This window comes from Papaver somniferum, unplaced genomic scaffold (genome assembly GCF_003573695.1).
Source record: "Papaver somniferum cultivar HN1 unplaced genomic scaffold, ASM357369v1 unplaced-scaffold_22, whole genome shotgun sequence".
NCBI classification, from domain to species: Eukaryota; Viridiplantae; Streptophyta; class Magnoliopsida; order Ranunculales; family Papaveraceae; genus Papaver; species Papaver somniferum.
In genome coordinates this window covers 2,803,273-2,875,361 of record NW_020632152.1, presented here as the reverse complement: position 1 = coordinate 2,875,361, position 72,089 = coordinate 2,803,273, and the positions used below count along the sequence as shown (strand labels likewise).

Below are 72,089 nucleotides of genomic sequence, written 5' to 3'. Positions count from 1 at the left end.
CGAAGTCATTGTACTGTTGTTGATTTGCTTTGCAGGAAGTCGCATGTGAACCAAGGACACAACACATTGATGCTCTTCTTGATATCATTTGTGAAGTATTGTCATAGGAGGAGATGAATTATCATTTTGTTTTTTTTATTAGTTGGTTGTTGTCAGAACTTAGCAATCTTGGACATGTATTCTCTGAACTCAGTATTTCATTTTTTTTTTTTTGTAGTTTTACACCCAATGGAATGAATGTTAAAATTCTCAGTTAAATTTGAAGTTGCACTTGAATTTCAGTCAAATTTGAGTTGCATTTGAATTTCAGTTAAATTTGAGGTTGCATTTGGATTTCAGTTTGACTGTAGTTTGACTTGACTGTAGTTTGACTTAACTAGACTTGACTGTTTGACTTAAATACCAGTTAGATTAATTCAGATTCATCCATTCAGACATTTCATCCGATCTAAATCTGTATTTTTTTATATTATAATTCAAATCTACGACTAGTGTATGCGGGTTAGCATTTAGTTACTGTAAGAAATGGTCTCTATTCAGAGACCCACGCAATAAGGGTCGTGCAATTAAAAAACGCTTTATAAACGACCCATTCAGAGAACCCTAGAACAGGTCGTTTAACTCGTTTATATGCCATGTCCTGGCGGTCGTGAAATGTCTAATTTCCACTAGTTTATGTGGTTATGGAATATCATCCATTAGGAGAGCGGCTTCCCATACTTTATCTACTGTATTGTTCAACTTTGACAAATTTATCTGTTCCCACACTATTCTTTTCAGCTTTCTTGTTATAATGTGTTTGATGTCCTGCAGAGCTTCCTGGTTGAACTGTATATGTACCTCCATAATTTTGAAGTTGCTTGTCTCAAACTCTGCTTGATCTGCACTGCCCATAGCCACTAACTTTTGTTCCATCTCTGCATTATTCCTTCCTTGAGTTCCCTGCGATGTACTTGCAACAGCATTTGTCAACCTCGGAAGTAAACTTGTATTTCCACCTTTCAAATCAGATATTTAAACTGGGTAAGATTCCATATCTCTTTGCTTTTCCTCAAGTGCTATGTATTCTTCTTGAAATGCGCGCATCTCCGACATTGTTATTGTATCCTTTATTCTGAAGATTTGGGTATATGATAGATTTGTTGCAAAGAGATCATTAATGAATGCAAGAATAAGATGTCGCTCATCCACCTGTCTTCCCATTTCACTACACATGGTTCTCCAACGTGTCGTTAGATGACGCAAACTCTCATTTGTTCTTCTGCGAAGTCCGAGTGCAGTCTCAATCCCTGGTCTTGATAGATTATTTCTTATGTACTGCCCCAAAAAGACATTTTGTAAATGATGAAATGAACCAATGGATTCTACAGGTAGTCCTTCAAACCATTTCAAAGCTTCACCTGCTAGGCTTGCAGCAAAATATTTGCACATCATTGCATCATAATTTTCCCACTGTAATAAAGATCTTGCATAAGCTTTCACATGTTGTATCGCACATGCACTCCCATCAAATATACTTGTAAATGCCGGTAAACTGCACTTAGATGGTATCAGCGCTCTCTGAATTTCCTTTGTAAATAGAGTTTTTTCAGCTTCCTCCACTGCTTCCTCTAGTTGTCTTCTTCCATCATTTCTTTTTGCAATCATCATTTCTCTTAATTCTGTCATCTCCTTAATAATTTCTTTGTTCAATGATTGATCCAAATCTTCTTGCATGGGTCTTTTTAATCTTGCTTGTCTCAATCTATTCTCATGATTATTTTGGCGTATTGCTTCTTTTATTTCCTGTTGTTCAGCTTCTTCTCTTCTTCGCCTACGTCTTTCAGTATTTGCTTCAATTTGTACTCTATCATGTCTTTCTTCGTTGCATGTGCGATCATATCGATGTCTTGATATTTCTCTTTCTTGTGGAATAACTCGGCCTTGTTCTGTATCATCTATGTGACGACGTTCGCGCTTCCTAACTCGATTATCATAATCAAGTTGACGCAATTCGCTTTGTAATTCTCTTTCTTCTAATTCTTCCCTTCTTCTCTGTCTATCTCTCGCACGTGCAGTCTCTCGTTCGCGCTCATATTCGTCTCTTAATATTTCTCTACCATGTAATATCATATGTCCTTGCCCTGGATCCTCTTCTTACCTTTCAAAATTAATACGTGCGCGACCAAGAAGTTCCCGTGGATGTTCATACCGATTAGTTGCTAAGTCAATTATACGTCTCCTTTCCCTTGGATCTTCCAAATTTTCAATTTCTTGCGAGTTTTCTTCAATGACTTCCATGTGTTGTCTTCGCCTATCATTTCTTCGATTAGATTGACTTTGTCTGGAGGAACTTGTACTTGATCTTGACCTTGAACGTGTATTACTCCTTGACCTTTTTTCTTGTAGTCTAAGATTCTCTTCTCGTAAATCATTATTTTGACGGATTAGATTCGCACGTTCTTCTTCTTCTCTCTTTCGTTCAATTAGTAACCTTTGCCTAAGTTCTGCAATTGTCACATTTCCTTCACTCGTTGTAATTGGTTCTTCGTTCCCAATTCGTTGTCCTTCGTCTGTAGAATTCGTGATTGCAGTATGAACACTCACTCTATCATAATCTATATCATTATTCTGTCCTTGTTCTCGCTGAGATCCAATTAGAATTTCTGTTCTTTGATGTTCTTCCATTCTTTCCTCTTGTTGCTCAAGATTTGTAATTCGTCTTCGTTCAGCAAGTCTGTTACTTCTTCTAGTTGTCATTCCTTGTTCAACAACAGACTCGATCCTTACCATTTCTAAATTTTTAGATCTCACTTTTTTCCTTAAAATCTATGATATACTATCCGGAATTATCATCCTGAGCTGTTTTCTAGCGCCAAAAAATGCAGTTGTAAGAAATCTTACAACTACACTCCACTAAAACTGATCCAATTTCTAGGTGATCATTATGAACTCTTGTTTTATTAATTGAAGATAGAGAATGTTTACAAGACAGATTCAAGTATTACAACAATTTTACTTGAAACCTAGATTCACTTTCTCTCTCTCTCCCTATTTCTTGATCAAGACTTACCTTAGAATACTCCAAGAAACAATGACCTCTCTCCTTTATATAGGATTTTACATAATGGATGACAGCTAAGAAACCCATTATTTTCGGGATCACTATGCGACACATTCGCTCATCTTCGCATAACATATTTCTTCGCATAATTCTTCACACTTTACTCGTGACTTTGCTGACATCATCTGGTGCGTTATCTCAGCTTTGTTGTGTGCGACGTCCTTCGCTTAGGTTGTATTCTTTACTTCGCGTAGTTATTAATGTGTGTGATATTTAACTCCTACACCTTGTTGCCAGTTAATTTCACCTTCTCTAGTATCTCTTTCACTTCCTTACCTACATCTTCAGACTGTGTAGTTTTCTCCATTGAACTAAAAGGGGACAACTTTGACGAAGTCCGTCTCTGCTTCATTAGAAAGGGAAAAGCGACTTGGACTTCTTGTCGCTCTGCTAATACCAATACCAACAAGTACAAGCCGTCACACAACACTCCAGTTTTCTACAATGGGGTGTTCTATTGTGTAGATTACAGTGGGATTATAGGTGTATTTAACATAGATGATAGAAGTTGGAAAGTTCTTGACTCTATCATTAATTTAGTGATGTGTATCCAAGTTTCTTGGTTGAGTGTGGTGGAGAGATTTTATTAGTAAAACTGGGATATCTTGGAACGTTGTTTGGGATTTTCAGATTGGATTTTTCCCGGATGTATTGGGTTGAGATTAAGAATTTGGGAAACCATATGTTGTTTGTCAGCTGCAGCTCATGTGTTTCAGCGATCGCTCCAAATAGTCGCATGGAGAGTCTATTTCCCAAGATTATGCATGAACGGAGAAGGTGTTTTATTCTGTTGTCTTGCAACAGGTAGTTATCAGTCTTTAGGAAGTCAACATTCTTCCTCAGATTTTACTGACACAGAAGGCTGGTACTCAAACTGCACTTGGATTGAACCGAATTGGTCGAAATCCATTGCTCAAGAGCTTGACTGGGTTAAGCCTCCTTCATAAAACTATTTTTGTTCTGGATTGTTTTATGGTACGGTCTCAAGAGCTTTACTTCTTCTGATTTTATTATCTGTCAGGTGACTAATTTGCAGACTTTAAGATATCATGATTTTATAGTTGTCTTACCTGATTTAATCTCTCATAAGTCTAGTATAATCTTAGAGCTTTACTTTTACTAGGAACGGAAATTTTATAACTGAATCATATCAATTACGTATTTTCTCTCTGTCGGGATCCATGACTGGAACGTACATCAGGGCGCTTATTCTTTAAAAGCACAACCCCGTTTGCTTCCCTTTGAACATGAGTGTTCATCCAAGTATCCATGACGTCGATCAGGACCTTATTCTTTCAAACTACACGTGAAATGTTGTATCTTTTTCTGTTTTAACATTGAGCCTTTCCCCCTCACTCATCTCTTAATTTTAAAGAAGTTCTTGAAAACAAATTCTTAATGAGAGACAACTTAGGTAAGTTACCATTAGGTATCAAGGTTTCTCAGTCGTCAAAAGGAATATTTTTATGCCAAATAAATATACCTTGGATATCCTCCAAGACGCAGGAATAGCAGGATCACGCCCATCATTCCCTATGTAACAAAATACAAAGCTAATGCCTACAAATGGCAAACTTTAGGTGATTTTTCATCATATTATCGTCTAATCGAACGAATTCTATTCATAACAACCATAAAACCTACTGTAATTTACTTTATTTAGTAAATTGTCTTGGTTAATTTATGCACAAAGCTACAACTACGCCCATGGATGCTGCTAATTGTAGTTGCTGATCGTAGTTCAGAATATCTACAAGGCTCTATTTGTAAAGGAAACCTAGTAAAACAACCTTAAGTGGGTATACAGACTCTGCCAGGGATGGTTGTCCAACAACCTGCCGACCAACCACGGGGTATGTTACATGATGGGAAACAACCCCGTATCATGGAAAAGTAAGAAAAACAACTATACCTCGATTCCGCGGAAGCTAAATACCGAGATTTAGCTAATCTCCCACAGAACTTTTACTGTTTTTCCTCTAAAAATGATGACCATGTTTACGGTCGTTATAGTATTATCGAAAACCATGACGATATAAAATTGTAACTTATCGACTTTATTAATTTTCCTAGAGTACTCATGGTGTGACCATAAAATATAAAGAAGAAAGTGGCTTCATTGACCACGTATGAGAGACCAAAAATTGTAACTTAACGATTCTCTACTAATTATGCCAAGAGTCGTCATAGTGTATAGGTGTAGATAGTGCGTCATCATTTTCAGCTTTATTTATTAATCGATGTTTATCGTAAATGGAATGGAATGGGACTTACTTAAACATGATTTACATCATGTGCCTGTTTTGGGGAGGAGATGACAAAATGAAGATTATAGAAAACTTCGGCACTTTGAATTGTTATGAGAAACTCACACGTGCTTTGGATGATTGCGTCTTCAATCAATTTTTTTGGAAATTTCATATTCCCAACAAGGTTAATTTTATTTTGTGGGCTACTTTCCATTATTTTCTACCAACTAGGGATATTTTGCGTCATCGGGGTGTTGATACAGAAAGTGAACAGTGCGTCCTATGCAATGATGTCAGGAAATCTGCGAATCATATGTTTCTTCATTGCACGTATTCTTTTGAGATTTGGAAGTACTTCATTGCAGCCTTCTGAATGGCTTGGCCTACACCAAGTACGGTACTACAATTATTTGAAGCATGGACCACCAACGTGTCGCGTGGTAAAGGAAGACATGTCTGGTAAATCTTGCATTATGCAATTTGTTGGGTTCTGTGGAAGGAAAGAAATGGAAGGGTTTTTGGAGGTCGACATAAGTGTGTGCAAGAAAATATTGATTTGGTTAAGCAATTAGTAGTATTATGGTCAAAAGATAACGACACTTTCAAGTACGTAGATCCAAGTCTAATTTGGGGTAATTTGGATACTCTAATATGTACTCCCTCTGTTCCTAAATAATAAGTTGGTTTCTATAAATAGATGTTTCAAAAAAATAGGTTGGTTTCTTAATTGGGAAAGTCAAATGTTACTTTAGTTTTCTGTGATCATTTTTTTCTTAACTTCTTTTGATGACAAGTGTCATGTGGACCATTTCACTTTTTTACGTTTGCTGACAAGTGTCATGGGACCATTGACTAAGTGTCATGAGGACCAATGACTAGTTCTCTTAATTTCCTTAATTTTTTCTAAAAACAAAACCAGCTTATTAATTAGGAACGGGAGTATGTAATTTGATTTGACCTTGGATTGTTCCTTGATTTTCTTTTTCTTTTCGATATAACCTTCTTTTTCAAAAAAATCGATGTTTATCGTATTAATTTACTATGAAAATAATTATCTTATTATTCGAAACTTTTCCAACATCAATTTCACCATTATAATCGCTCATTTCTCAAAATCCTAGTTTCACTTTTCTCTCCTCCAAAACCTGTTCTTGTTCTCTACTCATAAACTCAAAATAATTTTAATCCCAACTATAATCGTTATATTCAACTAACCTAACCTAATCAAATTAGTTAACTGATCATATAAATCGGACTAATTAAACAGGGGCAGTTTAGTGAATTATGAAATATTTGGCTAAGGGGATTTAGATATTACTTTTGAATGACCCTATTTCGTTTTATCCTACAATTAAGCAATTAAGAGAGGTATATAAAGACAACAAAAAAGAGTTTCCATCTTCACAATTACTTCTTCTCTCTCAAATTCAGAATCATATATCGGCCGTCTCTTGATGGGGGAAGAAAGTGCAGCAGTATCAAAGAGTGAACGTCAAATCTTTCCATCACCAAAAGCAGCAGCACCATGGCTTGTGATCCCCCATGGAAAATCAGGTACCCCCAGAAAACAAGCTTTTTATAACATACGTGAACCTAACAACAGCACATGCAGAAAATCTATACCTGAATTAATTGCAAAACGTTATTTTCATAAACCTTGTCATCAAGGATGGCTAATTATCATATGTAATGAAGACGAGTATGATTACTCTTCTGATCATCATAAGTTTGGTGATTGCTTTCTTTGGGACCCGGCGGCAAGGTTAGAGACGATACGTCTGCCTAGTTTATTAAAATGGTATGACGATTCCAATGGATATTATTTTGTTGATTGCGTCTTGTCCACACCTCCTGGTGGTGCTAATGATAGTGACGATGATTCATTGGTTTTCTTCGTGTTCTCCGATTCTAATCAAGGAAAGTGTACTCTTGTGTTTTTATATTGTCACCCCGGGGACAAAAAATGGAAAAAACTCGAGTGGTTTTCAGATATCATACTCGCACAGCATATGGTATCGCTTGCTTGTTTAAAAGGTAAGTTTTATGTTATGTGTAAGCATGAGGACAACATAGAGGTTGAGAGACAGAAACGTAGTGATGGCGGTATAAAACTTCGTATCAGGGTGATCAAGGTAAGAGACAAGTGGTCATATCCATTTGTAGGAGGATTGGATACTTGTTCTCTGATGTATGATTTTGTGGCGACTGCTGACGAACTTTACTGCTTTACAATTGTTTACACTGGGAGAGGATTTGGAAATGTAATTATCCAAATAGTTGTGATGAGGTTGGATTTTTCCGAAATGGCGTGGAAGAGGGTGTATAGCATAGGTGATCGTGTTCTATTTCTTGGCAGCCGTGGCACTAAAGCTTGTTGCTCTGCAGCCGAGACGGGGCTTTCCAGGAGTTCTGTGTATTTCACATTTCCTGGCGATCAGAATTTGTATAAATTTGACATAGAAAGTACTGGTAATTCGGTTATTATCCCGTGTTCACATCTGCTAAACCCATGGAAGGTCTCAGATTTTTTCATGATGCCTAATGAGAGAAAAACAAAAACTAGAAGTAAAAGAAAAAGAGAGGAAAGTATGGAAGGTAAAGATGAATGCAAAAAGATATTGGCAGAAGCAGTGGGATATAAAACAGATTCAAGAGATTTTGAGAAAGCATGTGCATGGAGTATTCTTAACGGGGACATGGTGGAGTCTATAGTAAGCTCTCTTCCTCGATTGGATTATATCCATCTTCGTTCAGTCTCTAAAGCACATCGAGCATTACTTCCGACGGTAAAGCTTACATCCTGTTCTACCACAACAGGTACATACTTATCTCCATGGTTGATGTTTAGCAGAGATCACAACTTCAGCACTTTCAATTTTATAAACCCAATGCACAATAATGAGAGCTACCTCATAAATCTCTCTGATCTCGAGCGAGCTGTAGTCCGTTTTCAAAAGGGAGGTTGGTTACTGGTGTCTAAGGAAAATAACGAGTTTTGTTTATTCTTCTCCAATCCCCTTACAAGACAGACTATCAAACTTCCAGAGTTGCCAGTTATTTTCACCTTCTCCAGTGTCTCATTCTCCTCCTTACCTACATCATCAGACTGTGTAGTTTTCGCCATTGAACAAAAGGGTTACTACCAAATCAGTCTCTACTTCATCAGAAAGGGGGAAGCCATCTGGAGTTCTGTCGTTTTGTCGTTTTGATGATTTGTAACGTGACATACACCCCGTCACACAACACTCCAGTTTTCTACAATGGGGTTTTGTATTGTGTAGATTACAATGGAACGTTAGGTGTATTTAACATAGGGGATAATAATAGTTGGAAAGTTCTTAAGAAACCCCACGAACCATTTGATGCAATTTATCCAAGTTTCTTGGTGGAGTGCGATGGAAAGCTTTTATTAGTAAAATTGGGACATCTTGGAACGTTGGTTGGGATTTTCAAATTAGATTTCTCTCGCATGGATTGGGTTAAAGTTAAGAATCTGGGAAAGCATATGTTGTTCGTCAGCTACACCTCATGTTTCTCAGCAATTGCGCCAAATAGTCGCATGGGGAACAAAGTCTATTTCCCGAGATTATGCATGAACGGGGAAGGTGTTTTATTCTACTGTCTTGCAACAGGTAGTTATCGGTCTTTTGGAAGTCAAAATTCTGCCTCAGATTTTACTGATACAGAGGGATGGTACTCAAACTGCATTTGGATTGAACCAAACTGGTCCAAGTACACTGGTCAGGAGCTTGACTGGGTTAAGCCTTCTTCCTAGAAACAATTTACTAATTTTCTTGTTGCTGGATTGCCAGCTTTTTGGTTCGGTTGCTGGTGTTATTGCTTAAACTTTATGGCCTGTTTTGTCTGGTGAACTCAAGAGCTTTACTTAGTATTTTTATTCTTAATATATACAAGACTTTTGATTTTGAAATACAAACCTTGATGATAGTATCATGATTTTATAGGTGTATTACCCGATTCAATCTCTTTCATGCTGGTCTTTAAAGTTGTTCAAACTCGGCCCTTGCAAGGAAATTTTATGGGTTGACACTATGTTTGTTTACTCCTGACTCATCTGAGTCGTCTGGATCTGAGTGAAATCACTTGACTCATCTGGATCTGACTCAATATGTTTGTTTTGAGTCATATCTGACTCATCTGACTCAAAAAACGTGAGTCAGTGGTTTGGTCCCGTAAGTCAGGGGTATTTTATTTTCTGACTCAAATGGGTCCGAGTCAGGGGTTATGTCTGAGTCATAGGTCGAGTAGATCTGATTCAAAATGCAAAACAAACGGTCTGACTGCTGACTCGGCCCGAGTCAGAGGTTGACTCAGATCCCGACGCCGAGTAAGCTGCAAACAAACAAGATGTGAGTGATACAAATCACATATTGTTTCTGTCCCTCGGGATAGGTTTTGGAATAAGGGAAGAACCATTTGCTTCCCACATTAAACATCCAAAACGACAATTCAACTGTATCTGACAATCATACTAAAACTCCACCCGGATATTCTTCGTTAGGGTTTTGAGAATTCTTCTAGTTCTACTTATATTCAGATCCCTAAAGACAGATGTGGTGTTCACCTTGAGCACACAAAAGTAACTAAGCGTAATACGACGAACCATTCAAAGTTTTAACATTATTATTTTTCCTTTATCAGAAAAAGAACTATTATTATTTTCCCAGTTTACTTCGACCTTTTAAAATTTAATTAGCATTGAGAAGAATCAAATAATTAAATTATTTACTATGGTATCAAATTATTTATGAAAAATATGGGATTAAATCTTCTCATTGGATTCCTGGTAAATTAAGGTACTTCCAAGTTCTTCTTATAAAGTTTCTTGTTGGAAGGCATTTGCAGAAACGAGAGAGTTGATCAATAATGAATACTATCTCCGTCCCTAATTTGATGACCTAGTTAAAATTTACTAGTAAATTCAGAAATGATTTATCTCTCAAACTATACAACGTATTTTCGTAAATTTTATATTATCGGAAAGCATTTTAAAACACTTATCTAATGAATATAAATATAGCTATCAAATTTTACATATTTCTTATGATAATACTAATCTATCACTCCACTTATTTATGGTATAGGTCATCTAATTAGGAACGGAGGGAATACAATATTACATGACACTCTGGAACTTTAATCTCTTTCTGGCTTGATAAATGGGTTGTTCATGAAGCTCTTTCTATTTCTTTTCCTGACATTTGTAAACTAGATATAGTTGAGCATATTGCTTTGGATGGCAGTCAGAGTTATAACTTCTAAAAAAGATTATCAGATTCCGAAGCTAACCAGTTTGTGTGTTTGCTGCAAGTCACGGGAGACTCTCCATCTTCTCTTGGTGGCCTTTCCGACATAAGAAGATGGTCGTTTACCTCAGATGGTGTCTTTACATTCAAGACTTTATATGCTAAGCTCAATGCTAATATGGGAGTTGATAATTTTCCTCATTCTTTTCTATGGAAGAACAATATCCCTCCACTACAGATGTTGTAGCTAGAAAAGGAATTATTTTTAATGATTCCTGCATTCTTTGTGGAGATGCAAAGGAAATAGCAAATCATATCTTATTATACTGTAGTTCCTAATAGGATTTGGTCGATGCTCACCCCCAGCCCCTAACTGGGCTCGGATATTTCCAATAAATTTATATGATCTTGCTCATTGTTGGGATCCCAATTTTTTATCTACTACTGGTAAGAAATACTGATCTCTTATTCTAGCTGTTGTAGTTCTTAGGGGAGAAACAAATGCACGTACTTCCAAAGAAAAACACAGTTCCACGACAGACTCCGACTTAGATACTGAAGCCAAGTCTTTTGTTATTGCTTGGGCCTCTGCATTTAGTAATTTTAGTCTCAAAGCTCATTTGGACTTCTCTTGTACTATCCACAATTGGGACAACTTATTTTTGTTCTCTCTTTTTTCTGTTTCAGCTACTTCTCTGGTTGTTTTCTTTGTACATTCTACGACAGATATTCACTTAATTTTCATGGTCCATTTGTTAATTTCTTGTACTCATTTTTCATGAAAAATTCTTCATAAATGAGTCGCAATGACAGTCTATGTTTCGCACCTCATGCCTTGAACCAACGGTTTATTTATTTACTTAGGAGTGTTCGGAAACCATCTATAACATAAAAATAGTGTCATGGCACAAGCCAGATGTGGTAACACTATCTACATTTCGGCCACCAGCACTTTTTGCCAAACCTTCCTAGCCATGCAGTGAAGCCGGCTAGAACCCGGCAACTACTCCACCTATAAAATGACCCGATACTAACCAATCACAGTTGCACATGAAATCTTAAAAAACCCTAACTCCCATGAGAAGGGGCAATAATGTCAAGCATTCCTCAAGAGATCTTCGAAAAGTAGATTTTATTAAGGTTACCGGTGAAATCCCTCTTACGTTTCAGATCCATATGTAAAATTAGTGTAGGTTAATCCGTAGTCCTGAATTTGGCAAGGATCATCTTATTGTTTCCAAGAAAAACCCTAAACTCATGATCAGGGATATCCGAAGCCAATTATATGAAGATATGTTTTATTCCGCAGATTATGATTCAATATTATCAGCGTCAGCATCACCATTGTCGGCGTCCGCAACAACGTGCAAGTGTGACAGAGCGGTTCTAATAGACGATCCAGCGTAAGAACTAAAAGGAGTTACTCTCATGAAAATTTTGGGATCTTGCAATGGCTTGCTTTGCTTAGATACCATTAGCGAAGATCTAATAATTCTTTGGAACCCAGCGACTAGAGAATATAAGAAATTTATACCACCATTTGTCAATCTTTGGTTGCCTCCCTAGGGGTTTGGTTACGATAGCAAAATGATGTTGGGGGAGACTTGCAAAATCCGAACCGTTATGTGCAATACGAAAACCACACAAGCAATGAAACACAATGCGGACATAATACAACTATGACGATATAAGAAGCAATCACACAACACCGGCAATTACGTGGAAAAATCCCTCCAAGGTGAAGGGTAAAAAACCACGGGCAAATCTTCCACTATAATCAATAATGGGTTACACACAATTCTCCCGATTTGGGGATAACAACAACTTCAAGGTGCATATAGCACTTGGATAATCAATTTGCCTAATTACACTCACCACAAGGGTGGATCAACAATTCATTCACCTAAATAGGTAAGATTCACTATCAATTGAGAATAGCAAGAGTAAAAGATACTTACTACTAGGATTTGAACAAACCCTAGATTTTTCCCCTTTTGAAGAGATGTGGAAATTGATCAATCAATCTTCACCACACTAACCAATAGATCCTTAGCTAAGAACCCTTTCTTCTTCTTCAAAGATTAACTCAAATCATCACCAAAGATCAACTCTAATGGTGGTTTCTCCTTTCTCCCACTCTCACTTTCTCTCTCTACCTCCTTTCTCACGATTTGAGAAGATAACCCGTAAGACTAAAAACGTCTCATGTTGCCTTTTAACCTAACTTGGACATTTTTAAGCTCATCCCTTAAAAGGTTAAGGGCATACCTCATGTTGTTGGGCCATAAGGCAGTGAAACCCAACATCTCCCCCTCACGACTTATGGAGAGGTACCCGTCACCACCAAGCCTGCCCTGCTGCAGAAATGCACATGCTTGTACTTCGGTAACGACTTTGTCATCATATCAGAACCATTTTTAGTCTTGATTCTATATACCCACTTGTTCTTCAGAATTTTCTGGTTCTTTGGCTTGTCAACCAAATCAGAAATGTCGTTCTCATTCAAAGAGCCCACCTCTTCTTTCATGAATTTCAACCACTTCTGACTTTCAGGAACACTAAGACCTTCTTCATAAGACTCTGGTTCACCTTCATATGTGAGCATCACATACTCATGTGGTGTATACTTCGTTGAAGGTAATCTGGTCGTGCTGGATCTTCTCAACTCAGCTTCTGGTTGTTGTTGTTGCACTTCTTGCTCAACATCATCTACTGGAACATCTTCATGAGTTTCATCTTCATGATTGTGTTCTTGTTCTTCATGACCATTACCATCAACATCATCATCACGTTGTTCAAGAGAAGGAACAACTAGATTTGGATCCAAGAACATGTCTTCTTGAAACTTTGGTTTTTCGATCTTCTCAAAGTCTTCAATAGTTTGGTCTTCAAGGAATACTGCGTCCCTACTTATGATAACCTTCCTGTCAACTAGATCTAGGCCTGTCAATGGAAGAGTATCCGTCGGATATTTAGAAATCCGATATCCGACATGTTAAGCACTACCGGATATTCGATATCCGATAATATCCTATAGGATATCAAAATCAGATATCGATTCCGATAGGATAAGCTGTCGGATATCCGATAAATATCCGATAGTATCCGGTTATAACAAAAAAGTTTAAAAACCCTTGTAAAAAAAATTCATAATTGACACTTATGGGATATTTATCCGATAATATCCGATACTAGACTCGAAATTATGATAAATTACAAATAAGTTCCTATACTATCGGATATCGGATATTAACATTTCGGATGGGGTCTAATCCGTTTCCGATATGTTAAGGAATAAATATCCGATAAAATATCCGATCCGATATCCACTATCCGATAAAACGGATAAAATCCCATAGGATCTCGAATACTCGGAAACGGATACCGGATATCGGACAAATATTGACAGGCCTAACTAGATCCCAAAATCTATGACCAAACTTCTTTGTTCCAAAGCCTAGGAACACACATTGTTTCGCTTTGTCATCAAGATTTGACCTCTGATCTTTTGGGATACGAACAGATGCCCTACAACCAAACACTCTCAAGTGATCATACGTAGGCTTTTTGTCTCTCCAAACCTTCTCTGCTACTTCTCCATGTAGCGGTCATGAAGGTTATCGATTGATCAAGTACACGGCAGTATTCATTGCTTCACCCCCAGAAATGCTTCTTCAACTTGGAATGAGATAACATGCACCTAATTCTCTCAAGAATAGTGTAATTCATCCGCTCTGCAACACCATTATGTTGTGGAGTCTTCGGTACTGATTGTTCATGACGTATACCCATGATCTTGCAATACTCTTCAAGTGGCCCAATGTACTCTCCCCCGTTGTCAGAACGAAGGCACTTCAAGGTTCTACATGTTTTTATTTCCACCATGCTGTGGAACATCTTGAACACATGAACAACATCATCTTTGGTCTTGATTGCATATGACCAAACCTTCCTTGAAGCATCATCTAGGTTAAGACAATGATCAGTAGCTCAATCGTCTGTGTAGAAACAATAATTTGGTTTGAATTTGTGAGAAGTTTCTTATTCAGTTTGGTAATGAAACTAGCTAGGTTATGTTTTGTTTTTTTTAATTTCTAATTTAACTCAGGGATGATGAACCTATCTCAATTCTTATGCATACAATTGAAACTCTAATGGTTTGGATATTAAAAATTGTAAAACTAATTATGTGACCATGTTATACTGTACTGTCTTGAGATTTTAATAGTAACTTCTTGAGAATATAAAGATTGAATTGCCTACTTAAAAACTGTTGTTGCCATGTTGATTGAATGATTATGTTTGGTGGGTTGTTGTTACATTTTGCAGGGGCTCAACACTTTACTGATTTTTTCTTTGCCGATATCGAAACATATTAGTATATTTTTTGGCATTTTGATTCAGCCTCCCAATCCCCTGCCTAGTAAGTGTTGACCATACACATTCAAATGAAGATTGATATGTTTTGTTCAGGCACCAAAACTATTCAGTGTACCACATATCATGAATCCTGTCAAGATTTTTGCTGATTTGCTAGGGCAATTTGGGGGCCTTATGCGTCTCTTTGATAAATATGGGTCTCCTTCAACTGCAAGAGATATGGCATGAGTGTTTGTATTTCGGCACCTACTAAAATTTAGCATAGACTTCGCTAAAATTGTAAATATTCACTCACTCATCCCTCCTTGTTTTCTTCATGGAATCTGCAGTTACATCGACTACCTCTTCTTAGGGGAATATGTTGACCTAGGCCAACTCAGCTTGGAAATGATTAGTGTTTTGCATGCATTGAAGTTATTGCTTGGGGTATAGTTTCCCGTTTGTTCATTCTGGTGTTTACCCTGTTTTTTATAAAATGAAGGTGAATTAAGTGTATTTCTATGGCCATCTGTATGTCCCAGGTCGAGTATCCACAAGATGTACATATGATTCGTGAAAACCCCGAGGCAGCAGATATTGATGCTCTGTTTGGATTCACGATCGAGTGCACTGAACGGATAGTATTTTTCACAATCTCATTGGCTTCCTAGTTTCTTCTCTAATTTGTTTGTCAAATGATTCACTTACTACATATGCTAACAGGACGAAAGGGATGATATTTGGGCTTGGCACAAAATAAAAAGGTTGTTTAATTGGCTTCCTTTGGCAGCTAGAATTGAAAACAAAATCATTTGCATTGCATGGTGGCATTTGTCGCTCTATAAATCACCTGGAATTAACATGATCAGTAGTTCTTATGGATTTATCATGGTAAGGATATCTACTAGTTTTGTTCTTACATGTCTCTTCTAGTAGATTTCATATTTGTTATGTTTACTTTCGTTTTAATTTCATTTTCTGCAATTGGTTATCTTTCCAAGGGAACGAAATGGGGATACACGTACGTGAATGAACTTTCCCAGCACCTTATAATTCAACTGGTGGAGATCATGTAGCTCCCCTGCGCAAATGTGAGTTTTCCTATGCATCTTAAAGGCATTGTATAGTCATAACCTTGACAATTAGGTACTTATTTGGTCAGATAGCATACTGAATCTTGTACTACAATCTACACCTCTTATATTCCCCAATATCTAACTTGTTGGTTGTTGATGATTTCTAATTTGTTATGCATAATCTTGGATATCTTTAATGAACACTCTGATGCATTCTGATTTTTAATTTCTTATGATTACTAGTTTAGCTTGTGCAAGTATCTTCTTTTTTCCCTGTATCTGCCTTCGATTGCCCCGAAGCTTCCGTTTTGTTGCAATCTTCTCCTATCGTAGTTATGGTTGTGCGATAACTTTCCTGTAGTTTGTGGCCAATACTGCATGTATTTATAGACATATTCCCCCCCAGCTAATATTATTAGTTAAGTTACATATGTGATGTGCGCTGCTAGAGTACCTACAACTAAGGTTTGATTTTTCAAATTTACCTCACACGTGACCTAGATTAGGTTATGGTTGTAGTTTAGAATTATGGTTGAATCACAGAGAATTTGTATGTACGCAAATAATGTAGGAAATGAGTTTTTAGCAGTGTTAATGATGAGTTTATTGAATCTGGTGGTAGTAGTTCAGGGAAATTGAGATTGTTGGTGATGATTGAAATGAGATTGCAGATATGGGTGGATTGGAAAGTAACCTGATTTTATGATTGTATAACAATGAGTTTTGCTTGGATTGTATAAGTTTTTCAAGTGATGTGAATTATAGTTGTGGTCTTAATTAGTCTGGTAGAATGGAAATGATTATGGTTTGATCCCTGCCATTAATGAGCCAACTGTTGTCTACATGACCTATATGTAGGTTTTAATGTGTCAAATTACCTCATACATGTGTTTCCAACTACTACCCATTGCTAGAATGTCTGTCAAATTACCTCACAGTGTTGTCTACATGACCTATATCTAGTAACTTATTTTGTTCTACCGTGTATTATGAAATGAACGAAGTCATTGTACTGTTGTTGATTTGCTTTGCAGGAAGTCGCATGTGAACCAAGGACACAGCACATTGATGCTCTTCTTGATATCATTTGTGAAGTATTGTCATAGGAGGAGATGAATTATCATTTTGTTTTTTTTATCAGTTGGTTGTTGTCAGAACTTAGCAATCTTGGACATGTATTCTCTGAACTCAGTATTTCATTTTTTTTTTGTAGTTTTACACCCAATGGAATGAATGTTAAAATTCTCAGTTAAATTTGAAGTTGCACTTGAATTTCAGTCAAATTTGAGTTGCGTTTGAATTTCAGTTAAATTTGAGGTTGCATTTGGATTTCAGTTTGACTGTAGTTTGACTTGACTGTAGTTTGACTTGACTAGACTTGACTGTTTGACTTAAATACCAGTTAGATTAATTCAGATTCAGCCATTCAGACATTTCATCCGATCTGAATCTGTATTTTTTTATATTATAATTCAAATCTACGACTAGTGTATGCGGGTTAGCATTTAGTTACTGTAAGAAATGGTCTCTATTCAGAGACCCACGCAATAAGGGTCGTGCAATTAAAAAACGCTTTATAAACGACCCATTCAGAGAACCCTAGAACAGGTCGTTTAACTCGTTTATATGCCATGTCCTGGCGGTCGTGAAATGTCTAATTTCCACTAGTTTATGTGGTTATGGAATATCATCCATTAGGAGAGCGGCTTCCCATACTTTATCTACTGTATTGTTCAACTTTGACAAATTTATCTGTTCCCACACTATTCTTTTCAGCTTTCTTGTTATAATGTGTTTGATGTCCTGCAGAGCTTCCTGGTTGAACTGTATATGTACCTCCATAATTTTGAAGTTGCTTGTCTCAAACTCTGCTTGATCTGCACTGCCCATAGCCACTAACTTTTGTTCCATCTCTGCATTATTCCTTCCTTGAGTTCCCTGCGATGTACTTGCAACAGCATTTGTCAACCTCGGAAGTAAACTTGTATTTCCACCTTTCAAATCAGATATTTAAACTGGGTAAGATTCCATATCTCTTTGCTTTTCCTCAAGTGCTATGTATTCTTCTTGAAATGCGCGCATCTCCGACATTGTTATTGTATCCTTTATTCTGAAGATTTGGGTATATGATAGATTTGTTGCAAAGAGATCATTAATGAATGCAAGAATAAGATGTCGCTCATCCACCTGTCTTCCCATTTCACTACACATGGTTCTCCAACGTGTCGTTAGATGACGCAAACTCTCATTTGTTCTTCTGCGAAGTCCGAGTGCAGTCTCAATCCCTGGTCTTGATAGATTATTACTTATGTACTGCCCCAAAAAGACATTTTGTAAATGATGAAATGAACCAATGGATTCTACAGGTAGTCCTTCAAACCATTTCAAAGCTTCACCTGCTAGGCTTGCAGCAAAATATTTGCACATCATTGCATCATAATTTTCCCACTGTAATAAAGATCTTGCATAAGCTTTCACATGTTGTATCGCACATGCACTCCCATCAAATATACTTGTAAATGCCGGTAAACTGCACTTAGATGGTATCAGCGCTCTCTGAATTTCCTTTGTAAATAGAGTTTTTTCAGCTTCCTCCACTGCTTCCTCTAGTTGTCTTCTTCCATCATTTCTTTTTGCAATCATCATTTCTCTTAATTCTGTCATCTCCTTAATAATTTCTTTGTTCAATGATTGATCCAAATCTTCTTGCATGGGTCTTTTTAATCTTGCTTGTCTCAATCTATTCTCATGATTATTTTGGCGTATTGCTTCTTTTATTTCCTGTTGTTCAGCTTCTTCTCTTCTTCGCCTACGTCTTTCAGTATTTGCTTCAATTTGTACTCTATCATGTCTTTCTTCGTTGCATGTGCGATCATATGTCTTGATATTTCTCTTTCTTGTGGAATAACTCGGCCTTGTTCTGTATCATCTATGTGACGACGTTCGCGCTTCCTAACTCGATTATCATAATCAAGTTGACGCAATTCGCTTTGTAATTCTCTTTCTTCTAATTCTTCCCTTCTTCTCTGTCTATCTCTCGCACGTGCAGTCTCTCGTTCGCTCATATTCGTCTCTTAATATTTCTCTACCATGTAATATCATATGTCCTTGCCCTGGATCCTCTTCTTCCCTTTCAAAATTAATACGTGCGCGACCAAGAAGTTCCCGTGGATGTTCATACCGATTAGTTGCTAAGTCAATTATACGTCTCCTTTCCCTTGGATCTTCCAAATTTTCATTTTCTTGCGAGTTTTCTTCAATGACTTCCATGTGTTGTCTTCGCCTATCATTTCTTCGATTAGATTGACTTTGTCTGGAGGAACTTGTACTTGATCTTGACCTTGAACGTGTATTACTCCTTGACCTTTTCTTGTAGTCTAAGATTCTCTTCTCGTAAATCATTATTTTGACGGATTAGATTCGCACGTTCTTCTTCTTCTCTCTTTCGTTCAATTAGTAACCTTTGCCTAAGTTCTGCAATTGTCACATTTCCTTCACTCGTTGTAATTGGTTCTTCGTTCCCAATTCGTTGTCCTTCGTCTGTAGAATTCGTGATTGCAGTATGAACACTCACTCTATCATAATCTATATCATTATTCTGTCCTTGTTCTCGCTGAGATCCAATTAGAATTTCTGTTCTTTGATGTTCTTCCATTCTTTCCTCTTGTTGCTCAAGATTTGTAATTCGTCTTCGTTCAGCAAGTCTGTTACTTCTTCTAGTTGTCATTCCTTGTTCAACAACAGACTCGATCCTTACCATTTCTAAATTTTTAGATCTCACTTTTTTCCTTAAAATCTATGATATACTATCCGGAATTATCATCCTGAGCTGTTTTCTAGCGCCAAAAAATGCAGTTGTAAGAAATCTTACAACTACACTCCACTAAAACTGATCCAATTTCTAGGTGATCATTATGAACTCTTGTTTTATTAATTGAAGATAGAGAATGTTTACAAGACAGATTCAAGTATTACAACAATTTTACTTGAAACCTAGATTCACTTTCTCTCTCTCCCTATTTCTTGATCAAGACTTACCTTAGAATACTCCAAGAAACAATGACCTCTCTCCTTTATATAGGATTTTACATAATGGATGACAGCTAAGAAACCCATTATTTTCGGGATCACTATGCGACACATTCGCTCATCTTCGCATAACATATTTCTTCGCATAATTCTTCACACTTTACTCGTGACTTTGCTGACATCATCTGGTGCGTTATCTCAGCTTTGTTGTGTGCGACGTCCTTCGCTTAGGTTGTATTCTTTACTTCGCGTAGTTATTAATGTGTGTGATATTTAACTCCTACACCTTGTTGCCAGTTAATTTCACCTTCTCTAGTATCTCTTTCACTTCCTTACCTACATCTTCAGACTGTGTAGTTTTCTCCATTGAACTAAAAGGGGACAACTTTGACGAAGTCCGTCTCTGCTTCATTAGAAAGGAAAAGCGACTTGGACTTCTTGTCGCTCTGCTAATACCAATACCAACAAGTACAAGCCGTCACACAACACTCCAGTTTTCTACAATGGGGTGTTCTATTGTGTAGATTACAGTGGGATTATAGGTGTATTTAACATAGATGATAGAAGTTGGAAAGTTCTTGACTCTATCATTAATTTAGTGATGTGTATCCAAGTTTCTTGGTTGAGTGTGGTGGAGAGATTTTATTAGTAAAACTGGGATATCTTGGAACGTTGTTTGGGATTTTCAGATTGGATTTTTCCCGGATGTATTGGGTTGAGATTAAGAATTTGGGAAACCATATGTTGTTTGTCAGCTGCAGCTCATGTGTTTCAGCGATCGCTCCAAATAGTCGCATGGAGAGTCTATTTCCCAAGATTATGCATGAACGGAGAAGGTGTTTTATTCTGTTGTCTTGCAACAGGTAGTTATCAGTCTTTAGGAAGTCAACATTCTTCCTCAGATTTTACTGACACAGAAGGCTGGTACTCAAACTGCACTTGGATTGAACCGAATTGGTCGAAATCCATTGCTCAAGAGCTTGACTGGGTTAAGCCTCCTTCATAAAACTATTTTTGTTCTGGATTGTTTTATGGTACGGTCTCAAGAGCTTTACTTCTTCTGATTTTATTATCTGTCAGGTGACTAATTTGCAGACTTTAAGATATCATGATTTTATAGTTGTCTTACCTGATTTAATCTCTCATAAGTCTAGTATAATCTTAGAGCTTTACTTTTACTAGGAACGGAAATTTTATAACTGAATCATATCAATTACGTATTGTTTCTCTCTGTCGGGATCCATGACTGGAACGTACATCAGGGCGCTTATTCTTTAAAAGCACAACCCCGTTTGCTTCCCTTTGAACATGAGTGTTCATCCAAGTATCCATGACGTCGATCAGGACCTTATTCTTTCAAACTACACGTGAAATGTTGTATCTTTTTCTGTTTTAACATTGAGCCTTTCCCCCTCACTCATCTCTTAATTTTAAAGAAGTTCTTGAAAACAAATTCTTAATGAGAGACAACTTAGGTAAGTTACCATTAGGTATCAAGGTTTCTCAGTCGTCAAAAGGAATATTTTTATGCCAAATAAATATACCTTGGATATCCTCCAAGACGCAGGAATAGCAGGATCACGCCCATCATTCCCTATGTAACAAAATACAAAGCTAATGCCTACAAATGGCAAACTTTAGGTGATTTTTCATCATATTATCGTCTAATCGAACGAATTCTATTCATAACAACCATAAAACCTACTGTAATTTACTTTATTTAGTAAATTGTCTTGGTTAATTTATGCACAAAGCTACAACTACGCCCATGGATGCTGCTAATTGTAGTTGCTGATCGTAGTTCAGAATATCTACAAGGCTCTATTTGTAAAGGAAACCTAGTAAAACAACCTTAAGTGGGTATACAGACTCTGCCAGGGATGGTTGTCCAACAACCTGCCGACCAACCACGGGGTATGTTACATGATGGGAAACAACCCCGTATCATGGAAAAGTAAGAAACAACTAACTATACCTCGATTCCGCGGAAGCTAAATACCGAGATTTAGCTAATCTCCCACAGAACTTTTACTGTTTTTCCTCTAAAAATGATGACCATGTTTACGGTCGTTATAGTATTATCGAAAACCATGACGATATAAAATTGTAACTTATCGACTCTTTATTAATTTTCCTAGAGTACTCATGGTGTGACCATAAAATATAAAGAAGAAAGTGGCTTCATTGACCACGTATGAGAGACCAAAAATTGTAACTTAACGATTCTCTACTAATTATGCCAAGAGTCGTCATAGTGTATAGGTGTAGATAGTGCGTCATCATTTTCAGCTTTATTTATTAATCGATGTTTATCGTAAATGGAATGGAATGGGACTTACTTAAACATGATTTACATCATGTGCCTGTTTTGGGGAGGAGATGACAAAATGAGATTATAGAAAACTTCGGCACTTTGAATTGTTATGAGAAACTCACACGTGCTTTGGATGATTGCGTCTTCAATCAATTTTTTTGGAAATTTCATATTCCCAACAAGGTTAATTTTATTTTGTGGGCTACTTTCCATTATTTTCTACCAACTAGGGATATTTTGCGTCATCGGGGTGTTGATACAGAAAGTGAACAGTGCGTCCTATGCAATGATGTCAGGAAATCTGCGAATCATATGTTTCTTCATTGCACGTATTCTTTTGAGATTTGGAAGTACTTCATTGCAGCCTTCTGAATGGCTTGGCCTACACCAAGTACGGTACTACAATTATTTGAAGCATGGACCACCAACGTGTCGCGTGGTAAAGGAAGACATGTCTGGTAAATCTTGCATTATGCAATTTGTTGGGTTCTGTGGAAGGAAAGAAATGGAAGGGTTTTTGGAGGTCGACATAAGTGTGTGCAAGAAAATATTGATTTGGTTAAGCAATTAGTAGTATTATGGTCAAAAGATAACGACACTTTCAAGTACGTAGATCCAAGTCTAATTTGGGGTAATTTGGATACTCTAATATGTACTCCCTCTGTTCCTAAATAATAAGTTGGTTTCTATAAATAGATGTTTCAAAAAAATAGGTTGGTTTCTTAATTGGGAAAGTCAAATGTTACTTTAGTTTTCTGTGATCATTTTTTTCTTAACTTCTTTTGATGACAAGTGTCATGTGGACCATTTCACTTTTTTACGTTTGCTGACAAGTGTCATGGGACCATTGACTAAGTGTCATGAGGACCAATGACTAGTTCTCTTAATTTCCTTAATTTTTTCTAAAACAAAACCAGCTTATTAATTAGGAACGGGAGTATGTAATTTGATTTGACCTTGGATTGTTCCTTGATTTTCTTTTTCTTTTCGATATAACCTTCTTTTTCAAAAAAATCGATGTTTAGTATTAATTTACTATGAAAATAATTATCTTTATTATTCGAAACTTTTCCAACATCAATTTCACCATTATAATCGCTCATTTCTCAAAATCCTAGTTTCACTTTTCTCTCCTCCAAAACCTGTTCTTGTCTACTCATAAACTCAAAATATTTTAATCCCAACTATAATCGTTATATTCAACTAACCTAACCTAATCAAATTAGTTAACTGATCATATAAATCGGACTAATTAAACAGGGGCAGTTTAGTGAATTATGAAATATTTGGCTAAGGGGATTTAGATATTACTTTTGAATGACCCTATTTCGTTTTATCCTACAATTAAGCAATTAAGAGAGGTATATAAAAAGACAACAAAAAAGAGTTTCCATCTTCACAATTACTTCTTCTCTCTCAAATTCAGAATCATATATCGGCCGTCTCTTGATGGGGGAAGAAAGTGCAGCAGTATCAAAGAGTGAACGTCAAATCTTTCCATCACCAAAAGCAGCAGCACCATGGCTTGTGATCCCCCATGGAAAATCAGGTACCCCCAGAAAACAAGCTTTTTATAACATACGTGAACCTAACAACAGCACATGCAGAAAATCTATACCTGAATTAATTGCAAAACGTTATTTTCATAAACCTTGTCATCAAGGATGGCTAATTATCATATGTAATGAAGACGAGTATGATTACTCTTCTGATCATCATAAGTTGGTGATTGCTTTCTTTGGGACCCGGCGGCAAGGTTAGAGACGATACGTCTGCCTAGTTTATTAAAATGGTATGACGATTCCAATGGATATTATTTTGTTGATTGCGTCTTGTCCACACCTCCTGGTGGTGCTAATGATAGTGACGATGATTCATTGGTTTTCTTCGTGTTCTCCGATTCTAATCAAGGAAAGTGTACTCTTGTGTTTTTATATTGTCACCCCGGGGACAAAAAATGGAAAAAACTCGAGTGGTTTTCAGATATCATACTCGCACAGCATATGGTATCGCTTGCTTGTTTAAAAGGTAAGTTTTATGTTATGTGTAAGCATGAGGACAACATAGAGGTTGAGAGACAGAAACGTAGTGATGGCGGTATAAAACTTCGTATCAGGGTGATCAAGGTAAGAGACAAGTGGTCATATCCATTTGTAGGAGGATTGGATACTTGTTCTCTGATGTATGATTTTGTGGCGACTGCTGACGAACTTTACTGCTTTACAATTGTTTACACTGGGAGAGGATTTGGAAATGTAATTATCCAAATAGTTGTGATGAGGTTGGATTTTTCCGAAATGGCGTGGAAGAGGGTGTATAGCATAGGTGATCGTGTTCTATTTCTTGGCAGCCGTGGCACTAAAGCTTGTTGCTCTGCAGCCGAGACGGGGCTTTCCAGGAGTTCTGTGTATTTCACATTTCCTGGCGATCAGAATTTGTATAAATTTGACATAGAAAGTACTGGTAATTCGGTTATTATCCCGTGTTCACATCTGCTAAACCCATGGAAGGTCTCAGATTTTTTCATGATGCCTAATGAGAGAAAAACAAAAACTAGAAGTAAAAGAAAAAGAGAGGAAAGTATGGAAGGTAAAGATGAATGCAAAAAGATATTGGCAGAAGCAGTGGGATATAAAACAGATTCAAGAGATTTTGAGAAAGCATGTGCATGGAGTATTCTTAACGGGGACATGGTGGAGTCTATAGTAAGCTCTCTTCCTCGATTGGATTATATCCATCTTCGTTCAGTCTCTAAAGCACATCGAGCATTACTTCCGACGGTAAAGCTTACATCCTGTTCTACCACAACAGGTACATACTTATCTCCATGGTTGATGTTTAGCAGAGATCACAACTTCAGCACTTTCAATTTTATAAACCCAATGCACAATAATGAGAGCTACCTCATAAATCTCTCTGATCTCGAGCGAGCTGTAGTCCGTTTTCAAAAGGGAGGTTGGTTACTGGTGTCTAAGGAAAATAACGAGTTTTGTTTATTCTTCTCCAATCCCCTTACAAGACAGACTATCAAACTTCCAGAGTTGCCAGTTATTTTCACCTTCTCCAGTGTCTCATTCTCCTCCTTACCTACATCATCAGACTGTGTAGTTTTCGCCATTGAACAAAAGGGTTACTACCAAATCAGTCTCTACTTCATCAGAAAGGGGGAAGCCATCTGGAGTTCTTGTCGTTTTGATGATATTTGTAACGTGACATACACCCCGTCACACAACACTCCAGTTTTCTACAATGGGGTTTTGTATTGTGTAGATTACAATGGAACGTTAGGTGTATTTAACATAGGGGATAATAATAGTTGGAAAGTTCTTAAGAAACCCCACGAACCATTTGATGCAATTTATCCAAGTTTCTTGGTGGAGTGCGATGGAAAGCTTTTATTAGTAAAATTGGGACATCTTGGAACGTTGGTTGGGATTTTCAAATTAGATTTCTCTCGCATGGATTGGGTTAAAGTTAAGAATCTGGGAAAGCATATGTTGTTCGTCAGCTACACCTCATGTTTCTCAGCAATTGCGCCAAATAGTCGCATGGGGAACAAAGTCTATTTCCCGAGATTATGCATGAACGGGGAAGGTGTTTTATTCTACTGTCTTGCAACAGGTAGTTATCGGTCTTTTGGAAGTCAAAATTCTGCCTCAGATTTTACTGATACAGAGGGATGGTACTCAAACTGCATTTGGATTGAACCAAACTGGTCCAAGTACACTGGTCAGGAGCTTGACTGGGTTAAGCCTTCTTCCTAGAAACAATTTACTAATTTTCTTGTTGCTGGATTGCCAGCTTTTTGGTTCGGTTGCTGGTGTTATTGCTTAAACTTTATGGCCTGTTTTGTCTGGTGAACTCAAGAGCTTTACTTAGTATTTTTATTCTTAATATATACAAGACTTTTGATTTTGAAATACAAACCTTGATGATAGTATCATGATTTTATAGGTGTATTACCCGATTCAATCTCTTTCATGCTGGTCTTTAAAGTTGTTCAAACTCGGCCCTTGCAAGGAAATTTTATGGGTTGACACTATGTTTGTTTACTCCTGACTCATCTGAGTCGTCTGGATCTGAGTGAAATCACTTGACTCATCTGGATCTGACTCAATATGTTTGTTTTGAGTCATATCTGACTCATCTGACTCAAAAAACGTGAGTCAGTGGTTTGGTCCCGTAAGTCAGGGGTATTTTATTTTCTGACTCAAATGGGTCCGAGTCAGGGGTTATGTCTGAGTCATAGGTCGAGTAGATCTGATTCAAAATGCAAAACAAACGGTCTGACTGCTGACTCGGCCCGAGTCAGAGGTTGACTCAGATCCCGACGCCGAGTCAGCTGCAAACAAACAAGATGTGAGTGATACAAATCACATATTGTTTCTGTCCCTCGGGATAGGTTTTGGAATAAGGGAAGAACCATTTGCTTCCCACATTAAACATCCAAAACGACAATTCAACTGTATCTGACAATCATACTAAAACTCCACCCGGATATTCTTCGTTAGGGTTTTGAGAATTCTTCTAGTTCTACTTATATTCAGATCCCTAAAGACAGATGTGTGTTCACCTTGAGCACACAAAAGTAACTAAGCGTAATACGACGAACCATTCAAAGTTTTAACATTATTATTTTTCCTTTATCAGAAAAAGAACTATTATTATTTTCCCAGTTTACTTCGACCTTTTAAAATTTAATTAGCATTGAGAAGAATCAAATAATTAAATTATTTACTATGGTATCAAATTATTTATGAAAAATATGGGATTAAATCTTCTCATTGGATTCCTGGTAAATTAAGGTACTTCCAAGTTCTTCTTATAAAGTTTCTTGTTGGAAGGCATTTGCAGAAACGAGAGAGTTGATCAATAATGAATACTATCTCCGTCCCTAATTTGATGACCTAGTTAAAATTTACTAGTAAATTCAGAAATGATTTATCTCTCAAACTATACAACGTATTTTCGTAAATTTTATATTATCGGAAAGCATTTTAAAACACTTATCTAATGAATATAAATATAGCTATCAAATTTTACATATTTCTTATGATAATACTAATCTATCACTCCACTTATTTATGGTATAGGTCATCTAATTAGGAACGGAGGGAATACAATATTACATGACACTCTGGAACTTTAATCTCTTTCTGGCTTGATAAATGGGTTGTTCATGAAGCTCTTTCTATTTCTTTTCCTGACATTTGTAAACTAGATATAGTTGAGCATATTGCTTTGGATGGCAGTCAGAGTTATAACTTCTAAAAAAGATTATCAGATTCCGAAGCTAACCAGTTTGTGTGTTTGCTGCAAGTCACGGGAGACTCTCCATCTTCTCTTGGTGGCCTTTCCGACATAAGAAGATGGTCGTTTACCTCAGATGGTGTCTTTACATTCAAGACTTTATATGCTAAGCTCAATGCTAATATGGGAGTTGATAATTTTCCTCATTCTTTTCTATGGAAGAACAATATCCCTCCACTACAGATGTTGTAGCTAGAAAAGGAATTATTTTTAATGATTCCTGCATTCTTTGTGGAGATGCAAAGGAAATAGCAAATCATATCTTATTATACTGTAGTTCCTAATAGGATTTGGTCGATGCTCACCCCCAGCCCCTAACTGGGCTCGGATATTTCCAATAAATTTATATGATCTTGCTCATTGTTGGGATCCCAATTTTTTATCTACTACTGGTAAGAAATACTGATCTCTTATTCTAGCTGTTGTAGTTCTTAGGGGAGAAACAAATGCACGTACTTCCAAAGAAAAACACAGTTCCACGACAGACTCCGACTTAGATACTGAAGCCAAGTCTTTTGTTATTGCTTGGGCCTCTGCATTTAGTAATTTTAGTCTCAAAGCTCATTTGGACTTCTCTTGTACTATCCACAATTGGGACAACTTATTTTTGTTCTCTTTTTTTCTGTTTCAGCTACTTCTCTGGTTGTTTTCTTTGTACATTCTACGACAGATATTCACTTAATTTTCATGGTCCATTTGTTAATTTCTTGTACTCATTTTTCATGAAAAATTCTTCATAAATGAGTCGCAATGACAGTCTATGTTTCGCACCTCATGCCTTGAACCAACGGTTTATTATTTACTTAGGAGTGTTCGGAAACCATCTATAACATAAAAATAGTGTCATGGCACAAGCCAGATGTGGTAACACTATCTACATTTCGGCCACCAGCACTTTTTGCCAAACCTTCCTAGCCATGCAGTGAAGCCGGCTAGAACCCGGCAACTACTCCACCTATAAAATGACCCGATACTAACCAATCACAGTTGCACATGAAATCTTAAAAAACCCTAACTCCCATGAGAAGGGGCAATAATGTCAAGCATTCCTCAAGAGATCTTCGAAAAGTAGATTTTATTAAGGTTACCGGTGAAATCCCTCTTACGTTTCAGATCCATATGTAAAATTAGTGTAGGTTAATCCGTAGTCCTGAATTTGGCAAGGATCATCTTATTGTTTCCAAGAAAAACCCTAAACTCATGATCAGGGATATCCGAAGCCAATTATATGAAGATATGTTTTATTCCGCAGATTATGATTCAATATTATCAGCGTCAGCATCACCATTGTCGGCGTCCGCAACAACGTGCAAGTGTGACAGAGCGGTTCTAATAGACGATCCAGCGTAAGAACTAAAAGGAGTTACTCTCATGAAAATTTTGGGATCTTGCAATGGCTTGCTTTGCTTAGATACCATTAGCGAAGATCTAATAATTCTTTGGAACCCAGCGACTAGAGAATATAAGAAATTTATACCACCATTTGTCAATCTTTGGTTGCCTCCCTAGGGGTTTGGTTACGATAGCAAAATGATGTTGGGGGAGACTTGCAAAATCCGAACCGTTATGTGCAATACGAAAACCACACAAGCAATGAAACACAATGCGGACATAATACAACTATGACGATATAAGAAGCAATCACACAACACCGGCAATTACGTGGAAAAATCCCTCCAAGGTGAAGGGTAAAAAACCACGGGCAAATCTTCCACTATAATCAATAATGGGTTACACACAATTCTCCCGATTTGGGGATAACAACAACTTCAAGGTGCATATAGCACTTGGATAATCAATTTGCCTAATTACACTCACCACAAGGGTGGATCAACAATTCATTCACCTAAATAGGTAAAATTCACTATCAATTGAAAATAGCAAGAGTAAAAGATACTTACTACTAGGATTTGAACAAACCCTAGATTTTTCCCCTTTTGAAGAGATGTGGAAATTGATCAATCAATCTTCACCACACTAACCAATAGATCCTTAACTAAGAACCCTTTCTTCTTCTTCAAAGATTAACTCAAATCATCACCAAAGATCAACTCTAATGGTGGTTTCTCCTTTCTCCCACTCTCACTTTCTCTCTCTACCTCCTTTCTCACGATTTGAGAAGATAACCCGTAAGACTAAAAACGTCTCATGTTGCCTTTTAACCTAACTTGGACATTTTTAAGCTCATCCCTTAAAAGGTTAAGGGCATACCTCATGTTGTTGGGCCATAAGGCAGTGAAACCCAACAATCTCCCCCTCACGACTTATGGAGAGGTACCCGTCACCACCAAGCCTGCCCTGCTGCAGAAATGCACATGCTTGTACTTCGGTAACGACTTTGTCATCATATCAGAACCATTTTTAGTCTTGATTCTATATACCCACTTGTTCTTCAGAATTTTCTGGTTCTTTGGCTTGTCAACCAAATCAGAAATGTCGTTCTCATTCAAAGAGCCCACCTCTTCTTTCATGAATTTCAACCACTTCTGACTTTCAGGAACACTAAGACCTTCTTCATAAGACTCTGGTTCACCTTCATATGTGAGCATCACATACTCATGTGGTGTATACTTCGTTGAAGGTAATCTGGTCGTGCTGGATCTTCTCAACTCAGCTTCTGGTTGTTGTTGTTGCACTTCTTGCTCAACATCATCTACTGGAACATCTTCATGAGTTTCATCTTCATGATTGTGTTCTTGTTCTTCATGACCATTACCATCAACATCATCATCACGTTGTTCAAGAGAAGGAACAACTAGATTTGGATCCAAGAACATGTCTTCTTGAAACTTTGGTTTTTCGATCTTCTCAAAGTCTTCAATAGTTTGGTCTTCAAGGAATACTGCGTCCCTACTTATGATAACCTTCCTGTCAACTAGATCTAGGCCTGTCAATGGAAGAGTATCCGTCGGATATTTAGAAATCCGATATCCGACATGTTAAGCACTACCGGATATTCGATATCCGATAATATCCTATAGGATATCAAAATCAGATATCGATTCCGATAGGATAAGCTGTCGGATATCCGATAAATATCCGATAGTATCCGGTTATAACAAAAAAGTTTAAGAACCCTTGTAAAAAAAATTCATAATTGACACTTATGGGATATTTATCCGATAATATCCGATACTAGACTCGAAATTATGATAAATTACAAATAAGTTCCTATACTATCGGATATCGGATATTAACATTTCGGATGGGGTCTAATCCGTTTCCGATATGTTAAGGAATAAATATCCGATAAAATATCCGATCTGATATCCACTATCCGATAAAACGGATAAAATCCCATAGGATCTCGAATACTCGGAAACGGATACCGGATATCGGACAAATATTGACAGGCCTAACTAGATCCCAAAATCTATGACCAAACTTCTTTGTTCCAAAGCCTAGGAACACACATTGTTTCGCTTTGTCATCAAGATTTGACCTCTGATCTTTTGGGATACGAACAGATGCCCTACAACCAAACACTCTCAAGTGATCATACGTAGGCTTTTTGTCTCTCCAAACCTTCTCTGCTACTTCTCCATGTAGCGGTCATGAAGGTTATCGATTGATCAAGTACACGGCAGTATTCATTGCTTCACCCCCAGAAATGCTTCTTCAACTTGGAATGAGATAACATGCACCTAATTCTCTCAAGAATAGTGTAATTCATCCGCTCTGCAACACCAATATGTTGTGGAGTCTTCGGTACTGATTGTTCATGACGTATACCCATGATCTTGCAATACTCTTCAAGTGGCCCAATGTACTCTCCCCCGTTGTCAGAACGAAGGCACTTCAAGGTTCTACATGTTTTTATTTCCACCATGCTGTGGAACATCTTGAACACATGAACAACATCATCTTTGGTCTTGATTGCATATGACCAAACCTTCCTTGAAGCATCATCTAGGTTAAGACAATGATCAGTAGCTCAATCGTCTGTGTAGAAACAATAATTTGGTTTGAATTTGTGAGAAGTTTCTTATTCAGTTTGGTAATGAAACTAGCTAGGTTATGTTTTGTTTTTTTTAATTTCTAATTTAACTCAGGGATGATGAACCTATCTCAATTCTTATGCATACAATTGAAACTCTAATGGTTTGGATATTAAAAATTGTAAAACTAATTATGTGACCATGTTATACTGTACTGTCTTGAGATTTTAATAGTAACTTCTTGAGAATATAAAGATTGAATTGCCTACTTAAAAACTGTTGTTGCCATGTTGATTGAATGATTATGTTTGGTGGGTTGTTGTTACATTTTGCAGGGGCTCAACACTTTACTGATTTTTTCTTTGCCGATATCGAAACATATTAGTATATTTTTTGGCATTTTGATTCAGCCTCCCAATCCCCTGCCTAGTAAGTGTTGACCATACACATTCAAATGAAGATTGATATGTTTTGTTCAGGCACCAAAACTATTCAGTGTACCACATATCATGAATCCTGTCAAGATTTTTGCTGATTTGCTAGGGCAATTTGGGGGCCTTATGCGTCTCTTTGATAAATATGGGTCTCCTTCAACTGCAAGAGATATGGCATGAGTGTTTGTATTTCGGCACCTACTAAAATTTAGCATAGACTTCGCTAAAATTGTAAATATTCACTCACTCATCCCTCCTTGTTTTCTTCATGGAATCTGCAGTTACATCGACTACCTCTTCTTAGGGGAATATGTTGACCTAGGCCAACTCAGCTTGGAAATGATTAGTGTTTTGCATGCATTGAAGTTATTGCTTGGGGTATAGTTTCCCATTTATTTCATTCTGGTGTTTACCCTGTTTTTTATAAAATGAAGGTGAATTAAGTGTATTTCTATGGCCATCTGTATGTCCCAGGTCGAGTATCCACAAGATGTACATATGATTCGTGAAAACCCCGAGGCAGCAGATATTGATGCTCTGTTTGGATTCACGATCGAGTGCACTGAACGGATAGTATTTTTCACAATCTCATTGGCTTCCTAGTTTCTTCTCTAATTTGTTTGTCAAATGATTCACTTACTACATATGCTAACAGGACGAAAGGGATGATATTTGGGCTTGGCACAAAATAAAAAGGTTGTTTAATTGGCTTCCTTTGGCAGCTAGAATTGAAAACAAAATCATTTGCATTGCATGGTGGCATTTGTCGCTCTATAAATCACCTGGAATTAACATGATCAGTAGTTCTTATGGATTTATCATGGTAAGGATATATCTACTAGTTTTGTTCTTACATGTCTCTTCTAGTAGATTTCATATTTGTTATGTTTACTTTCGTTTTAATTTCATTTTCTGCAATTGGTTATCTTTCCAAGGGAACGAGAAATGGGGATACACGTACGTGAATGAACTTTCCCAGCACCTTATAATTCAACTGGTGGAGATCTTGTAGCTCCCCTGCGCAAATGTGAGTTTTCCTATGCATCTTAAAGGCATTGTATAGTCATAACCTTGATAATTAGGTACTTATTTAGGTCAGATAGCATACTGAATCTTGTACTACAATCTACACCTCTTATATTCCCCAATATCTAACTTGTTGGTTGTTGATGATTTCTAATTTGTTATGCATAATCTTGGATATCTTTAATGAACACTCTGATGCATTCTGATTTTTAATTTCTTATGATTACTAGTTTAGCTTGTGCAAGTATCTTCTTTTTTCCCTGTATCTGCCTTCGATTGCCCCGAAGCTTCCGTTTTGTTGCAATCTTCTCCTATCGTAGTTATGGTTGTGCGATAACTTTCCTGTAGTTTGTGGCCAATACTGCATGTATTTATAGACATATTCCCCCCCAGCTAATATTATTAGTTAAGTTACATATGTGATGTGCGCTGCTAGAGTACCTACAACTAAGGTTTGATTTTTCAAATTTACCTCACACGTGACCTAGATTAGGTTATGGTTGTAGTTTAGAATTATGGTTGAATCACAGAGAATTTGTATGTACGCAAATAATGTAGGAAATGAGTTTTTAGCAGTGTTAATGATGAGTTTATTGAATCTGGTGGTAGTAGTTCAGGGAAATTGAGATTGTTGGTGATGATTGAAATGAGATTGCAGATATGGGTGGATTGGAAAGTAACCTGATTTTATGATTGTATATAACAATGAGTTTTGCTTGGATTGTATAAGTTTTTCAAGTGATGTGAATTATAGTTGTGGTCTTAATTAGTCTGGTAGAATGGAAATGATTATGGTTTGATCCCTGCCATTAATGAGCCAACTGTTGTCTACATGACCTATATGTAGGTTTTAATGTGTCAAATTACCTCATACATGTGTTTCCAACTACTACCCATTGCTAGAATGTCTGTCAAATTACCTCACAGTGTTGTCTACATGACCTATATCTAGTAACTTATTTTGTTCTACCGTGTATTATGAAATGAACGAAGTCATTGTACTGTTGTTGATTTGCTTTGCAGGAAGTCGCATGTGAACCAAGGACACAGCACATTGATGCTCTTCTTGATATCATTTGTGAAGTATTGTCATAGGAGGAGATGAATTATCATTTTGTTTTTTTTATCAGTTGGTTGTTGTCAGAACTTAGCAATCTTGGACATGTATTCTCTGAACTCAGTATTTCATTTTTTTTTTAGTTTTACACCCAATGGAATGAATGTTAAAATTCTCAGTTAAATTTGAAGTTGCACTTGAATTTCAGTCAAATTTGAGTTGCGTTTGAATTTCAGTTAAATTTGAGGTTGCATTTGGATTTCAGTTTGACTGTAGTTTGACTTGACTGTAGTTTGACTTGACTAGACTTGACTGTTTGACTTAAATACCAGTTAGATTAATTCAGATTCAGCCATTCAGACATTTCATCCGATCTGAATCTGTATTTTTTTATATTATAATTCAAATCTACGACTAGTGTATGCGGGTTAGCATTTAGTTACTGTAAGAAATGGTCTCTATATCAGAGACCCACGCAATAAGGGTCGTGCAATTAAAAAACGCTTTATAAACGACCCATTCAGAGAACCCTAGAACAGGTCGTTTAACTCGTTTATATGCCATGTCCTGGCGGTCGTGAAATGTCTAATTTCCACTAGTTTATGTGGTTATGGAATATCATCCATTAGGAGAGCGGCTTCCCATACTTTATCTACTGTATTGTTCAACTTTGACAAATTTATCTGTTCCCACACTATTCTTTTCAGCTTTCTTGTTATAATGTGTTTGATGTCCTGCAGAGCTTCCTGGTTGAACTGTATATGTACCTCCATAATTTTGAAGTTGCTTGTCTCAAACTCGCTTGATCTGCACTGCCCATAGCCACTAACTTTTGTTCCATCTCTGCATTATTCCTTCCTTGAGTTCCCTGCGATGTACTTGCAACAGCATTTCAACCTCGGAAGTAAACTTGTATTTCCACCTTTCAAATCAGATATTTAAACTGGGTAAGATTCCATATCTCTTTGCTTTTCCTCAAGTGCTATGTATTCTTCTTGAAATGCGCGCATCTCCGACATTGTTATTGTATCCTTTATTCTGAAGATTTGGGTATATGATAGATTTGTTGCAAAGAGATCATTAATGAATGCAAGAATAAGATGTCGCTCATCCACCTGTCTTCCCATTTCACTACACATGGTTCTCCAACGTGTCGTTAGATGACGCAAACTCTCATTTGTTCTTCTGCGAAGTCCGAGTGCAGTCTCAATCCCTGGTCTTGATAGATTATTACTTATGTACTGCCCCAAAAAGACATTTTGTAAATGATGAAATGAACCAATGGATTCTACAGGTAGTCCTTCAAACCATTTCAAAGCTTCACCTGCTAGGCTTGCAGCAAAATATTTGCACATCATTGCATCATAATTTTCCCACTGTAATAAAGATCTTGCATAAGCTTTCACATGTTGTATCGCACATGCACTCCCATCAAATATACTTGTAAATGCCGGTAAACTGCACTTAGATGGTATCAGCGCTCTCTGAATTTCCTTTGTAAATAGAGTTTTTTCAGCTTCCTCCACTGCTTCCTCTAGTTGTCTTCTTCCACCATTTCTTTTTGCAATCATCATTTCTCTTAATTCTGTCATCTCCTTAATAATTTCTTTGTTCAATGATTGATCCAAATCTTCTTGCATGGGTCTTTTTAATCTTGCTTGTCTCAATCTATTCTCATGATTATTTTGGCGTATTGCTTCTTTTATTTCCTGTTGTTCAGCTTCTTCTCTTCTTCGCCTACGTCTTTCAGTATTTGCTTCAATTTGTACTCTATCATGTCTTTCTTCGTTGCATGTGCGATCATATCGGTGTCTTGATATTTCTCTTTCTTGTGGAATAACTCGGCCTTGTTCTGTATCATCTATGTGACGACGTTCGCGCTTCCTAACTCGATTATCATAATCAAGTTGACGCAATTCGCTTTGTAATTCTCTTTCTTCTAATTCTTCCCTTCTTCTCTCTGTCTACTCTCGCACGTGCAGTCTCTCGTTCGCGCTCATATTCGTCTCTTAATATTTCTCTACCATGTAATATCATATGTCCTTGCCCTGGATCCTCTTCTTCCCTTTCAAAATTAATACGTGCGCGACCAAGAAGTTCCCGTGGATGTTCATACCGATTAGTTGCTAAGTCAATTATACGTCTCCTTTCCCTTGGATCTTCCAAATTTTCATTTCTGCGAGTTTTCTTCAATGACTTCCATGTGTTGTCTTCGCCTATCATTTCTTCGATTAGATTGACTTTGTCTGGAGGAACTTGTACTTGATCTTGACCTTGAACGTGTATTACTCCTTGACCTTTTTTCTTGTAGTCTAAGATTCTCTTCTCGTAAATCATTATTTTGACGGATTAGATTCGCACGTTCTTCTTCTTCTCTCTTTCGTTCAATTAGTAACCTTTGCCTAAGTTCTGCAATTGTCACATTTCCTTCACTCGTTGTAATTGGTTCTTCGTTCCCAATTCGTTGTCCTTCGTCTGTAGAATTCGTGATTGCAGTATGAACACTCACTCTATCATAATATATCATTATTCTGTCCTTGTTCTCGCTGAGATCCAATTAGAATTTCTGTTCTTTGATGTTCTTCCATTCTTTCCTCTTGTTGCTCAAGATTTGTAATTCGTCTTCGTTCAGCAAGTCTGTTACTTCTTCTAGTTGTCATTCCTTGTTCAACAACAGACTCGATCCTTACCATTTCTAAATTTTTAGATCTCACTTTTTTCCTTAAAATCTATGATATACTATCCGGAATTATCATCCTGAGCTGTTTTCTAGCGCCAAAAAATGCAGTTGTAAGAAATCTTACAACTACACTCCACTAAAACTGATCCAATTTCTAGGTGATCATTATGAACTCTTGTTTTATTATTGAAGATAGAGAATGTTTACAAGACAGATTCAAGTATTACAACAATTTTACTTGAAACCTAGATTCACTTTCTCTCTCTCTCCCTATTTCTTGATCAAGACTTACCTTAGAATACTCCAAGAAACAATGACCTCTCTCCTTTATATAGGATTTTACATAATGGATGACAGCTAAGAAACCCATTATTTTCGGGATCACTATGCGACACATTCGCTCATCTTCGCATAACATATTTCTTCGCATAATTCTTCACACTTTACTCGTGACTTTGCTGACATCATCTGGTGCGTTATCTCAGCTTTGTTGTGTGCGACGTCCTTCGCTTAGGTTGTATTCTTTACTTCGCGTAGTTATTAATGTGTGTGATATTTAACTCCTACACCTTGTTGCCAGTTAATTTCACCTTCTCTAGTATCTCTTTCACTTCCTTACCTACATCTTCAGACTGTGTAGTTTTCTCCATTGAACTAAAAGGGGACAACTTTGACGAAGTCCGTCTCTGCTTCATTAGAAAGGGAAAAGCGACTTGGACTTCTTGTCGCTCTGCTAATACCAATACCAACAAGTACAAGCCGTCACACAACACTCCAGTTTTCTACAATGGGGTGTTCTATTGTGTAGATTACAGTGGGATTATAGGTGTATTTAACATAGATGATAGAAGTTGGAAAGTTCTTGACTCTATCATTAATTTAGTGATGTGTATCCAAGTTTCTTGGTTGAGTGTGGTGGAGAGATTTTATTAGTAAAACTGGGATATCTTGGAACGTTGTTTGGGATTTTCAGATTGGATTTTTCCCGGATGTATTGGGTTGAGATTAAGAATTTGGGAAACCATATGTTGTTTGTCAGCTGCAGCTCATGTGTTTCAGCGATCGCTCCAAATAGTCGCATGGAGAGTCTATTTCCCAAGATTATGCATGAACGGAGAAGGTGTTTTATTCTGTTGTCTTGCAACAGGTAGTTATCAGTCTTTAGGAAGTCAACATTCTTCCTCAGATTTTACTGACACAGAAGGCTGGTACTCAAACTGCACTTGGATTGAACCGAATTGGTCGAAATCCATTGCTCAAGAGCTTGACTGGGTTAAGCCTCCTTCATAAAACTATTTTTGTTCTGGATTGTTTTATGGTACGGTCTCAAGAGCTTTACTTCTTCTGATTTTATTATCTGTCAGGTGACTAATTTGCAGACTTTAAGATATCATGATTTTATAGTTGTCTTACCTGATTTAATCTCTCATAAGTCTAGTATAATCTTAGAGCTTTACTTTTACTAGGAACGGAAATTTTATAACTGAATCATATCAATTACGTATTGTTTCTCTCTGTCGGGATCCATGACTGGAACGTACATCAGGGCGCTTATTCTTTAAAAGCACAACCCCGTTTGCTTCCCTTTGAACATGAGTGTTCATCCAAGTATCCATGACGTCGATCAGGACCTTATTCTTTCAAACTACACGTGAAATGTTGTATCTTTTTCTGTTTTAACATTGAGCCTTTCCCCCTCACTCATCTCTTAATTTTAAAGAAGTTCTTGAAAACAAATTCTTAATGAGAGACAACTTAGGTAAGTTACCATTAGGTATCAAGGTTTCTCAGTCGTCAAAAGGAATATTTTTATGCCAAATAAATATACCTTGGATATCCTCCAAGACGCAGGAATAGCAGGATCACGCCCATCATTCCCTATGTAACAAAATACAAAGCTAATGCCTACAAATGGCAAACTTTAGGTGATTTTTCATCATATTATCGTCTAATCGAACGAATTCTATTCATAACAACCATAAAACCTACTGTAATTTACTTTATTTAGTAAATTGTCTTGGTTAATTTATGCACAAAGCTACAACTACGCCCATGGATGCTGCTAATTGTAGTTTCTGATCGTAGTTCAGAATATCTACAAGGCTCTATTTGTAAAGGAAACCTAGTAAAACAACCTTAAGTGGGTATACAGACTCTGCCAGGGATGGTTGTCCAACAACCTGCCGACCAACCACGGGGTATGTTACATGATGGGAAACAACCCCGTATCATGGAAAAGTAAGAAACAACTAACTATACCTCCGCGGAAGCTAAATACCGAGATTTAGCTAATCTCCCACAGAACTTTTACTGTTTTTCCTCTAAAAATGATGACCATGTTTACGGTCGTTATAGTATTATCGAAAACCATGACGATATAAAATTGTAAGTTATCGACTGTTTATTAATTTTCCTAGAGTACTCATGGTGTGACCATAAAATATAAAGAAGAAAGTGGCTTCATTGACCACGTATGAGAGACCAAAAATTGTAACTTAACGATTCTCTACTAATTATGCCAAGAGTCGTCATAGTGTGTAGGTGTAGATAGTGCGTCATCATTTTCAGCTTTATTTATTAATCGATGTTTATCGTAAATGGAATGGAATGGGACTTACTTAAACATGATTTACATCATGTGCCTGTTTTGGGGAGGAGATGACAAAATGAAGATTATAGAAAACTTCGGCACTTTGAATTGTTATGAGAAACTCACACGTGCTTTGGATGATTGCGTCTTCAATTAATTTTTTTGGAAATTTCATATTCCCAACAAGGTTAATTTTATTTGTGGGCTACTTTCCATTATTTTCTACCAACTAGGGATATTTTGCGTCATCGGGGTGTTGATACAGAAAGTGAACAGTGCGTCCTATGCAATGATGTCAGGAAATCTGCGAATCATATGTTTCTTCATTGCACGTATTCTTTTGAGATTTGGAAGTACTTCATTGCAGCCTTCTGAATGGCTTGGCCTACACCAAGTACGGTACTACAATTATTTGAAGCATGGACCACCAACGTGTCGCGTGGTAAAGGAAGACATGTCTGGTAAATCTTGCATTATGCAATTTGTTGGGTTCTGTGGAAGGAAAGAAATGGAAGGGTTTTTGGAGGTCGACATAAGTGTGTGCAAGAAAATATTGATTTGGTTAAGCAATTAGTAGTATTATGGTCAAAAGATAACGACACTTTCAAGTACGTAGATCCAAGTCTAATTTGGGGTAATTTGGATACTCTAATATGTACTCCCTCTGTTCCTAAATAATAAGTTGGTTTCTATAAATAGATGTTTCAAAAAAATAGGTTGGTTTCTTAATTGGGAAAGTCAAATGTTACTTTAGTTTTCTGTGATCATTTTTTTCTTAACTTCTTTTGATGACAAGTGTCATGTGGACCATTTCACTTTTTTACGTTTGCTGACAAGTGTCATGGGACCATTGACTAAGTGTCATGAGGACCAATGACTAGTTCTCTTAATTTCCTTAATTTTTTCTAAAAAAAAACCAGCTTATTAATTAGGAACGGGAGTATGTAATTTGATTTGACCTTGGATTGTTCCTTGATTTTCTTTTTCTTTTCGATATAACCTTCTTTTTCAAAAAAATCGATGTTTATCGTATTAATTTACTATGAAAATAATTATCTTTATTATTCGAAACTTTTCCAACATCAATTTCACCATTATAATCGCTCATTTCTCAAAATCCTAGTTTCACTTTTCTCTCCTCCAAAACCTGTTCTTGTTCTCTACTCATAAACTCAAAATAATTTTAATCCCAACTATAATCGTTATATTCAACTAACCTAACCTAATCAAATTAGTTAACTGATCATATAAATCGGACTAATTAAACAGGGGCAGTTTAGTGAATTATGAAATATTTGGCTAAGGGGATTTAGATATTACTTTTGAATGACCCTATTTCGTTTTATCCTACAATTAAGCAATTAAGAGAGGTATATAAAGACAACAAAAAAGAGTTTCCATCTTCACAATTACTTCTTCTCTCTCAAATTCAGAATCATATATCGGCCGTCTCTTGATGGGGGAAGAAAGTGCAGCAGTATCAAAGAGTGAACGTCAAATCTTTCCATCACCAAAAGCAGCAGCACCATGGCTTGTGATCCCCCATGGAAAATCAGGTACCCCCAGAAAACAAGCTTTTTATAACATACGTGAACCTAACAACAGCACATGCAGAAAATCTATACCTGAATTAATTGCAAAACGTTATTTTCATAAACCTTGTCATCAAGGATGGCTAATTATCATATGTAATGAAGACGAGTATGATTACTCTTCTGATCATCATAAGTTTGGTGATTGCTTTCTTTGGGACCCGGCGGCAAGGTTAGAGACGATACGTCTGCCTAGTTTATTAAAATGGTATGACGATTCCAATGGATATTATTTGTTGATTGCGTCTTGTCCACACCTCCTGGTGGTGCTAATGATAGTGACGATGATTCATTGGTTTTCTTCGTGTTCTCCGATTCTAATCAAGGAAAGTGTACTCTTGTGTTTTTATATTGTCACCCCGGGGACAAAAAATGGAAAAAACTCGAGTGGTTTTCAGATATCATACTCGCACAGCATATGGTATCGCTTGCTTGTTTAAAAGGTAAGTTTTATGTTATGTGTAAGCATGAGGACAACATAGAGGTTGAGAGACAGAAACGTAGTGATGGCGGTATAAAACTTCGTATCAGGGTGATCAAGGTAAGAGACAAGTGGTCATATCCATTTGTAGGAGGATTGGATACTTGTTCTCTGATGTATGATTTTGTGGCGACTGCTGACGAACTTTACTGCTTTACAATTGTTTACACTGGGAGAGGATTTGGAAATGTAATTATCCAAATAGTTGTGATGAGGTTGGATTTTTCCGAAATGGCGTGGAAGAGGGTGTATAGCATAGGTGATCGTGTTCTATTTCTTGGCAGCCGTGGCACTAAAGCTTGTTGCTCTGCAGCCGAGACGGGGCTTTCCAGGAGTTCTGTGTATTTCACATTTCCTGGCGATCAGAATTTGTATAAATTTGACATAGAAAGTACTGGTAATTCGGTTATTATCCCGTGTTCACATCTGCTAAACCCATGGAAGGTCTCAGATTTTTTCATGATGCCTAATGAGAGAAAAACAAAAACTAGAAGTAAAAGAAAAAGAGAGGAAAGTATGGAAGGTAAAGATGAATGCAAAAAGATATTGGCAGAAGCAGTGGGATATAAAACAGATTCAAGAGATTTTGAGAAAGCATGTGCATGGAGTATTCTTAACGGGGACATGGTGGAGTCTATAGTAAGCTCTCTTCCTCGATTGGATTATATCCATCTTCGTTCAGTCTCTAAAGCACATCGAGCATTACTTCCGACGGTAAAGCTTACATCCTGTTCTACCACAACAGGTACATACTTATCTCCATGGTTGATGTTTAGCAGAGATCACAACTTCAGCACTTTCAATTTTATAAACCCAATGCACAATAATGAGAGCTACCTCATAAATCTCTCTGATCTCGAGCGAGCTGTAGTCCGTTTTCAAAAGGGAGGTTGGTTACTGGTGTCTAAGGAAAATAACGAGTTTTGTTTATTCTTCTCCAATCCCCTTACAAGACAGACTATCAAACTTCCAGAGTTGCCAGTTATTTTCACCTTCTCCAGTGTCTCATTCTCCTCCTTACCTACATCATCAGACTGTGTAGTTTTCGCCATTGAACAAAAGGGTTACTACCAAATCAGTCTCTACTTCATCAGAAAGGGGGAAGCCATCTGGAGTTCTTGTCGTTTTGATGATATTTGTAACGTGACATACACCCCGTCACACAACACTCCAGTTTTCTACAATGGGGTTTTGTATTGTGTAGATTACAATGGAACGTTAGGTGTATTTAACATAGGGGATAATAATAGTTGGAAAGTTCTTAAGAAACCCCACGAACCATTTGATGCAATTTATCCAAGTTTCTTGGTGGAGTGCGATGGAAAGCTTTTATTAGTAAAATTGGGACATCTTGGAACGTTGGTTGGGATTTTCAAATTAGATTTCTCTCGCATGGATTGGGTTAAAGTTAAGAATCTGGGAAAGCATATGTTGTTCGTCAGCTACACCTCATGTTTCTCAGCAATTGCGCCAAATAGTCGCATGGGGAACAAAGTCTATTTCCCGAGATTATGCATGAACGGGGAAGGTGTTTTATTCTACTGTCTTGCAACAGGTAGTTATCGGTCTTTTGGAAGTCAAAATTCTGCCTCAGATTTTACTGATACAGAGGGATGGTACTCAAACTGCATTTGGATTGAACCAAACTGGTCCAAGTACACTGGTCAGGAGCTTGACTGGGTTAAGCCTTCTTCCTAGAAACAATTTACTAATTTTCTTGTTGCTGGATTGCCAGCTTTTTGGTTCGGTTGCTGGTGTTATTGCTTAAACTTTATGGCCTGTTTTGTCTGGTGAACTCAAGAGCTTTACTTAGTATTTTTATTCTTAATATATACAAGACTTTTGATTTTGAAATACAAACCTTGATGATAGTATCATGATTTTATAGGTGTATTACCCGATTCAATCTCTTTCATGCTGGTCTTTAAAGTTGTTCAAACTCGGCCCTTGCAAGGAAATTTTATGGGTTGACACTATGTTTGTTTACTCCTGACTCATCTGAGTCGTCTGGATCTGAGTGAAATCACTTGACTCATCTGGATCTGACTCAATATGTTTGTTTTGAGTCATATCTGACTCATCTGACTCAAAAAACGTGAGTCAGTGGTTTGGTCCCGTAAGTCAGGGGTATTTTATTTTCTGACTCAAATGGGTCCGAGTCAGGGGTTATGTCTGAGTCATAGGTCGAGTAGATCTGATTCAAAATGCAAAACAAACGGTCTGACTGCTGACTCGGCCCGAGTCAGAGGTTGACTCAGATCCCGACGCCGAGTAGCTGCAAACAAACAAGATGTGAGTGATACAAATCACATATTGTTTCTGTCCCTCGGGATAGGTTTTGGAATAAGGGAAGAACCATTTGCTTCCCACATTAAACATCCAAAACGACAATTCAACTGTATCTGACAATCATACTAAAACTCCACCCGGATATTCTTCGTTAGGGTTTTGAGAATTCTTCTAGTTCTACTTATATTCAGATCCCTAAAGACAGATGTGGTGTTCACCTTGAGCACACAAAAGTAACTAAGCGTAATACGACGAACCATTCAAAGTTTTAACATTATTATTTTTCCTTTATCAGAAAAAGAACTATTATTATTTTCCCAGTTTACTTCGACCTTTTAAAATTTAATTAGCATTGAGAAGAATCAAATAATTAAATTATTTACTATGGTATCAAATTATTTATGAAAAATATGGGATTAAATCTTCTCATTGGATTCCTGGTAAATTAAGGTACTTCCAAGTTCTTCTTATAAAGTTTCTTGTTGGAAGGCATTTGCAGAAACGAGAGAGTTGATCAATAATGAATACTATCTCCGTCCCTAATTTGATGACCTAGTTAAAATTTACTAGTAAATTCAGAAATGATTTATCTCTCAAACTATACAACGTATTTTCGTAAATTTTATATTATCGGAAAGCATTTTAAAACACTTATCTAATGAATATAAATATAGCTATCAAATTTTACATATTTCTTATGATAATACTAATCTATCACTCCACTTATTTATGGTATAGGTCATCTAATTAGGAACGGAGGGAATACAATATTACATGACACTCTGGAACTTTAATCTCTTTCTGGCTTGATAAATGGGTTGTTCATGAAGCTCTTTCTATTTCTTTTCCTGACATTTGTAAACTAGATATAGTTGAGCATATTGCTTTGGATGGCAGTCAGAGTTATAACTTCTAAAAAAGATTATCAGATTCCGAAGCTAACCAGTTTGTGTGTTTGCTGCAAGTCACGGGAGACTCTCCATCTTCTCTTGGTGGCCTTTCCGACATAAGAAGATGGTCGTTTACCTCAGATGGTGTCTTTACATTCAAGACTTTATATGCTAAGCTCAATGCTAATATGGGAGTTGATAATTTTCCTCATTCTTTTCTATGGAAGAACAATATCCCTCCACTACAGATGTTGTAGCTAGAAAAGGAATTATTTTTAATGATTCCTGCATTCTTTGTGGAGATGCAAAGGAAATAGCAAATCATATCTTATTATACTGTAGTTCCTAATAGGATTTGGTCGATGCTCACCCCCAGCCCCTAACTGGGCTCGGATATTTCCAATAAATTTATATGATCTTGCTCATTGTTGGGATCCCAATTTTTTATCTACTACTGGTAAGAAATACTGATCTCTTATTCTAGCTGTTGTAGTTCTTAGGGGAGAAACAAATGCACGTACTTCCAAAGAAAAACACAGTTCCACGACAGACTCCGACTTAGATACTGAAGCCAAGTCTTTTGTTATTGCTTGGGCCTCTGCATTTAGTAATTTTAGTCTCAAAGCTCATTTGGACTTCTCTTGTACTATCCACAATTGGGACAACTTATTTTTGTTCTCTCTTTTTTCTGTTTCAGCTACTTCTCTGGTTGTTTTCTTTGTACATTCTACGACAGATATTCACTTAATTTTCATGGTCCATTTGTTAATTTCTTGTACTCATTTTTCATGAAAAATTCTTCATAAATGAGTCGCAATGACAGTCTATGTTTCGCACCTCATGCCTTGAACCAACGGTTTATTATTTACTTAGGAGTGTTCGGAAACCATCTATAACATAAAAATAGTGTCATGGCACAAGCCAGATGTGGTAACACTATCTACATTTCGGCCACCAGCACTTTTTGCCAAACCTTCCTAGCCATGCAGTGAAGCCGGCTAGAACCCGGCAACTACTCCACCTATAAAATGACCCGATACTAACCAATCACAGTTGCACATGAAATCTTAAAAAACCCTAACTCCCATGAGAAGGGGCAATAATGTCAAGCATTCCTCAAGAGATCTTCGAAAAGGATTTTATTAAGGTTACCGGTGAAATCCCTCTTACGTTTCAGATCCATATGTAAAATTAGTGTAGGTTAATCCGTAGTCCTGAATTTGGCAAGGATCATCTTATTGTTTCCAAGAAAAACCCTAAACTCATGATCAGGGATATCCGAAGCCAATTATATGAAGATATGTTTTATTCCGCAGATTATGATTCAATATTATCAGCGTCAGCATCACCATTGTCGGCGTCCGCAACAACGTGCAAGTGTGACAGAGCGGTTCTAATAGACGATCCAGCGTAAGAACTAAAAGGAGTTACTCTCATGAAAATTTTGGGATCTTGCAATGGCTTGCTTTGCTTAGATACCATTAGCGAAGATCTAATAATTCTTTGGAACCCAGCGACTAGAGAATATAAGAAATTTATACCACCATTTGTCAATCTTTGGTTGCCTCCCTAGGGGTTTGGTTACGATAGCAAAATGATGTTGGGGGAGACTTGCAAAATCCGAACCGTTATGTGCAATACGAAAACCACACAAGCAATGAAACACAATGCGGACATAATACAACTATGACGATATAAGAAGCAATCACACAACACCGGCAATTACGTGGAAAAATCCCTCCAAGGTGAAGGGTAAAAAACCACGGGCAAATCTTCCACTATAATCAATAATGGGTTACACACAATTCTCCCGATTTGGGGATAACAACAACTTCAAGGTGCATATAGCACTTGGATAATCAATTTGCCTAATTACACTCACCACAAGGGTGGATCAACAATTCATTCACCTAAATAGGTAAGATTCACTATCAATTGAGAATAGCAAGAGTAAAAGATACTTACTACTAGGATTTGAACAAACCCTAGATTTTTCCCCTTTTGAAGAGATGTGGAAATTGATCAATCAATCTTCACCACACTAACCAATAGATCCTTAGCTAAGAACCCTTTCTTCTTCTTCAAAGATTAACTCAAATCATCACCAAAGATCAACTCTAATGGTGGTTTCTCCTTTCTCCCACTCTCACTTCTCTCTCTCTACCTCCTTTCTCACGATTTGAGAAGATAACCCGTAAGACTAAAAACGTCTCATGTTGCCTTTTAACCTAACTTGGACATTTTTAAGCTCATCCCTTAAAAGGTTAAGGGCATACCTCATGTTGTTGGGCCATAAGGCAGTGAAACCCAACAATCTCCCCCTCACGACTTATGGAGAGGTACCCGTCACCACCAAGCCTGCCCTGCTGCAGAAATGCACATGCTTGTACTTCGGTAACGACTTTGTCATCATATCAGAACCATTTTTAGTCTTGATTCTATATACCCACTTGTTCTTCAGAATTTTCTGGTTCTTTGGCTTGTCAACCAAATCAGAAATGTCGTTCTCATTCAAAGAGCCCACCTCTTCTTTCATGAATTTCAACCACTTCTGACTTTCAGGAACACTAAGACCTTCTTCATAAGACTCTGGTTCACCTTCATATGTGAGCATCACATACTCATGTGGTGTATACTTCGTTGAAGGTAATCTGGTCGTGCTGGATCTTCTCAACTCAGCTTCTGGTTGTTGTTGTTGCACTTCTTGCTCAACATCATCTACTGGAACATCTTCATGAGTTTCATCTTCATGATTGTGTTCTTGTTCTTCATGACCATTACCATCAACATCATCATCACGTTGTTCAAGAGAAGGAACAACTAGATTTGGATCCAAGAACATGTCTTCTTGAAACTTTGGTTTTTCGATCTTCTCAAAGTCTTCAATAGTTTGGTCTTCAAGGAATATTGCATCCCTACTTATGATAACCTTCCTGTCAACTAGATCTAGGCCTGTCAATGGAAGAATATCCGCCGGATATTTAGAAATCCGATATCCGACATGTTAAGCACTACCGGATATTCGATATCCGATAATATCCTATAGGATATCAAAATCAGATATCGATTCCGATAGGCTAAGCTGTCGGATATCCGATAAATATCCGGTTATAACAAAAAAGTTTAAAAACCCTTGTAAAAAAAATTCATAATTGACACTTATGGGATATTTATCCGATAATATCCGATACTAGACTCGAAATTAGGATAAATTACAAATAAGTTCCTATACTATCGGATATCGGATATTAACATTTCGGATGGGGTCTAATCCGTTTCCGATATGTTAAGGAATAAATATCCGATAAAATATCCGATCCGATATCCGATAAAACGGATAAAATCCTATAGGATCTCGAATACTCGGAAACGGATACCGGATATCGGACAAATATTGACAGGCCTAACTAGATCCCAAAATCTATAACCAAACTTCTTTGTTCCAAAGCCTAGGAACACACATTGTTTCGCTTTGTCATCAAGATTTGACCTCTGATCTTTTGGGATATGAACAGATGCCCTACAACCAAACACTCTCAAGTGATCATACGTAGGATTTTTGTCTCTCCAAACCTTCTCTGCTACTTCTCCATCTAGCGGTCATGAAGGTTATCGATTGATCAAGTACACGGCAGTATTCATTGCTTCACCCCCAGAAATGCTTCTTCAACTTGGAATGAGATAACATGCACCTAATTCTCTCAATAATAGTGTGATTCATCCGCTCTGCAACACCATTATGTTGTGGAGTCTTCGGTACTGATTGTTCATGACGTATACCCATGATCTTGCAATACTCTTCAAGTGGCCCAATGTACTCTCCCCCGTTGTCAGAACGAAGGCACTTCAAGGTTCTACATGTTTTTCTTTCCACCATGCTGTGGAACATCTTGAACACAGGAACAACATCATCTTTGGTCTTGATTGCATATGACCAAACCTTCCTTGAAGCATCATCTATGAAAGTAACGAAGTAAAAGGCACCACCGAGTGTTTTTGCCCTTAAAGGTCCACATACGTCCGAATGAACAAGATCAATAATACCAGAATTACGCTTGGGTAAAGTTTTATGAAAAGAAACTCTAGTTTTTTTACCAACTAAACAATGAGTGCACTTACCCAATTGCGTACCTTTCGCCTTTGGAAAAAATTGTCTTTTGGTGAGGATTTGAATTCCCTTCTCACTAAGATGACCAAGTCTTTTATGCCACAGCTAGGAGGTTGAATCTTTCTCAGCAACATTCAACTCACCTTTTAACACCTTCACTTGTGTCTTATACAATGTGTCACATTTCTTGCCTCTTGCAATAACCATGGAGCCCTTGGTTAGCTTCCATTTTCCATCACCTAAGTGATTGTTGTACCCTTCATCATCTAACACTCCTGGTGATATTAGATTCAAACGAAGATCTGGTACATGTCGCACATTTCTGAGAACCAACGTGCAGCTAACACTGGTCTCGATCTTCACATCACCCATTCCTACAATCTTCGAAACACCACTGTTTCCCATTCTGACTGAACCAAAATCACCAGACTTGTAGGAGATAAACACATCTTCTCGAGGAGTAGCATGATAGGATGCACCTGAATCCACTATCCACTCTGAACCGGAAACTGCAGAACTCACACATACATCATTACAATCAGAGAATGAAGTAATATCACTACTTGTTACCCCAAATGTAACATCATTGACTTGTCTATCATTTACATTCACTTCCCTTGGTTCTCGCATCGGCTTCCTGCATTCATTTAAATAATGATCATTCTTACAACAATCCACGTCTTCACTAGACTTTGATTTACTTCTCGACTTGCCACGGTCAAGAGTTTTGCCACAAGCAGATTTCTGATCATATAACTCCTCTATCTTCGACCACAAAGAATATGCTAGTTTCTCACTAGCCACATGACGAAGAATATAATCATCAACCCATTGTAGAACGAAACTAACAACTTTACGATTAGCAACACTCCACAATTTATCTTCTATCATCTTAGGATTTACTCCCTTGCTCTCTATTGGACCATAGAGATCTTCACAATATAACCATTTCTCGATCTTAACCTTCCATATCACATAATTCTCACCGGTCAAGATGATCATTCTACTACTAGTGCTAGCTTTCGTCATTGCACAGGATTAGCTCAACCCAATGCTCTGATACCACTTGTTGGGGGAGACTTGCAAAATCCGAGCCGCTATGTAAAATACGAAAACCACACAAGCAATGAAACACAGTGCGGACATAAAACAACTATGATGATATAAGAAACAATCACACAACACCGGCAATTACGTGGAAAAACCCCTCCAAGGTGAAGGGTAAAAAACCACGGGCAAATCTTCCACTATAATCAATAATGGGTTATACACAATTCTCCCGATTTGGGGATAATAACAACTTCAAGGTGCATATAGCACTTGGATAATCAATTTTCCTAATTACACTGACCACAAGGGTGGATCAACAATTCATTCACCTAAATAGGTAAGATTCACTATCAATTGAGAATAGCAAGAGTAAGAGATACTTACTACTAGGATTTGAACAAACCCTAGATTTTTCACCTTTTGAAGAGATGTGGAAATTGATCAATCAATCTTCACCACACTAACCAATAGATCCTTCGCTGAGAACCCTTTCTTTTTCTTCAAAGATTAACTCAAATCATCACCAAAGATCAACTCTAATGGTGGTTTTTCCTTTCTCCCACTCTCACTTTCTCTCTCCACCTCCTTTCTCACGATTCGAGAAGATAACCCGTGAGACTAAAAACGTCTCATGTTGACTTTTAACCTAACTTGGACAAATTTTTAATCTCATCCCTTAAAAGGTTAAGGGGATACCTCATGTTGTTGGGCCATAAGGCAGTGAAACCCAACAAATGAGTGATTACAAGTTGGTATATATAGCAGAGAATGAAGTTTATGCATACACGTTAAAATCAGGTTTATGGAGAAAAGTTGTCAACAGACTCAACACCATACTTCGTGTGTATGTTGGGGAACCAGTAGGTTTGTGTTAAGCATACTACGGCTAGTCATGCTCAGCTGAGATTGTCAAAGGCAGTTGCAAAACTGCACTAGTCTTTAGCCAATCTGTTCGGTCGTTTAAGTTAGCTATTTACTAGTTCCAGTAAGTTAGGCTGTTGAATAAGTTTCTACAAATCTGTAACTGACTATGTAATCTCTTGCTATAAATAAGAATCAAATCTCCAGTGCTACGAGCACGCAAATAGCTAGTTCAAGGCCAGTCATTAATCCAAGGTAAAACTCAAACTCAGTAGATCCACATATATACGTAGCTTTTTTTTTACACTTTATAGTGTTGTTTATTTACTGATGAATTTGTTTTTGATTTGATTCTAACAGAAGGAATATTGTATGCAAAGAAGGATGTTAACTGACGCAAAGAAGGAATTTGAAGTACAAAAACGCTGGAATAGCCCAGCTGGTTAGATCGTGTGGCTGTTAACCACAAGGTCACAGGTTCAATCCCTGTTTCTAGCGTCCTTTTTTTTGTGATTACGCAGCTTTGAACCTTTTTCTTTTATGAAGAATTTATTGTTGATTGATTCAGTTCTTGAATCAGAAGGAACGAACCTCCATCTAGCATTTCCTGCAATTTCCATGGCTGCCACACCTGATCATTTGTTAACACCCAAGAGAGTCTGTGCACATCAAGATAATGATTCTGTTGATTCACCACCAAAAAAGTTACTCAAGCTGCAGACAGCACCCACTAAGAATTCCACCGACAGCTGATCTAAGATTAACACTAGTAATGTTATCCGCCGACAGCAAATTATGTTACAAAAATCTCATTCTCTGCAACCTCTCCTTATATTACTGTTGGTTTGTGGAACTTGTCCACTGCACTCTAAAATATACAGCCTAGTCAATTTATGGTTCGTGATTTATCAAAACAGTTGAAAGAATGAGCCAAGTTGGCCATAGACGGACACAGTCACACAGGTAGTATTAGAAGTAATTATTGTTCTTCACAGTCACACAGGTAGTATTAGTAGTAGTTATTGTTCTTCAAATTTCACATTTGACGTTTATTCTGACGATTGTTTGAATCCAGTGTTCAGATAAAAGAAACCATGTTTGTAAAGTAATGTTGCTAAGATATGAACATTCTGAAAACCTTAGAGATAAAGGCCATGCTGATAAATTATAATTTCCATCCAAAGCACTAGAACAGACGATACAAGGAAACTAACCTGATCAGGAAGAATCTGCACCGTTTTTGCCATTGCTGCACTAGCTCCAATGGCAACCAGAGCTGTAGCCACACCTACTAAACCTGATTCTAAGAACAAAACACATGCATACGAAGGACTACCAAGAATACAGATTGAACAATTATGTTCAACGGAACTTGAATGATGGTGGTGACAGTCAGGAATAAGCTTAATGAGATTAGCAGCAAGATAGAATTCACAAAATATGTGTTCATTGCTTTCCATTAAAACACAGTTCTAACCACCAATGGTAGCCTACTGGAGTATGTTATACTTACAAGCTCACTAAACAAAAAATAGAAACGACAGTAACAAGTTAGTACTCATAGAAGTATGTCATAATTTATATCTTCCCAGCTAACTGATTCATTTCTTGTATTCAAAACAAGAACGCCAAACAAAATCACTGAAGAAGGTTTAGAATTAATGATTCTTGACGGGCAGTTTTCAATATAGGTAGACCAGCGCATTTTTCCCAACTGATAGTCGTACTCGTATCAGGTTTACCAGCAGGAACTGGCAGATTAAGCTTGATCATATTTGTCATTCTCGTGGTTGCCCTCTCAACTGCTTCCTCAATTTTCTGTAGTGCTGCTGGATCTTCATTGAAGTCGAACCCATTTTTCTTAAGCTCACTGAGAATGATTTCCAGCACATGCTTGTCACCACTTGATATTTTTTCCTGAGACAAGAGGTGAGAAACAAGCAGTGGTTAGTAGTTGAAAATCTAAACGCCGCAGAAAAATCTCAAATAGACAGTCTAACATACCCATGTACGAATATCGAAATATTCATCAAGATCGATTGTGAGTTTGCATCCAGTGCCCGAGTTTTTGCCAATGGGAAAAGAGTCTGGATTCTCCAAACAATCAATCATGCCTTTTAGATTTAGAATATCCCCTGAACTATCTATTATACTTCTGATACGATCTTTGAAAAATGAAGCTTCTATGAAACACATCTCTGTTACTCTTTCTCCTCTGGCTGACTCTGCATCCTGCTTAAGACGCCTCATTAAGGAGAAACAAAAGTCGATCAAGTTACAATAGCTCACATCATCTCCATCTCTGCACTCAAAGAAAGTATGTCCTCTGGGAATCTCAAGAACCTTTCTTATTATGGGCTCAGAGGACCTACTGTTTTCTCGAAACTCGTCATGCCCGCATACATACTTGAAAACTACCTTTGTTAGGTTGGACTCAGAAACTTTGTTCTATTACATGGTATCATAGTACAATAAGTAAAAAAGAAAATCAAAATTTACGACTCTAGATGACGAAACAATCCAAAGAGGGAAACTAAAAACAAACAACTAACCTGGGAAACTGAATCACAGTGATCTGATTTTGAGCTGGAGAAGAAACAAAAATATAAAATCAATTTACTATAAATGAATTCGTAATAACATTCAAGTAAAGGAAAAGAGCTGTATTCACCAGAATGCTCTACTACCCAAACTTGTGGACGTATTGCCCAATAGTGAACTATTCCACGAGGTGTTAACAGTCCTAAACACCTGAATGCAAAAAACCACAAACAATTATGAACAGGCACTGACATTAAAGATTCAAAATGAGATACAAATCAAATTCTATTCGCACATGTAGAAGGGAGAACAGAACACCGATGGATTCAAGCTAGATCATGCAGTCATGAATTACCAGAATTACATTCTTGATACAGGACATAGTCACGAAAACAACATTACTTCAATAATTGGGCAAAAAGGAGCTTTCTGGAAGCTAGCTAACTCCGTGCTTACACCACAGAAAACACTTCCGTTATAGATACAAATTCAAGAGATACACCTGCCAATACAAGAAAATCCTCTAGTGGAGCCTATAAACCATACCAGACAAGAGTTGATGCAGCCTAACAAGAAGACCCTCTAGTGAGAACCTATATATAAAACCATACCAGACATGAGCTGATGCCTAACCAAAGGAATGGGAACAAGCATTTATAGTAATTTCTAACTGACTTCACTGAATGGAACTTTCTGGAAGCTAGCGCACAGCATACTTACACACAGAAAATACTTCCATCGTAGATACAAATTCAAAAGATATGCCTGGCAATACAAGAAGACCATCTAGTGAAAACCTATATATAAAACCATACCAGACATGACCTGATGCCTAACCAAAGCCGTAGTTACATGGAGGGTGTCTGTATAGTTGTTACAAGTTGGTAATTCTATAAAATCAGTATAACTAGGGAAATTGATTGTTTGTATTTATAGCCGTAGTAGAACTTAAATCAAAAGCAAAATGAAATGCTGTTCCAGTACCCACAAGAAAGGGAATATAGCGACAAAGGAAGTGAATTGGTTCCACAAACCATCTCTATGTGCAAGCTTAACAAGCATTGAACTAATTTATAACTGTTCACGCTCTATCTTTGTTGTAAACTGAGCTCATAGGACACTATCAATGAAGTCGATTTTAGTAGTGGAAGCACATCCAAATTTGGTAAAATTTTATCTCCCTACAGGGAAAATCCAATATATAGCACTCAACTAACTGCCCAATAAAGCCCTAAAAACAGAAACCGTGCCCCCATTCTGATAATTTTACACTAGATTACTGAGTGAGATGTCTGTGCTTAATGTAGTAAACAACAATTTAAGAATCCCTAAGAATTGAAACGTAAAAAAGCAATAGGAAGCAGTGAGAATTACTCAATGAAAAATTGGGCACACGAGATGAGAACTGACAGATTCAAAATTACTTGTGGACGTTTTTCGAATGCAGAACACCAAAAGAAAAAGCCCACAAACAATTATGAACAGCCATTGGCATTAAAGATTCAAAACAAAATACGAAATCAAATTCTATTCGCACATGTCGAAGGGAGACAGAACAGCAAATTGCTGTCAGCAATGGATTCAAGCTAGATCATGCAGCCATGAATTACTAGAATTACATTCTTGATACAGGATATAGTCGCAAAACAGCTTTACTTCAATGAATGAGCAAAAAGGAGCTTTAGCTAACACCGTAATTAAACCACAGAAACTACTTCCAGCGCAGATACAAATTCAAGAGAAATGCCTGCCAATATAAGAAGACCCTCTAGTGGAAACCTATATATAACACCATGCCAGACATGAGCTGTTGCCTAACCAAAGCCGTAGTTACATGAGGGGTCTCAGTATAATTGTTACAAGTCGGAAATCCTATCAAATCAGTATAACTAGGGAAATTGTTTGTTTGTATAGACGTAGTAGAACTTGAATCAAAAGCAAAATGAAATGCTGTTCCACTACCCGCAAGAAAGGGAATATAGATAAAAAGGAAGGGAAATTGGTTCCATGAACCATCTCTATGAGCAAGTTTCACAAGCATTGAAGTAATTTCTAACTTTTTACCTTCTATCTTGTTTCTGAACTGAGCTCAAGGGACACTATCAATGAAGTTAGTGGGACTGGGAGCACATCCAATATAGCAAAATCTCATCTCCCTATATGAAAAACATCCTATACAGAGCACTCAACAACTCACAGCACAATATCAATGAAGTCGATTCTACAAGAAATCATGCCCCAATTTGTCCAACTAATACTTGAGAAATCAAAACAACACACACTAGATTACTGAGTAAGATGTCTATGCTTAATATCAATGAAGTCGATTTTACTAGTGGGAGCACATCCAATTTCGCAATCTCCTTATAGGGAAAATGCTAACTCACTGCACCCATAAAACCCTAAAAACAAAAATCGTGCCCAATCTGATAATTTTACACTTTGTCCAACTCATGATTCAGAACTCAAAACAACACATTAGACTACTGTAGCAAGCAAACAACAACTTGAGAATCCCTAACAGTTGAAAAATCAATACATGCAGTGAAAAATTATTGAATGAAACCCCAAAATTGGATAGAGTAGACAACTTACAGATTCATAAGAAGAAGAAAGAGATTGACCACGACGAGATAAAGCTGTAAGCAATACAGAAATCGCCATTAGTGCCACCACCAGAACCAGTAAATTTGTAGGGTTTTAAGAAGACTGGAGAAGAAAGGGGTTTAGGTAAAAGGTGGTGGCGAATTCCATTTGATGAAAAATGAAAAAAAAAGAAGACTCCAGAATTAGGCGGGCGTAGAGACAAAATTGACAACAAAAAGGAAATGCTGTTCTGTGAAAGGGGTGCCATGATAGATTCGTTTTATGCTGGGACTTGCCAAGAGCCACGTGGCTTGCCAGATAGGCTTCACTCACCGCTGTGGAGCCTAGTTAGCAATTCGGCAAATAATTCGCGAATTATGCCGTATCAATCGGGAACGAATCATACGGGCGACCCATTGAAAGGCTGACCCAGGTACGCGTGTTATATGAAGATCCCGAATTATTCGCGTCTTATACGTTCCGAATCAACTTTTATTCGTTCGGACGGGAAAAATAGGGTTAAGAAATGAGTCTGTGTATAAATAGAAAATTTGGAGAGAGAATGAAGATTTCTTTTAACCTAACTCCTTCTTCTACGGTCTACCTTCTCAGTCACTGAACAGATCGCACCCAAATTCGTTTTCTGATTTCCTATCTTCAAATCCTTCAATATCTGCTTTTAAGGCTGGCGACAAGGTATGGCATGATTCCATCAACATATTATGTGTTGTATTTTTATGTTTGATTCTGATTTTTTGGTTTTCAATATGATTCAATTGAATCAACAGTATATCTATTTATGTTTAATTTATATTGGATTGTATTGAATCCATGATTGGTTATATCCTTAGGTTAGATATTTTGTTACTGCAATTTTAGTTGATTAATAATATTATGAATAATGAATTAGGTTATAGATTTATGAATAATATTATGAGCTTAATTTGGATTCATATGTTTATAAATTAATATCGTTATTCGTTCAAGAAATTCTCTTTCTCTAGTTTTGTTGATACTTAAAACTAGTTTCAGTGTGTATTTGGTAGGAGATGACGAAGATAAAAGATAAATTTTGGGAATATGACGAGAAATTGAATAACCGTTTCAAATGTAAGTACTGCAAAAGAGATTTTCCTGGAGGAGTAGCAAGAGTGAAGTCTCATTTATCAGGTATTAAAGGTCGTGACATTGCTGTTTGTGCACAAGTACCTGAGGAAGTACAAGCATCTGTTGTTATTGCAGTTGGGGAGGCCGGTGTTAATGTTAGTGGGACTAAAAGAGCTAAATCATCTACTGGGAGTGTTGGGGAGAGCAGTGTTAGTGTCTGTGAAGAACCAAGATTGCAACAAACTTCAATACCTGCAATGCTCAGCAAAAAGGATAAAGATGCGGTGGACATGAAAGTAGCTCTTTGTTTCTTCTTGAATAACATTGCTTTTAATGTTATACAGACAACAGGGTTTATTGAGATGATTAAGGCTGTTTCGGAATATGGTATTGGATATTCATTACCTAGTTATTCTACTCTTCGAACTAAGTTGGTTGTCAATACTAAAGCAGATGTGGAACGTTATGTAAATGAAGTCAAAGAATCTTGGAGTTTAACTGGATGCACCATCATGTCAGACATATGGACAGATATGAAAAAACGGTCGTTTATAAATGTGATTGCTTACTCACCAAAAGGGGCAGTATTCTTAAAATCAGTTGAAAGATCCGGAGAGTCGAACACAGGTTTATTTATAAGGGAGGTACTTTTACCAGTTATTGAAGAGATTGGTGCTGAAAATGTAGCGCAAATTGTGACCGACAATGCTTCAAACTATGGACTTGCTTGTAACCTGATCATGGAAGAGTATCCCCACATAATCAAATCAAAGTGTGCTTCTCATGGAGTTCAATTGTTGTTTGAGGATATATATGATTATGTTGATTGGGTTAAAGATATTTTTCTCAAAGCAAGAAAGATATATGACCATTTCTATAGGCATATCATTCTTTCGGACTTAATGAGAGAGCATACCAAGAAAGATTTGAGAAAGTATTCTAAAACCAGGTTTGCGTCTCACTTTCTTATGCTTCAATCTATTTTAGATGTTGAAGATGGTTTGAGAAACTTGGTCGCATCGGTTGAATATAGAAACATGTTGTACAACAAAGGAGCTGTTGCTGACATAGTCAAAGAGCTTATACAAGGAACACCATTTTGGGAGGATGGGAAAGAGCTAATTTCAGCAATGGAGTCATTGGTAAAGGTATTACGGTTAGTCGACGGTGATGGGTCAACTTCAGGCTACATTTATGAAGCAACAGATAGAGCACGAAAGGCAATTAAAAAACGATGTGAAGAGGATCCTGTTAAGTATATGCATATATGGGAATTGTTTGAATTCAGAGCGAAATCTAACCTGCTTCATGAGGTTCATGTTGTTGCCATGTATTTGAACCCTCCTTTCATGTTTGATGGAAATATTTCATATACTAATGAAGCTGTGCAAGCTGCCTTGTCATATATTTATGACAAACTGATTGATACCACTGAAAGAACCAAGTTTTCGCAAGAGCTTTTACTCTATAATGGAAAACATCCAAAGATCTTTACAAGCATCTCAATAGATCAAATCAGTAATTGTCATCCAAGTAAGTTTTTTTTAATGAATTTTCTTTTTTGTTTTTGGATAATTAGTCGTATATAGGGTGTATTGTTTATCTAAGTTTATGGCCTTATTATAGGGGTGTGGTGGGAAGCAAATGGAGGCTCTGTTCCTATACTAAGAAAGGTTGCCATTCGTTTATTAAGTCAGCCGTGTAGTGCTTCAGCATGTGAACGTAACTGGAGTGCTTTCGATGCCGCACAAACAAAAAAGAGAAACAGATTGGCTCCACAGATGTTGGAAGATCTGGTGTACATAAGGATGAACCCGTTAATGCTGAAAAATTCCTTGAACTTTGAGTTAAAAGATAGAGACCCAATTAATCTTGAAAATCTCGCAGAGTGGGACACTGAACTTGTTAATGGCAATCTAAATGAAGCTATTGATGAAGGTTTTGTAGCCGATGCTCAAAGGGACCTGAATGCTGCTTGGATGGATAGAATGTGTAGCGGCATTGGGACATCTTCGAGAATGAATTATCGTCATCAGTAGGTATTTAATACTTGGAACAAATTAGGCTCTAACTGACACATCTAATTGCTTAATTTGTGTCTATATTTTGATTTTTTGTGGAGTTAAAACATTACTCCAGTAACTTAACTTGTTATATATGCACTGGGACAGGGTATAAATAGACTGTAATGTATTTATGTCTGCCAGAATCTAAGATATATATTATATATATGTATAAATATTTTGTATTTCGAAGTTCGAACTATGTATTTGCAGGATTATATATAAATTCTGAATATCTGTTATTATACGTGTGCCGAATTTTCGGTGACGAACTCATATTTGTAAATCGAATTATATACGTACGTATGCCGTTACGTATTACTCCCGTATCACGAACCGTTGACCGGATTCTTGACCGAATTTGATTTTTACAAATCCGTATAATACGCGTACGTATCCCGTTTCGAACGTATCCCGTATTGCGAATTGCTAACTAGGCTGTGGAGAATCAATATAGCGGTGGTAGCTGGGTTGCACAGACGCTGCAGTTTTCGAGCCGTGTCCACGTCCGACACAGGACGGGCGTGGGACGCTAACACGACGTGTGTTTGACGCATCAAAATGCGTGTCTCGCGCGTGTCTGGTCTGAACACACTAATGACTCGGATTTGAATCATTTTTTTCTTTTTCTTTTTTTCATTTTCATTTAAGCTTCTTCCTTTATTTTTAATTAAAATAATACAGGTTGTGCATTAATATCATCAATTGGAAATCCGTGTTAATATATTTTCTTATTTAAGGATAATATATTGTTTCCTAATATATAGGATCTTTGCTTTATCATAATATTGGGCTCTATATATTCATGAGTTGTGTAACCAGAATTGATAAGATTATCATAATAAGAATTATCTTCTTCTTGATCATATATTTGTGAAGATGGTATCTATGAGCTAGGGTTCTTGAATAATGGTTAGTGATTCAGAATTGTACCAAAATAAATCAAAACAAAAAGGGCATATGGAAAACAAATTTGCTCCTATTATCCTTCAATCTGAAGGTGCAATATTCAAGCCTGGGATTGTTCTTGATGAAACAAACTATGATTTGTGGTCACAAATCATGGAGATGCATATTGCTGAAAAAGAAAAAACCTTCTTTATTATGGGAAGGACAAGAAAACCTACCGAGGAAGATCCTAGATATGAGAAGTGGCACACAGATAATCAAAAAGTCAAGAGATGGTTGTTGATGTCTATGTCACATGAAATCATGAAGAGATATATTCGGTTACCTACTGCTAGAGAGATTTGGGATGCATTATTTAAAGCCTTTTATGATGGAGATGATGAGATGCAGGTATTTACTCTAAATCGACGAGCGTTTTCGGCAAAACAAAATGGCAGAGCACTCTCAATTTATTATGGAGAACTAACTGAAATATTTGGAGAGTTGGATCATCGTGACAAGGTGGTTATGGAGAATTATGATGATATTGAAGCCTATCGAAAATCAATTCAGCGCTAAGGGTGCATATATTCCTTGCTGGATTAGATGAAAGTTTTGAACAGATCCGTGGTGAAATCTTGAGAAAGGATCCTATTCCTGAATTGGAATCATGTTACGCACTCGTTCGTCGTGAATCTGTTCGACGTACAACGATGGAAAAAGAATCGGAAGAAGTTGAACTTGCTGTTATGGCAACTCTAAACCGGTACAATCAAGAAGGGTCTTTTCAGATATACTCAAAGACTAAGGTGGACAAGTCATCACTTAAGTGTACACACTGTAATCAATCTGGACATACAATTGACATGTGTTTCGAGTTGGTTGGATATTCAGATTGGTGGGACAACATCTGGAGAGGAAGAAGGAGACAAAGAAAAATTCTGGTGCTCCAATGGCTTCAACAAAGAAAGGAAAGGATTCCATGGTAATATCTGCATCAGTAGCAAGAACAGGTAACGATGGTAGATTTTTAAATGTTTCTTCACTTGTTTCGAATAATTCATGGATAGTTGATTTCGGTGCCACAGACCATATGACATGTGATTCTAAACAAATCTCTCCCCTTAAACCATCCTTACAAAAAACAGTCTCTACTGCAAATGGCTCACAAGCTCCAATTACTGGTGAAGGGTCAATATCTCTCACTGAAACTTTAAACTTAGATTCTGTCTTAGTAGTTCCTACATTAGACTTTAATCTTCTATCAGTTTCCCAAATAACTAATACTTTACATTGTGTAGTGATATTTTGTCCTGACTGTTGTGTTTTTAAGGACATCACAACGAAGCAAACGATTGGTTATGGTGTTAAGCGTGGGAAGTTGTATTATCTGGATTTGGTGTCAAGTAGTTCGGATAAACTGCGTCAAACTCTTCTTGATGATGGTTCTGAGGGGGAGAGACAAAAATCTCAAATTTTGTTATGGCATCGACGATTGGGACATTCGTTGTTTGGTTATTTAAAAAAATTATTTCCTAGTTTGTTTGCAAAACTTGATATTTCTAGTTTTCATTGTGAAGTATGTGAACTTGCAAAAGCCATCGCGCTTCTTTTCCATTATCATTCAATAGGGGTCCAGTTCCTTTTATGATCATACACTCTGATGATTGGGGGGCCATCTAAAAATACTACCCTGGGTGGTTCAAGATGGTTTGTTACTTTTATTGATGATTGCACTAGAATGACGTGGGTGTGTCTCATGAAAACCAAAAGTGAAGTTACCGCGTTGTTTCAAAAGTTCCATAAGATGATTAACACTCAGTACAACAAACAGATAAAAGTACTTCGTAGTGATAATGGTGGTGAATATATGGATTCTGACCTTCAACATTATTTTGCGGGACACGGAATTATTCATCAAACTACTTGCTCTAATACGCCTCAGCAGAATGGAGTAGCAGAGAAAGAATCGTCACTTACTGGAAGTGGTTCGTGCTTCATTGATAGAAGCACATATGCCACTGATGTATTGCGGAGAGGCACTTACTTCTGCATCATATATTATCAATCGAGTGCCATCCAGTACTATTGTGTTTCATACACCCCATCAAGCTCTTGCTGAAGCAGTTGTGGCTCCAACTGTTCCTAATCTGCCGCCTCATGTGTTTGGTTGTGTAGCTTATGTTCATCTTCATAAGAACCAACGTGATAAGTTGGCTCCTAGAGCTCTGAAGTGTGTATTTGTGGGATATGTAACAACTAAAAAGGGATACCGTTGCTATCATCCTCCAACCAAAATAATGTTTGTTACTTTGGATGTTGTATATCATGAAGATACTATGTATTTTTCATGTGAGTCTGAACTTCAGGGGGAGTACCATAAGGAAATTCAGACTCTTAACTATGATGAAGATATATCAGAAATTGATGTATCTGTTATTGTCAACTCTGATGATATGGTAAGAGAATCTGTTGATGAAAGTTCTTCACCAGAAGAAACAGAAAGTACAGTATTAGATCGTGATATAGAGATTCAAGATGAGGTTATGATAGAAGAGATTCCAGAGTCAACGTTACCTCAAGAAGATGAAACACCAAACCAATCGTCTGTTACGGATGTTCTTGAAGAATATAGGAGACAACTTCCAAAACGTGTAAACGAAGGTATTCCTAAACCTAGATATAAACCTGAAATATCTAGTAAGGTTAAGTACCCTATGAGTCATCATGTCTCTCACCATCGTTTGTCTAAAGTTAATAAGGCATTCGTGAATCAACTATCTACTGTTTTTATTCCTAACAATGTGCAGGAAGCATTAGCTGATCCAAAATGGAGAGCAGCTATAGAAGAAGAAATGAGGTCCCTTTTTCAGAATGATACTTGGGATTATGTTGATTGTCCAGAAGGAAGAAAGATTGTGGGTGTCGTTGGATTTTCACCATTAAATACAAAGCAAATAGTGAGATTGAACGTTATAAAGCAAGATTAGTTGCTAAAGGGTACAACCAAACTTATGGTATCGACTATACAGGAACTTTTGCTCCAGTAGCGAAAATCAACACAGTACGAGTATTGTTATCGCTTGCTGCAAACTTGGATTGACCTTTGCAACAGTTTGATGTAAAGAATGCCTTCTTGCATGGTTAATTAACTGAAGAAGTTTACATGGAGCTCCCACCTGGTATTTCAGTTCCAGGATCTCATGGTAAGAAGGTATGTAAGCTAAACAAGTCATTTTATGGACTAAAACAATCTCCAAAGGCCTGGTTTGGAAGATTCGCCAAATCTATGAGGAACTTTGGATATCGTTAGAGTAATTCTGATCATACTTTGTTCATAAAGAAAATGAAGGATTAAATTACTGCTCTTATCATATATGTAGATGATATGGTGGTGACAGGAAATGATCCAGAGGAGAGGAAATCTTTACAAAGATACTTATCAAAGGAATTTCAAATGAAAGATCTTGGGTCATTGAAATACTTCCTTGGGATTGAAGTTTCTCGATCCAGTGAAGGAATTTTCTTATCACAAAGGAAATATGTTCTTGATCTGCTAAAAGAAGTGGGCATGTCATCATGTCAGCCTGTCCATACACCTTTTTAGAAAAGGTAAATCTGTGTATTGAACCTGATCAATTTCCTGCTGATAAAAGGAGATATCAAAGACTTGTGTGGAGATTGATGTATCTATCTCACACAAGGCCAGATCTTGCTTATGCACTCAGTGTTGTTAGTCAATTCATGCACAATCCAGATGAATAACACATGGATTCAGTATTACGTATTTTGAGGTATTTGAAGTCTGCTCCTGGAAAAGGAATTTTATTCTCTAAAAATGAAGATTATGGAAAGGTTGTGGCATATACAGATTCTGACTATGCAGGAGAAATAGATGGCATACGTTCTACTGCAGACTACTTTACCTTTGTGGGAGGTAACTTAGTTACTTGGAGAAGTAAGAAACAAAATATTGTTACACGATCAAGCGCAGAGGCTGAATTCAGAGGTATGGCAGATGGCATTTGTGAAACTTTGTGGTTGAGGCTTCTCCTTAAGGATTTGGGGGTTCCTCTCAAGGATCCTATTACTCTGTATTGTGATAACAAAGCTGCGCATGATATTGCTCATAATCTTGTTCAGCATGATCGTACTAAATATCTGGAGGTTGACAGGTTCTTCATCAAAGATAAGCTGGACAACAACATTATTGAGCTGCCACCGGTTCGTTCTGAAGAACAACTTGCAGATGTTCTCACACATGGAGTGTCATGCAAAAAATTCTTGAGTTTTCTGGACAAGTTGGGCATCTGTGATATCTATGCACCAACTTGAGGGGGAGTGTTAATATATATCCTTATTTAAGGATAATATATTGTTTCCTAGTATATAAGATCTTTGCTTTATCAGAATATTGGGCTCTATATATTCATGAGCTGTGTAACCAGAATTGATAAGATTATCATAATAAGAATTATCTTCTTCTTGATCCTATATTTGTGAAGAATCCGACCTGTGGTTGTTGATTAATATTGATTGATCCTTGGACATTGGTGTTTGGTACCGTCCAAGTTATCTCTCTTTGATAAGACTCGCAAATTTCTATTTGCTTGAGTAAAGATCAAATCGATTGAGTCTTGTTGATTCTCTTAAAAGTATATTCGGGTTTGTCCATACATATTGCTAAGAGAAATATTGGGTGGTGTTGTTAGACCCCCGCTTTTTCAAAAACCCTAGAAGAAAAAAAATTAACAACCACCACAAAACTTAAATCAAACACATCTGCATAGTAGAATAATGTAATTCAAAGAAACCCATATCATGATTACACTTAATTATTAAAGCAACCACACACCACCGCAAACAAAGTGTTCCCACTAGATAGTGTACCACAGAACAGAGTAACAAAAAAAATAAAAAAATACATTAAGTGTCATTACATTTCTCTGCATTCTCTTTGTAACAAAGAAAAAATGATCATTGAAAAGAGAATCCATTTTTATGCGATCATGCAGAGGAAGATGAAGAAAAATAGCACTTAAAAGAATACAAACCCATGCATGTGTAGATGAAGATTGAAGAGTATGGTTTATTCAAAGATTCTGAAGCAACTAAAATTGATGATTTTGATGTTGTTTTCCCATTTCAGCTTCTGAACTATTGAAGAGCAACTAATAACTGCTGGCTTTTTGTCTCTGAGTAGAAAACATAAACTACTTTCCCAAAGAATATGATTTTGTTGGGAAAAGGATTGTCTGTCTGGTAGTGATAAAAAGAAATGTTGGGTGGAAACAACATCTTCTAACTTAAGGTCTGCTAAAAAGTGGGGCGGAAACAATAAAGTAACTTACACAGGGATCTGTAAGCAAATATGTCTAAAATTGGAGGGTGAAAAAAATAACAAATTATTATTTAAGACCAGTATTAATCTGATAAAATGCAAATTAACTTGCAATTGGAATCTACATATATTCATGACCAGCATTATAAACGAAACTTACTGATCGCACATATATTGGAGATTTTTCATTTGTTTGTTCTAGGAGACGCTTTTGCTCCAGCAATTTACGTAGATGTGGTTCCTCTTGTGAAATATCTTGAAAACTGTCGCGACCTGGTATCTCTGCTTTGTCCACGTCTGCAGTCATTCCTCTCAGCGTATGAATAACAACCCACCAATCTGGATGTTTCACGTCTCTGGAGTATAAAACTTGGGTAGCCTCTTCAGCGAGAATCACGGGCTCGTCCGAAATTTTGGTACGGCTTTTCAATCTTGAAAATTTTACCAAAGGAAAATCTGAATCCTGACATATCTTTATTCCATTCTCTACCTTCACCCAATCACAGTAGAAGACAGTTTCTATAAATGTATCATAGTTCAACTCTAGGATTTGTCTGATCACCCCATACCACCGGGTTAGGTTAATATCCAGACTTTTGTCCCTTTTCGAGCTGCTAAAAGTGGTTGATGCAACCACAGTGACACCACTGTCCTGGGTCTTAGCCTTTTCCTGGTTTAATTGGGAACAAAAACTAAATCCATCACGGTATCTTTTGTAGTCTTTCTGAGACACTGGACCTCTAACATGACGCCACAAATATGTATCCATTTTGTCTTCTGATCTAAGCTATGAAAGAGAAAAGAAAATCAACACATCAGCATATTGCATCATTATTATGCTACCAAACAGGAGCGCCAATGCAAACTTTTTCATACAGCCAACTAAGTACCTTGGTTTGCATCTCGACCTCCTCCATTGCAACCCGATCAGCTTCACAGTTCTCGCAATAATCCCTACATTTAGCATACATAGTATTAAAATGTAAATAGAATGTCCACATACAAACAGAACACGGCCAACCAATTCCTATAATAAACATCGAGACCTTTTGGATCATTCCGAAAAATTATCCACCGACGTATCTGCATCCACTGAATAGGGCTCACCTGAACCAGATTTTCATCAAGCACGGAACCCACATCGCTGAATTCATGTTCATCCTTTAAGAAGGGCTCCAAATTTGCTTTGTGACCTCCTTAATCGGAAATTTTCATGTGCTCCATGGAAAATCTAACACAGTCATCCATTTCAGTCGACTTTGTAATTGACCCTTTAATGTATCTGTTGTTATTTGGGATGTTTTTGCACTCCTTCATTTCCCTGATTCAGTATGTACGTTTAAATTTCAGTACAAAAATAAATAAAAATAAAGGACAAATTGTAAAATATCAATTCACCTTTCGAATGGGTACATCCATTGATACCTAATAGGGGATAGACACATTTTTGTGTCTAAATTGATCTCAATACTATATATTGTTGGCACTCGATTTCGTATTTATTTACAGTGTTTTTTGTGTTTGTAGGTATTTTTGGGGAATAAACATTTTTGGAAGAATTGGCTTAAAAGTGTTAAAGGCATCCTCATTTCAGATAAGGGCACCAATCTTGTTAAAGGCACCCAGCAAATGGATAGAGGCACCCTCTCCTTCTTCATTTTGAAACAAATTCACGGAATTTATGGGATATTTTAAATATTCGAGGAAAAGATATCTTCTTGCCTATTATACTTATAGTTTTCATATCTTGAAGGTAAATGAGATACTATATTTATGAGTTGGTTTTTATTGAAAAGGAGAAAGAAAATCTAGGGTTTTATTTAAAAAATAAAAAAAGATAATATCCCTAGGATTTTATTCTAGCAAATTCACAAAAATTGATCGAATTTTATATGCATACAAAATCATCCAGTAAACCCGCTGACAGAAGATTCACGGGTGATTAGAATTCTTACCTCCCGTTACAGACGGGGGATGAACCGTTGAGGTCGACTCGGGCCACCGGCTCCAATGTCAGTGTACGAACCCGAGGGGCCGAGACAGTATCGTAACTGTCGTCCTTCCCTGTGCATTTTATATTTAAACCAACCCTTCCTTAGGGTTTTAAAAATAAAGTCCAATGTTCAATGTTCGAAAAAAAAGAAAAACAAATGTCCAAAAATAAAATATTACAAAAAAAAAACCTTAATTACAGTTTCTAAAAAAAATAAAATAAAATAATATACAAAATCTTCTTCTTCACTCATTTTGGATTCCTTCTTTGTTTCCTTCTTTAGCTGCGCTTTTGTTTTCAGCACTTTCTCTCTTTTTCTTTAGCTCGGCTCCAAACTTGAAAGCAAACAAGAAATACCAAAACGCATAAAAAAGAACAAAAAAAATAATAATAAAAAACCTAAAAACAAATCTATACACAAGTCCGCGTCGGCGGCGCCAAAAATTGATCGAATTTTACATAGCAGTAAATAGAGTTGTCGTTCACTCGGACTTGATGAATTGATTTTGAGAATTAATAAACTAAAAGAAAAGAAAAAAATATACACAAAATATTGTCACAGGATGAAGAGTGTTACTGGGACTAGGATTTCGTCGAATTCATAACATAGGGTTCAATTTATTTATTCTCAACAATTAAAGCTCAATGAATAAAATTAACATGGACTCTGGTTTTGCCAAGGGAGATTCTCAAAAGATTAATTGTAAATCCTAAGCATGATGTATCAAAACATTTAAGCTAAGCATACCTCATCAAATTAAATGACAACCAATTAATTCAAATCATATTTCAATTAAAATTAATGCAAAAGTCTTAAAAAGAATTAAATAATTTTACCCATGTATGAAATTCGTCTTCCTCCATCGTCCTAGTGTTGGGGTTTAGCTCATCACGTCGAAAACACACTTAAAATATTTATTCATGGCTCAAAAAGTGTTTACAAGATGATGAAATGTAATGAAAAGAATAAAACAATAATTTTGCTCTCCCAAAACTCCCCTCTCTCGATCCATCTGTTTGGTCCTACTAGCACCCTATTTATACACAATAACCCATTACACAAACATCTTTTCAAAATCTTCTTCCATAACTCCATCAGATCTTTTTTTTAATGAAAGATATCTCATGAATAATTTCTTTCTCCGTTATCACAAATCTTCTTTATTTGCTAGAATAAAATCCTAGGGATATTATCTTTTTTTATTTTTTAAATAAAACCCCAGATTTTCTTCCTCCTTTTCAATAAAAACCAACTCATAATTATATTATCTCTTTTACCTTCAAGATATGGAAAGTTTAAGTATAATACGCAAGAAGATATCTTTTCCTCGAATCTTTAAAATATCCCATAAATTCCGTGAATTTGTTTCAAAATGAAGAAAGAGAGGGTGCCTCTATCCATTTGCTGGGTGCCTTTAACAATATTGGTGCTCTTATCTGAAAGGAGGATGCCTTTAACACTTTTAAGCCAATTCTTCCAAAAATGTTTATTCCCCAAAAATACCTACAAACACAAAAAACACTGTAAATAAATACGAAATCGAGTGCCAACAATATATAGTATTGAGATCAATTTAAACACAAAAATGTGTTTATCAAATACCCCCAAACTTATTATTTGCTGGTCCTCGAGCAAATCTAATATAGAAAAATAAAATGACTACACTTAGCACGTGCAGCGAGCCGTTAAACCGCTAGGTGGCCCTACCGGCGGAGTGTTGTCTCCGGAGGGTTTACCATAGGTGTACCCACAAAACCTTTACTCCAGACCCTAGCTATCTATGAAGAACCTTGGAAGGCACTAAAGAATCTCCTTGGTTGGCATACTCTCATTGACTACAGGAGGAAGTACCCTGATGCGAAATTCCAATTGTTGTACACGAGTTTGCACTCAAGCATACTAAAATTCATATAAGTGACATAGCTCTACTCAGATAGTTTCTGTACATCATAACCGGAATCAACCAATCACATGGAAAGATTAAGAAGATGGATGTAGAGAAAAACGTAGATGGTTTTGATGTAGACTAAGGTGAACCTATCCTAATGGACTGAGATACCTGTCTGACTAATATCAACACAACTGGCATATACAAGGGAACCAGTGGGTGATAATCCTAACTCTAGGTCAACACAACTGGCATATACAAGGGCACTAGTGGTCGACTTTATTGAATTTATTCCGGTTGGTCTGATGGTCTGGTCTCAAAATTATTTTTTTTCATTCATTTTTTTTTTTTGCATTTTTCATTTTTTTTTCATGTTTTTTTTTTGTATCTCAATCACTCTATTTCACCCAATCAATTATAAGAAAAGAAAAACAAAAACAGAAAGTGAAAAGGATTCAACGAGATATGGCGAAACTACCATGTGTCTTTTTAATTCTAACACCTGAGCTCTGTTTCCATCTAATCATATTGGTTCGTCAACTCCTACAACCAAGATGTTCCCATCCACTTAGATTGGTTAGTCCCAACCTTAATAAGCATAGATTTCTAGGCTCTGGAGTTTATTTATTGCAACTAAAAGTTTCTCCCATACCCCCAAACTTAAATCTAACATTGTCCTCAATGTTCTAAAGATAAAATTAAAAACATGAAAAAGGAGAAACTATTACCAATTGAAGCAAAAGAGATAAGTAAATATATTACCGTGTCGCAAGAATATTGGGTTACCTCCCAGGAAGTGTTAAGTTTAAAGTCTTCAGCCAGACTAAGAAAGGATTAGTCACCTTATGGAATCATAGAGTAATAGACGGAATAACTGCGGATCACCAAAACCAAATAGGGCTATTACAAATAAAAGGAATCTGCAACATGCCAAGAAAATTAGCAAATAAAGCACACCCTTGTCTAAGTTCCTGTTTAAGACAACTACATCTAGCTGTGGTTCAGGTTCAGGTTCTATAACTGGGTCTAGATAAAATATTTTCATGGGCTGGAGTTCCTCAAAGGCAAGATCCTGAAGATCAGGTTGTAGAGTCTGAAAATACTCAACTAAGAACTTAGAAGCACATAACAATAACCTGAATAATTGGGGATCCTCTAAGTCAATCATATTTGACTCACACTGTTGACCACAGTAGTGGTCATTCTTAAGCAAATGTGTCGACCCTAATTTTCTAAAGTAATTCGGTTTAGTCTCAAAACTTAATAACTGACACATCTGAAAATCATATGTTCCCGCAATTGGAAGGAAAGTTTTTGGTGGGAAAACAAAGTCAATTTTGGTATCATAGCCTGGGTTAACCACATCAACCAGAGGATGGGTTTCTAACAACTGAGCTCTCTTACAGACAACTAGGTTCAGGAAAAAGAGTATGAAGATAATCTTGTAACATGGTTGAGGCACAAATGTCAAGTCCTACACGGGGGAACTTTCTAATAGTTAAAGGTAAAGCACAGGGAGAATGATAATCACCCCCAAACTTAGAGTTTTGGGTGTCTCTAAATAGACTAACTACAATTTCCCAAATTTCTTGATTATCGTAATCCTGAAAATGGTCAATTGCTTCTTTTAGGTTATACACAGGTGATGCATCCTCACTCATATTTAAAAGATCTACGAGTTCATATTCTTCGTCTAAGACTATTGTTTCTAAATCGCTAGACTCTAAAACATTATTCTCAGAATAAACTCGTTCCTCTAAATCATTATCGGCTTTGTAAAAAGGAAATACTACATCGTCTAAAACGAGTGTATCTCTAGTCAAATCCTCGTCCTTTTGAATAGGTGAATAATTATTAAAATTATTTGGATTTGAACTAGAAATAATATTATCATTGTAAAGCTCAATTGGAGTAACCATTTCCTGATCACTATTCCTACATAAGTATGATTCTCCATCAACACTATCCTCATCATAATAACATGAAATATATCGAACCTCATCTAAAATAGTGTCTCAAATTCTATCCTCGTCATCTTGATTATGTGAATAATAACTATCCTCATTTTCAAGGGTAAAAATGGGAACACTGTGTTGGAAATTCATATAATTTCGAGTAAGTCTTTCGTTCGTCTCAGCTATTCGCTTGAAGTGGTCTTCTAAAGAAGGTTCACTCATTATTGTAGTTCTTTCGTCTATAATTATACTATTCATCTCAGCTAACTTACGCGTCGACTCAGCTAACTTCCTGAGGGACTCTTCTAAAGGAGGAATAGGAACATAGGGATCATAAAAAGGACTACTTTTCAATAGTTTGATTGTATCCTCTAGAGACGAAGAACTAGTACTATAATCTTCTTGCTCGTAAGACTGATGCACGTGTGTAGAGCTGGCAAACAAGCCGAAACCCGCTGGTTAACCCGTGCCAGGACCGTGAAAACCCGAACCCGGACTGGCTGGTTTCTAAACAAGCCTGGTTCGGGTTGGAGAAATGGTGACCCGTCGAGAAACGGGTTAACCCGGCCCGGACCGTGAAACCACGGGTTAACCCGTTAACCCGCACTTCATACGTGTCGCCTCTCCTTCCCTGGGTTAATCGACCGAGAGGATAAACTCTCATTTATATTTTCTTCTTCTTCTCGTTTCTTTCTTCTTCTCTTCTTTCTGTTTTTCACCTCTGGTGAATTCTTGTGAGGGCTCTGAGGTGGTGAGGTTGGGATAATTAGACAAGAGTCATGGGTTGTTGCTGGAGGTGGTGTTGTTCTTGGCTGAACAAGGAGAGAAGAGGAAATATAAAATCAGTGAAGATATGAATTATAGTTTATAGAGTTGGATGATGTTATGAAGATTTAGAAGATAAATTATGAAGTTATTGTTGAAGATTCATGAGTAGTTTTTTAATTTAAGCCTTGAAGTTGATTCAGTGACGAATCATTGAAGAATCAATAGTTAGGGTTTTCTGTAATTGATCGAGAATTC

The 72,089-nt window shown here is 37.0% G+C and overlaps 3 protein-coding genes and 1 long non-coding RNA gene across 6 annotated transcripts; 3 read left to right on the top strand and 1 right to left on the bottom strand.

Annotated features, from left to right (window-relative positions):
* Positions 1-32,154: 32,154 nt before the first annotated feature.
* LOC113340595 (serine/threonine-protein phosphatase BSL2 homolog) lies at positions 32,155-34,968 on the top strand. Its single transcript, XM_026585720.1, has 6 exons — positions 32,155-32,228; positions 32,361-32,457; positions 32,554-32,652; positions 32,735-32,902; positions 34,129-34,188; positions 34,903-34,968. The coding sequence occupies exons 1-6, from the start codon at positions 32,155-32,157 to the stop codon at positions 34,966-34,968; spliced, it is 564 nt and encodes a 187-aa protein (XP_026441505.1).
* A 15,960-nt stretch (positions 34,969-50,928) lies between these two features.
* Positions 50,929-51,840, top strand: LOC113340565. The gene is made up of 3 exons (XR_003355555.1): positions 50,929-50,958; positions 51,064-51,173; positions 51,284-51,840. It is a non-coding gene; the product is annotated as an uncharacterized LOC113340565 (long non-coding RNA).
* Positions 51,841-52,125: 285 nt separating this feature from the next.
* Positions 52,126-56,066, bottom strand: LOC113340488 (chaperone protein DnaK-like). Of its 3 annotated transcripts, none has more exons than XM_026585628.1 (5): positions 55,840-56,066; positions 53,375-53,454; positions 53,256-53,289; positions 52,708-53,151; positions 52,126-52,620 (listed from the first exon to the last, which is right to left on the bottom strand). In XM_026585628.1, the coding sequence occupies exons 1-5, from the start codon at positions 55,906-55,908 to the stop codon at positions 52,342-52,344; spliced, it is 906 nt and encodes a 301-aa protein (XP_026441413.1). In that variant the 5' UTR covers positions 55,909-56,066; the 3' UTR covers positions 52,126-52,341. The 3 variants fall into 3 exon arrangements, with proteins under 3 accessions (XP_026441413.1, XP_026441414.1, XP_026441415.1); XM_026585629.1 differs by having other exon boundaries at positions 52,708-53,109; XM_026585630.1 differs by having other exon boundaries at positions 52,708-52,935.
* Positions 56,067-56,879: 813 nt separating this feature from the next.
* LOC113340594 lies at positions 56,880-58,976 on the top strand. Its single transcript, XM_026585719.1, has 2 exons — positions 56,880-58,470; positions 58,564-58,976. Exons 1-2 carry the CDS (start codon positions 56,880-56,882, stop codon positions 58,974-58,976), a joined length of 2,004 nt encoding a protein of 667 aa, XP_026441504.1.
* The last annotated feature ends 13,113 nt before the right edge of the window (positions 58,977-72,089 follow it).

Excerpts from the sequence above, each read along its gene's own strand:
- LOC113340488 (XM_026585628.1), bottom strand. The coding sequence starts at position 55,908 with ATGGCGATTTCTGTATTGCTTACAGCTTTATCTCGTCGTGGTCAATCT. Across the intron at positions 53,455-55,839 it reads TTTCTTCTTCTTATGAATCT|GTGTTTAGGACTGTTAACAC; the intron begins GTAAGTTGTCTA and ends TTTTGCATTCAG. Across the intron at positions 52,621-52,707 it reads ATTTCGATATTCGTACATGG|GAAAAAATATCAAGTGGTGA; the intron begins GTATGTTAGACT and ends CTCTTGTCTCAG.
- LOC113340594 (XM_026585719.1), top strand. The coding sequence starts at position 56,880 with ATGACGAAGATAAAAGATAAATTTTGGGAATATGACGAGAAATTGAAT. Across the intron at positions 58,471-58,563 it reads AATCAGTAATTGTCATCCAA|GGGTGTGGTGGGAAGCAAAT; the intron begins GTAAGTTTTTTT and ends GCCTTATTATAG.
- LOC113340595 (XM_026585720.1), top strand. The coding sequence starts at position 32,155 with ATGAATCCTGTCAAGATTTTTGCTGATTTGCTAGGGCAATTTGGGGGC. Across the intron at positions 32,229-32,360 it reads CGTCTCTTTGATAAATATGG|TTACATCGACTACCTCTTCT; the intron begins GTCTCCTTCAAC and ends TGGAATCTGCAG. Across the intron at positions 32,458-32,553 it reads CATTGAAGTTATTGCTTGGG|GTCGAGTATCCACAAGATGT; the intron begins GTATAGTTTCCC and ends TGTATGTCCCAG.